This window comes from Scyliorhinus torazame, chromosome 5 (genome assembly GCF_047496885.1).
Source record: "Scyliorhinus torazame isolate Kashiwa2021f chromosome 5, sScyTor2.1, whole genome shotgun sequence".
NCBI lineage: Eukaryota > Metazoa > Chordata > Chondrichthyes > Carcharhiniformes > Scyliorhinidae > Scyliorhinus > Scyliorhinus torazame.
Window position 1 is genome coordinate 283,021,568 of NC_092711.1, and position 72,089 is coordinate 283,093,656.

Sequence of the window (72,089 nt, forward strand, 5' to 3'; positions counted from 1 at the left end):
AGGCTGATCAGTGGCAAATGGAATTCAACCTGGGTAAGTGTGAGGATGCACTCAGGTAGGACAAGCAAGGCAAGGGAACACACGATGAATGGCACGACCTTGAAAAGTGCCGAAGATGCATGTACACTGGCCCCTTAAGGTACCAGGACAGAAAGCATATGGTATACTTACCTTTATTAGCCAAGGTATAGAACGTAAGAGAAGGGAGGTTATGCTGGAATTGTATAAAACTAGGGTTCGGCCACAGCTGGAGTATTGTGCAAAGTTCTGGAATCCAAATTATAGGAGGGATGTGAGAGCACAGGAAAGGGTGCAGAGGAGATTTACCAGGATGTTACCTGGGTTGGAGAGTTTTAGCTATGAAGTAGACTGGATAGACTGGGGTTGTTTCCCCTAAGGCAGAGGAGACAGGGGTGACACGATCGAAATGCAGAAAATTATGGGCGGCATAGATAGAGTAGACAGAAAGAATATTTTCCCCTTAGTTGAGGAATCAATGAACAGGGGGCATAGATTTAAGGGAAAGGGCAGGAGGTTTAGAGGGGATATGAGGAATAACCTTTTCACCCAGAGCGCAATGGAAGTCTGAAACTCACTGCCTGAAAGGGTGGTGGAGGCAGAGGCCCTCATAACATGTAAGAAGTGTTTAGATGTGCACTTGAGATCACAAGGCATACGAGGTTATGGACCAAGTGCTGGGAAATGGGATTAGAATACATAAGTTCAATACTTGAGTATTTGAGGAGGTAAATTTTACCAAAGGAATTTTCAAGCATTTACCAACACTATGGTCTGTGTGCTACTTTCAGGTGACACCTTTGTAAATTTTGCTGCAAAGAAACCTGCATCCCTGAGGATAGCTATTCATTTGCTGGTGCCAGGGACACAAAGGGACTAATTTTCCCTTTATATAAAAAAATCCTGTTAGGTATTCTGGCCCTCTGCAACATTGGAACATCAGCTTATGGCGACAGGCACTGTCTTGATTGCAGCACCCACTGTTTGTCCTTTGGAATTCCGACAATATTCCCTTAGGTGTCCAGGTTTTCCACACTGAAAACACACTGGGCGGGCCACTACCGCTTTACTGACTTATAACTTGGAGACTGCTCTGTTTTCTCTTCTCAATTCCCCTTTATTCATGAGTCTAATTCAGCTTTGTCTGCATCCCTCCAATCTCTCCTGAACCTGTGAGAATTACCACATCCCAGTTTACTTTGAGTTCGGGCTCTTTTTGTTAATTCATAGTAATCTGCCAAAACGGCTGCCTGTCTGATTTTGTTGATTCTTTGTTTCTCGACATGGGTTTTTATGAGAAGAGGAAGTGAGTTTTTGAATGGTTCGATAAGAATCATGGGCGTGTTTCTCCGTTTAAGAGACTAAGTGTTGACTCCGGTACTGAATCGGTGAACTAATACGACAGCTAAATTGGCGCCGGTCCTGGAGCAATTCATGATCTGTTAATGGGCTAGCACCAATAAGATGGCAGCACAAAGTGTGACATTCCGGTTCATGGACGCAGAGCTTGAGACCCTGCTGGATGCTGTGGAGAAGAGACAGGCCACCCTGCTCCCCGGGGTGGGAAGCAGGCTGCCACCCGCCGCCGTACACCAAGCCTGGGTGCAAGTGGGCCCACCGCAAGGACTGGACAGCAGTGCTGGAAGAAGTTGCATGACCTCCTTAGGGCGGGCAGGTTGAATAGACAACACCGTTCCCCTGGCACCAACCCCCCTCGCACACACACATAAACTCCCCCCACCCGGAGGGTGATAAACACATCTGCCCGCAGTGTGCGCGCACTCCACCCTGCACCCATACCACTCGCTCTGGCAACAAGACCACCAGCTGCCCACCCCCTGTGCTGCATGTGTCCGTCTGCCTAACACTGTGCACTTTCTGTCCCACCCCCGCCGCAGGAGAAGGTGGCACATAACCGCAGCGAGAGAGAGAAGACAGGAGGGGGCCAGACGGACCTGCAGCCCCTCACGGTCGCAGAGCAGCAGGCACTTGACCTGGTCGGTGGGAAGTTGCCGAAGCGGAGGTTGACATCAGGCAACCAAGTGCGCCTTGGCTGAGTTGCGGTGTCCCTATGGCACGGGTGGCATGACCCCCACCACCGCCACACCAACAAGACACCACCCCCCTTCAGCACTCCCTCACCATCCTTCCACCACCCCCACACCACCCTCACACAGCCCAGTCACCACCCCCACACCACACAACCTCCCCCACACCACCCCACCTTGCACACACACCCCACCACCCCAACCCACGATCCAATCATACGTTATGTCTTGTGCAGGATCACCTGGTGACAAGGTGGGCCCCTCTGGCATCCTCCACCCGGACCTCAAGCTGATTCCAGCGAGGTCACAGCAACGGACAGAGACGCAAGCTCCCAGATTCCAGTCCGAGACACCCCGAAGTCTGGGGACAACACCGACTTTCCATCACAGCTGTCACCAACACCCACCACCTTGTTTCGGCATAGAATCACTCTTGGGGCCTATCTGTGGCGCACCACACAAGTGCAGCGATACATCAGATGGAGGTAGGAACCTCCGAGGGTGCGGACGGTTGGAGGGTAGCCCGACCCCAGAGGCTAGCTGACATCCAGATGAGTCTTGAGCTTCTGGAAAGGGTGGTCCCTTCGATAAAGGAGATGCAATCACAGAGTCGGGGACTACATGAGGGGGTGTCAGCAATCATCCAGTATCTGTAGGTGCAGTTCGAGGAGTCCAACCGTGTGCACGAGCAGGAGGTTGGGCCGATGCAGGGGGTCGCGAGGTGGGGGCGGGAGGGTGGGGTGTGTGTGTGTGTGTGTGTGTGTGTATGGAGGGGGGGTGGGCAAAGGTATCGGCCATGGGTCAGGATGTCTAGGGCCTGGGGCAATCTGTGCGGGCGGGTGACGAGGCACAGGACAGGGCTGCCTTATCACAGTCAGCCATGTACCAGAGCCTCCTGGACATTGTAACAGCGCTCTAGAGCTTGGCCCAGACACAACGGATTATGGCTGAGGGCATCAACGTCATTGCCCGGCCGCTGAGCCAGTCCCAGATGCAGGTCACACAGTCACTGAGCGACGTGGCACAGTCCCAGAGGAAGGTTCCCAGTCCATTGGCTCCATGGCCATGAGCATGGAGACTCAGGTTGAGACGAGAGCATGCCTCCAGGACTGTCAGCACCAAGTGGTGGGGGAACCCCATGAGTTCGCTCTGGTCGCACCATATCACGGAGCAGCCCGGGTGCCATCGGGCACGCCGAGGGAGGAGGTGATGGAGACCGTGCCGGTGACTCCCACAGGGGAGGTGTTGGAACACCACAGTGCTTCTGACACCCCCCTACTGTCCCTGGTGAAGCCAAAGGGCAGCGTGCAGAACAGGGAGGCACCATGCCAGGCCTGGTCGTTCCAGGGGACAGCCGCCAAAGGGGACTCACGTGCAGTAGAATGGTCCAAATCTCTATTGGCAACTTCAATTTGGCTACTTCAATGGTCCAAATCTCTATTGGCTACTTCAATTTCTTTGCAAGCTTTCCAAAGAGATCAAGGTTTCCACATCCCGCTGATTGACGTTTGGTAACAATTGTGAGTATTTTAAGTTCTCAACATTCAGTCATAAGTTAGGAGCAATTACCTCACTAGTGGTGTCTTCACTGAGTATAGAAGACCTTTCCCTGCTCAGCCTAAGCTGCCTTGATTCATTTTCTTGATTTTCCCCTCTGGAAAGCTCTTTCTCTATTCTTTTCCTGGAAATCTTTCTCCTCTTTCCTGTCCTGTCTTTCTCTTTCTTTTCCCTGGATTTCTCTTCCCACTGGTGTTTCTTGTCTCTCTCTTTCATAAGAACATAAGAACATAAGAACTAGGAGCAGGAGTGGGCCATCTGGCCCCTCGAGCCTGCTCCACCATTCAATGAGATCATGGTTGATCTTTTGTGGACTCAGCTCCACTTTCCGGCCCGAATACCATAACCCTTAATCCCTTTATTCTTCAAAAAACTATCTATCTTTATCTTAAAAATATTAATGAAGGAGCCTCAACTGCTTCACTGGGCAAGGAATTCCATAGATTCACAACCCTTTAGGTGAAGACGTTCCTCCTAAACTCAGTCCTAAATCTACTTCTCCTTATTTTGAGGCTATGCCCCCGAGTTCTGCTTTCACCCGCCAGTGGAAACAACCTGCCCGCATCTATCCTACCTATTCCCTTCATAATTTTATATGTTTCTATAAGATCCCCCCTCATCCTTCTAAATATATCTTTCCTTTTATTGTTGCTTGGAATTCAGGATTCTCTGTCCTGGCAGCCGGCCAAATGGGTTTCCCATTGTGGGGACCCCCACGCCGTGGGCGTGACTGTGCTGCGAGCGAAATGGAGGATCCCCGATGGAGAATCCAGCCACTAGAGACTTCTTACTGTATTTTTACTAATGCCAGCCTGTCTATTTCAGATTCCATGCCTGCTTCCTGTCCTTCAGGTTCAGTTGAGAAATGGCTGGCCTTAAGTCTTAGGATTTCAATTTCCCTAGCTTTTGACCAGCCAAGGGGCTGGATTCTCCGAGTGTGAGGCCACCGGCGTGGGAACAGTGGCGTTTTATGCCTGAAAATCCAGCGCAAAACGGCCACCGATCCTCCGTGTAGCTGGGGGCCAGCATGCCGGCAGCGTAGAGCACCCGGCTCCAGCTGCCGATATGGCCCGGAGAATTGTCGGGTCTGTGGCCACGCATGCGCATGGCGGCGGCCTGCAGCGACCTCGCCGTGCAACATGGCACCGGCCGCTCACGGACCCAGCCTGTGAGATAGTGCCCCCCCTTTGGCCGGCTCGTGTGCCCCGGACCACCCGCCAACAGTGCCCCCAGCCCCTGATAAAGTCCCCCCTGCCCGCGGACCGGCCCTCCCCTGACGGTGGCGGCGCTGGACTGAATCCGCAGCCGCCACGCCGAGTTCCCAACAGGTGCGACCATGAGAGACCCATGCCATCGGGAACTCAGCCGGTCGGGGGCTGGACATCGGGGGGTCAGGTCTCAGGCAATGTCCTGAGGCTGTCGATACATCATGCGACGTACTCTCCAAGTAGGCCACATTGGAGGTGCGGAGCATCGTGAAAGAGGCGCGGCCCGCGATTTGGTCGGGATCTTTGATTCTCCGGCCGATCGCCGAACGCGATTTCGGCATCGGCGACCGGAGAATCCAGCCCTTTGTATTTACATTGTGTATTTATCGTATGTCCTTTTTTTTTCATGCATGGACCGCTCTAGCTGGACTGTGTGCAGAACAATACTTTTCATTGTACCTCGGCACATATTTAAAAAAAAAACATTTAGAGTACCCAATTCATTTTTTCCAATAAAGGGGCAATTTAGCGTGGCAAATCCATTACCCTGCACAAACATGGGGAGAATATGCAAACTCCACACGGACAGTGACCCAGAGACGGGATCAAACCTGGGACCTCGGTGCCGTGAGGCAGCAGCACTAACCACTGTGCCACCATGCTGCCCTCGTACCTCGGCACATATGACATTAAATCTAAATCTAGATATCTAAATCTAGAAACGTCGAAATCTAGAATCTGCTACAGTATTATTTGCCCATATTCAGGTTAAGAATGTACAGTGGGGTCCCATATTTCCATTGCGTTGCTAAACAGAAATTCAATATACTGGCCCTTGCACTCTGCAATCCCAGATGACATTTAGCATTTTTCTCTGTTTATATGCATTGGGAGTGAGGGCCTTTCTATGGAAGTAGTATTTTGAGTGGGACGTGATGTCATGATATTCAAACACACATCACAACACACACATAGAACATAGAACATAGAACAATACAGCGCAGTACAGGCCCTTCGGCCCACGATGTTGCACCAAAACAAAAGCCATCTAACCTACACAATGCCATTATCATCCATATGTTTATCCAATAAACTTTTAAATGCCCTCAATGTTGGCGAGTTCACTACTGTAGCAGGTAGGGCATTCCACGGCCTCACTACTCTTTGCGTAAAGAACCTACCTCTGACCTCTGTCCTATATCTATTACCCCTCAGTTTAAAGTTATGTCCCCTTGTGCCAGCCATTTCCATCCGCGGCAGAAAGCTCTCACTGTCCACCCTATCCAACCCCCTGATCATTTTGTATGCCTCTATTAAGTCTCCTCTTAACCTTCTTCTCTCCAACGAAAACAACCTCAAGTCCATCAGCCTTTCCTCATAAGATTTTCCCTCCATACCAGGCAACATCCTGGTAAATCTCCTCTGCACCCGCTCCAAAGCCTCCACGTCCTTCCTGTAATGCGGTGACCAGAACTGTACGCAATACTCCAAATGCGGCCGTACCAGAGTTCTGTACAGCTGCAACATGACCTCCCGACTCCGGAACTCAATCCCTCTACCAATAAAGGCCAACACTCCATAGGCCTTCTTCACAACCCTATCAACCTGGGTGGCAACTTTCAGGGATCTATGTACATGGACACCTAGATCCCTCTGCTCATCCACACTTTCAAGAACTTTACCATTAGCCAAATATTCCGCATTCCTGTTATTCCTTCCAAAGTGAATCACCTCACACTTCTCTACATTAAACTCCATTTGCCACCTCTCAGCCCAGCTCTGCAGCTTATCTATATCCCTCTGTAACCTGTTACATCCTTCCACACTATCGACAACACCACCGACTTTAGTATCGTCTGCAAATTTACTCACCCACCCTTCTGCGCCTTCCTCTAGGTCATTGATAAAAATGACAAACAGCAACGGCCCGAGAACCGATCCTTGTGGTACTCCACTTGTGACTGTACTCCATTCTGAACATTTCCCATCAACCACCACCCTCTGTCTTCTTTCAGCTAGCCAATTTCTGATCCACATCTCTAAATCACCCTCAATCCCCAGCCTCCGTATTTTCTGCAATAGTCTACCGTAGGGAACCTTATCAAACGCTTTGCTGAAATCCATATACACCACATCAACTGCTCTACGCTCATCTACCTGTTCAGTCACCTTCTCAAAGAACTCAATAAGGTTTGTGAGGCATGACCTACCCTTCACAAAGCCATGCTGACTATCCCTGATCATATTATTCCTATCTTGATGATTATAAATCTTGTCTCTTATAATCCCCTCCAAGACTTTACCCACTACAGACGTGAGGCTCACCGGTCTATAGTTGCCGGGGTTGTCTCTGCTCTCTGCTCATGTCATCATGATAGACAGACCAACAGACCAATTAGCACACATAACACGACAGCCAATCACAGACAAGAGCAGACACAGTATAAGACAAGAAACACGACACCTGCTGGCCAGTCCATCTGGAGACAGGACAAGGCCATGACCTCATTAACAAGACACTCACACAGTCACCACGTGCTGAGTACCAAGTCAGATGTGTAAATAACTAGTTGGAATAAAACTGCGTTGTACCAATCGCAACCGTGTTGGTTCGTCTGTACCTCAGAGCATCCAACACCACACGTGAGATTAGTGAATCATTATATGTTGGTAAAATATGTGTCTGACAGCCATTTTATTGCCAGTATTACCGCAATTTATTTCAAGTGCACAAAGGCTTCTTCTAAAATAGTAGACAGGGAAATATGATCCAAACATGTTAATAATTCATATGCTTATATTAGCAGCAGTAATCTCGAGGCTAATGTTGCAATATATCATATTGAATGCTTCTGCCTCTCCACGGCAGGAAGTATAAACACCAATGTGGCTTCAAAGTATGCTTATCAAATATTTTGACAGTTAATAATTTTAATCATGAAAGCAGCATAGATATTGCAAACAGAATCCTAATATTAAAACCAATGAATATTATTGTACCATGTATGAAATTGTTAAAGCTACAAATTGGATCAGACCTCTCCGCTTAAGGCAGTACCAATACCAAAATACCAATACCAATGTTTAGATTTGGTCCATTGATGTTCTGTGACTTTTGTTTTAATATTGTTTCAATGGAGTATGTTTCAAAATCTACTGAATGTGGCTGGAGTTTATTCCTGCAGGAGGTCAGAGAGAAAAAAAAGCATGAAATAGATCATTTACTGATCTGGAGTGTCCCACTGTCAGACCCATATGTGACAGGATTTCATACAGCTGTGGACCTTCTGGCATCTTTGCATGCTGTGCTCTTTCCTCTTATGCTGAAGGGTAAATATATTACATTAGATATCGAATGTCACCTAACAAGCATTTATTTTTCCAGAAATGGGACAGTAAAGTGGCATGGATAATTATAAGTTTTTCAAATGACTTCAATCAAGAATTCAATTATTTTGGTCGGCGATTGTGCAGCAGTTCACAAGCCAGATATTAAAACCTATTTGAAAAATAATTTCCTCCTCCCTTTCTGAAATGCATCATCAGCAACGTAAGATGCACAACTGATAAAATTAACAAACATTATAGAATACTGATTACTGATCGGAAAATCGCATGTGTGAAAACATAACAATTTAAGGTAGGTATTAAAATAAGCAGGTGAACGGCTGCGCATCAAAGTGTTTATGCTTGAAATTCACTGATTGAAATCTGATAGGGCGGCACTGTGGTGCAGTGGTTAGCACGGCTGCCACATGGGGCCAAGGGCCCGGGTTCGATCCCGCTCAGGGTCACTGTCCATGTGGAGTTTGCACATTCTTCCCTTGTCTGCGTGGGTCTCACCCCCACGACTCAAAAAGATGGGCAAGGTAGGTGAATTGGCCATGCTAAATTGCCCCTTAATTGGAAAAAAAGAATTGGGTACTATAAATATTCCGGAGCATTGAGTATAAAAATTGGCAAGTCATGATGCATCTGTATAGAACCTTAGTTAGGCCACACATGGAATTGTGTTCAATTCTGGTCGATACACTACCAGAAGGGTGTGGAGGCTTGGGAGAGGGTGCAGAAGACGTTTACCAGGATGTTGTCTGGTATGGAGGGCATTAGCTATAAGGAGAGGTTGGATAAACTCTGTTTGTTCTCACTAGAATGACGGAAGTTGAGGGGCGACCTGATTGAAGTCTACAAAATTATGAGGGGCATGGACAGAGTGGATCGTCAGAACCTTTTTTCTCGGGCGGATGAACATTAGGTTAGACTAGCAGCATTGCCAGTGCAGGCTTGGAGGGCCGAAGGACCTGGTCCTGTACTGTACTTTTCTTTGTTCTTTGAAATATCTTATAGCTTTTTACTTGAGAAAGTCAAAATCTGTAATAAGACTTGTGGGGTGAAATGGGCGGTACGGTAGCACAGTGGTTAGTAATGTTGCTTCATAGCGCTAGGGACCCGGGTTCGATTCCCGGCTACCCCATGTCTGTGTGGGTTTCCTTCGGGTGCTCCGGTTTCCTCCCACAAGTCCCGAAAGACGCGCTTGTTAGTTGAATTAATTCTGAATTCTCCCTTAGTGTACCCGAACCCGTAATTTACTGTCCCATTTCTGGAAAAATAAATGCTTGCTAGGTGACATTCGATATCTAATGTGGCAACTACGGGATTTTCACAGTAACGTCATTGTAGAGTTAATGTAAGCCTACTTGTGACACTGATAAAAATTATTAGCATTATTATCAGTACACTATTAGTGTAAAATTGTGCAAGTGCTTGTCTTCTAATATCACATTTCACCCTATTGCGATATAAACCCAGGGTGACATTGCTCAGTGTAATAATAACATTTGCACAAATTTCCCATTACTGATATTTTAAATTCAATTGTGTAAATATTGTAATATTTCACAACAAACTCAATAATTTACACTGTTCAAAATCTGATACAAAACCTCCTTTGTCCAAAACTTTGGCACCTGCAGAGGTTTCTGCGACATTTTTGAAGATGCGCAGCTTTCCATTTCCTGGGCGGAATTGTGACCCCCCCCCCCCACCCCACGCCGGGTGGGAGAATCGCCCGGGCGCCACGCGAGTCCAGCCACGCCACCCCAACGCCCGCCTGCGATTCTCCCACCCCCCCCAAACTGGCGCGGCGAGGATCTCGGCTGGCCGCTGGGAGAATCACCGCGTGCCGTTGGTAACGGGCAAGCGGCGATTCTCTGGCCCGGATGGGCCGAGCGGCCTGCCCAACACGACAGGTGCCAACCAGCGCTGTCCACACCTGGTCGCTGCCGGTGGGAACAGTGCGGATATGCTGGGGGGGTGGGCGCCTGTGGGGGGGGGGGTTCCTGCACCGGGGGTGGGCTCAAAAGGAGTCTGGCCCACGATCAGTGCCCACCGATCGGCGGGCCGGCTTCTCTGAAGGAGGACCTCCTTTCCCCACCGGCCCGCAAGATCCATCCGACATCTTCTTGCGGGGCGGCCGCGGGGAGGACGGCAACCGTGCATGCGCGGGTTGGCGCCGGGTGATGTCATTTACACGGTGATGGACGCGTCATTTACACGGCGCCGCTTTTACGCGTACGTAAATGACGCGGCGCCGCTCCTAGCCTCCCGGGGGCATGAGAATAGGGGGCTGGGAGCGGGCTCCGATGCCGAAGTGAAACACTCCGGTTTTCACTCCGGCGTCGGGACTTAGTCTCCCGATGGGAGAATTGCGCCCACTGTCTGTGCAATTGGCATTTTTAAGAATTTGTTCGCACTGTAGGAGTAATACACAGAAGAGTTGACCTTATTAACAAAATAAGCCATGGGAAAGGCATGAGATGAAAAACAAAACAGAATTACTACTGAAAAACTTCCATCACGCTCTGGTTGATAGATGAATGTTAATATCCTGTGACTCTTGGCACTGTTTGGAACAATACAGAGCTGAAGAACACATTTCTTTTCAAATTACCCAGTTTCAGCAGTACTATCAATTATTTTATTCAAATGTAACAAGATATTCATGTATATATTCATATTGCAATCCTATCTATTGATGATAGCATGGAGAGTATGACAGATGTCTGTAAGGAAATCAGTGAGGCACGAGGCAATTGGGAAATTCTGATGATATCATACACCATGAGAGTGAAGTGTAATCATAAACTTAGCCAGCACTGTCATGGGAACACCAACACCTTCATATACCTTTTCAAATCAAACATCCACGGACTGATTCCCATCGTAGAGATGTGCTACTTTGGACCTTGAATCTCCTCCCAAGCATTTAGCGTATATTTCAGAATGAATGTTATTCTGGTGTTTCTGACTTCAAGTCTAATTTCTGGACAGAACGAGATTACCTTCAGGCCAAACAAGAGACTAGTCTTCACCAATATGCTTTGTTTGCATATTCAGAAATGTTTTGGTGCATGACAATGTTGCTCTAACCAGTTTTACTCCATTTAATGAAGTCCTCAACCTGAATGGAATGAATGGAAATAAAGTTCTGTAGCTAACAGGGTGAAATGACCTTGGGCGAAATTCTCCCCCAACGGCGCGATGTCACAGGACAGTGTCATTCTGCAACTTCCCTTTTGGAAAAGCATTTCATGCCCTCTGCTCTGCAGTTACACAGAAGCAATCTGGTTTAATAGATCGGCCTGGAGTTGTTTGTTTACACCGCATTAACTTTGAAGCAGCTCTGCGGTTACAATTCGTCTGCTTTCCTAGATCCTCCTGAAGTTGTTTGTTTACATGGCATTTCATGCCCCATTAACCTTTAAGAGGCTCTGCGGTTACACACCTGTGGTTTTTTTTTGAATCGGCATTTTTTCAACCAGCCTGATCTCAGCCCGCAGAGTTTTTGCAGAGAAGGGATTGTTTCAAGCTGACAGCAGTCAGCACTCAGAGATTAGAGTGAAAGGTTCTTGCCTGAAAACCTTTTAACTGCCAGTATTGAATTTTCAGGCTGTGCGCCAGTGAAATGAGAAAAGGCTCGCACACGTCAGCTACCAATGACCTGGGAGTCCGGTGCAGCGGGATTGATGATATGGGAGGAGGAGAGTAATAATATTGAAGGTAGCCAACCTAAGGGGCTATCTGCTTGGCCCCCAGAGAGAGAAGGCAGAACAGTAATGTTCAGGCCAGTGGGGTGTGGGGTATGGTGCTTCAAATGATCAGTAATGCAATGGCTGCTCAGGCGTTTTAACGTGTAAAAGCATGACAGTATTTAGATCTCGGGATGACCTAGCCCGAGTATTAATAGTGTCAATTTGTGTTTCCTTTCTCTGCCTCAGAGTGTACTTGTGCTCTCCAACATTCCTGTGAATCACGCTTGTCCAACTAATTGGCTCTCATCATTTAACGCTCACCAATGTCAGCTGCCCATATTCTACAAGTTAACGTGAGGAATTGAATGCTTAAGTTGAGGTGTTGGGTGCTCTGAGGTACAGATGAACCAACACGGTTGCAATTGGTACAACGCAGTTTTATTCCAACTTGTTATTTACAGATCTGTCTTGGTACTCCGCACGTGGTGACTCCCTGAGTGTCTTGTTAATCAGGTCCTGTCCTTGTCCTCGGGCGAAATTCTCCCCCTACGGCGGGATGTCCGCCGACTGGCGCCAAAGACGGCGCCAATCAGGTGGGCATCGCGCTGGCCCAAAGGTGCGGAATGCTCCGCACCTTTGGCGGCCTATCCCCAACATTGAGGGGCTAGGCCAACACCGGAGGGATTTCCGCCCCGCCAGCTGGCGGAAATGGCGTTTGTTGCCCCGCCAGCTGGCGCGGAAATGCGGCGCATGCGCGGGAGCGTCAGCGGCCGCTGACAGTTTCCCGGCGCATGCGCAGTGGGGAGAGTCTCTTCCGCCTCCGCCATGGTGGAGGCCGTGGCGGAGGTGGAAGGGAAAGAGTGCCCCCACGGCACAGGCCCGCCCGCGGATCGGTGGGCCCCGATCGCGGGCCAGGCCACCGTGGGGGCACCCCCCGGGGTCAGATCGCCCCGCGCCCCCCCAGGACCCCGGAGCCCACCCACGCCGCCTGGTCCCGCCGGTAAATACCAGGTTTAATTTACGCCGGCGGGACAGGCAATTTCTGGGCGGGACTTCGGCCCATCCGGGCTGGAGAATTGAGCGGGGGGTCCCACCAACCGGCGCGGCCCGATTCCCGCCCCCGCCCAATCTCCGGTACCGGAGACTTCGGCGGGGGCGTGGGCGGGATTCACGGCGGCCAACGGCCATTCTCCGACCCAGCGGGGGGTCGGAGAATGACGCCCCTTATCTGGAGTTCTTGGGCGCGATTCTCCATTCCCACGCCGTAGTGGCCGCGCCGTCGTGAACGCCGTCGAGGTTCACGACGGCCCGGAACGGCCCCGGTCCCGACCGATTCAGGCCCTGACAATGGGCCAGTATTGGGGCCGCGTCATCTACACGCGCCAGGCCTTGTCGCCCGTGTAAAAGCGGCGCCGAATAGATGACGCGGCCGGCACCGCATAACGGACGTCATCCGCGCATGCGCGGGTTGGCCGGCGCCAACCCACGCATGCGTGGTTGCCGTCCTCTCTAAGTCCGCCCCGCAAGAAGATGGGAGACGGATCTTGCAGGGCCGCGGAAGGAAGAAGGTCCTCCTTCAGAGAGGACGGCCCGACGATCGGTGGGCACCGATCGCGGGCCACCCCACATTCCAGGTGAAGCCCGGTGCAGGATCCCCCCTCGCCCCCCCACAGGCCGCCCCCCCAGCGTTCACGCACCGCTCACGACTGCAGCGACCAGGTGTGGATGGCGCCGGGGGGAACCCGCCGTTTTGGCCTGGCTGCTCAGCCCATCTGGGTCTCAGAATAGCGGGGGTGCCGGAGAATCGCCATTTTGGGTGTCTCTGGCGATTCTCCGGCCTGCGGCCCGCGAAACTCGACCGGGCCATTCCCGTCGCTTGGGAGAATCGCGGGAGGGCGTCGGACCGGCGTCCCTGGAAATTTTGGCGGCTAAGGCGATTCTCCCAACCGGCGTGGGAGTGGAGAATAGTGCCCAATAAGCTTGGTGGATCAACTTTAGTTGTTTCTTTGTTAAAAACTTGTATTGTAATAGATTAATTTTACATTCAATGAAACCAAAATTCACAGCAAAATGGTAAAATAAAATAAAAAGTCAGCATTTTAATGTTAATAGACTGCTGTTATAAAAATTAAGTAAAGAACATGGGGCGAAATTCTCCGGTATCGGCGCGATGTCCGCCGACTGGCGCCAAAACGGCGCAAATCAGTCGGGCATCGCGCCGCCCCAAAGGTGCGGAATGCTCCGCATCTTGGGGGACCGAGCCCCAACCTTAAGGGGCTAGGCCCGCGCCGGACGAATTTCCGCCCCGCCAGCTGGCGGAAAAAGCCTTTGGTGCCCCGCCAGCTGGCGCGGAAATGACATCTCCGTGTGGCGCATGCGCGGGAGCGTTAGCGGCCGCTGACGACATTCCCGCGCCTGCGCAGTGGAGGGAGTCTCTTCCGCCTCCGCCATGGTGGAGACCGTGGTGAAGGCGGAAGGAAAAGAGTGCCCCCACGGCACAGGCCCGCCCGCAGATCGGTGGGCCCCGATCGCGGGCCAGGACACCGTGGGGGCACCCGCGCGCCCCCCACAGGACCCCGCAGCCCGCCCGTGCCGCCTTGTCTCGCCGGTAAGGTAGGTGGTTGAATCTACGCCGGCGGGACAGGCATTTTAGCAGCGGGACTTCGGCCCACCTGGGCCGGAGAATCGCGGGGTGGGGACCGCCAACCGACGCGATTCCCGCCCGCGCCGAATATCCGGTACCGGAGAATTCGGCAACCGGCGGGGGCGGGATTCACGCCCGTCCCCGGCGATTCTCCGACCCGGCGGGGGGTCGGAGAATCTCGCCCATGGTTCTTCAATGACTACCTATGCATTTATTACAACTCTGAATAGTGACCAGTATAATACTTGCGATAGATCTAAGATAATGAATCAATCTGGCTATATTTTGATCAAGAATACTATTAAAAATGCTAATTGAGCCGTTTATTTGTTGGAGAGAAGTGCAGGATTCACTTCACTGCAATCTGGGGCGAAATCCTCCGGAAACGGCGCGATGTCCGCCGACTGGCGCCCAAAACGGCGCAAATCTGACGGGCATCGCGCCGCCCCAAAGGTGCGGAATGCTCCGCATCTTTGGGGGCCGAGCCCCAACCTTAAGGGGCTAGGTCGGCGCCGGACGAATTTCCGCCCCGCCAGCTGGTGGAAAAGGCCTTTGGTGCCCCGCCAGCTGGCGCGGAAATGATATCTCCGGGCGGTGCATGCGCGGGAGCATTAGCGGCCGCTGACGGCATTCCCGCGCATGCGCAGTGGAGGGAGTCTCTTCTGCCTCCGCCATGGTGGAGACCGTGGCGGAGGCGGAAGGGAAAGAGTGCCCCCACGGCGCAGGCACACCCGCGGATCGGTGGGCCCCGATCGCGGGCCAGGCCACCGTGGGGGCACCCCCCGGGGCCAGATCGCCCCGCTCCCCCCCAAGGCCCCGGAGCCCGCCCGCGCCGCCTTGTCCCGCCGGTAAGGTAGGTGGTTTAATTTACGCCGGCACGACAGGCATTGTAGCGCCGGGACTTCGGCCCATTCGGGCCGGAGAATCGAGCGGGGGGGGGCCCGCCAACCGGCGTGGCGCGATTCCCGCCCCCGCCGAATCTCCTGTGCCGGTGACTTCGGCAACCCGCGGGGGCGGGATTCACGCCAACCCCCAGCGATTCTCCGACCCGGCGGGGAGTCGGAGAATCGCGCCCCTGTATTTCAATCTTGTAAAAGGTATATGCACCACTGCCAGAAGTCACATATGTTCCAGATTTCATTAGTGCAATGTTGAGCAAATAGCGAGAGTGGTGCCCTTGTATTTCTGTGGACATTAAGGCTTTTTACACTGCCATGTAAAATTTCATTTCAAATAGCTCATATACTAGTTTATTGGGTCTCAGGGTAATTCTTCCTGCTCATTGTATATGACTTAATTGTAGATCTGGAGAGGAGATTTAACTTTCCCTGCATCGCTTCGCAATCTTGGACCATGCTGGTGTATCTCATTTAAGTTCCAACTTTCCCAAGGGTGGCATTGCATCATGTTGCCAAATTGTTTGAAATCAAACTTCTGGAAGGAAGATCCAAGGAGTCCTCACCGCCTGTTTGGATACACAATTAGAATTTATACAATTATGAACCCTAACACCACTTAAACACCAATTAGGAAAACAATACATTAGACAGTGAAAACCATATCCCAGTTGTTATTAAATTCAATTCAAAGCAATATTAACAAACCGTATGCACAATACTTTGAAAGGTGATTGATTAGTTGAACCAATTTTACTTTCTTGCAATTCAATCACAAGATAATCATATTATTTTTAATTTTAATTATATCAAAGCACTATAAACAATTGACATTATTTACTCTCAGTACTTGAGAGAGAGTACCTCTGGGATAACTTCTTTGAATATGACTATTCACGCTTTGATCTATTTTGCGTAGTTAGTTTTTATTCATGAAAAGTAGTTTCTTTGAAATTAATATTGCATGTGAAAGTTCCCTTATGAAATAGTTGAGCTTCTATAGTCAAGCAATGTCAGTAAAAGAGGTCCCTGTGGATTGAGTTTCCTGCTGAGCATAGCGATTCTAATCGAATTGCTTTGTTTATAGACCAATTGGAAAATGTTTTCTAAAAACAAACTTATCACTACGTTTTTGCCAAATATTGCAAAACCTGAGATTCAGAATAAAGGAGTGACAGATCTGACCAGTTTGAAATTGACATTCATATCTTTGTTAGTTGTACAATTTTGTGAAGAAATAATCATGACCTAAATTATCAATTATTACACAGGATATATCAAAGGTAAGGTGCTCAACCTTTTAACTTTTATGTATTCTTCTTTGGCCACTGTTGTGCTGAACAAAAATAGCAACAAAGAATACAGCAAAAGATGGCTGAATGTTGCCAGATGAGAAGCTATTTAATATCATAGAATTTACAGAGCAGATGAAGGCCATTCAGCCCATCGAGTCTGCACCGGCCATTTAGAAAGGGCACCCTACATAAACCCACACCTCCACCCGATCCCCGTAACCCAGTAACCCCACCTAACCTTTTTTGGGCACTAAGGGCAATTTAGCATGGCCAATCCACCTAACATGCACATCTTTAGACTGCGGGAGGAAACCGGTGCACCCGGAGGAAACCCACGAAGACATGGGGAGAACGTGCAGGCTCTGCACAGACAGTGACCCAAGCGGGAATCGAACCTGGGACCCTGGTGCTGTGAAGCAACAGTGCTAATCACTGTGCCACTGTGCCGCCCCTATGTTATAGGACATGCAACTAATGAGAATACCTGGATTTTAACCTGGGGTGAGAGGGAGGTGAGGTGATTGCAATACGTTCGATCCTTTTGCAGATGATTTTATTTATTTATTTTTAAATATAAATTTAGAGTACCCAGTTATTGTTTCCAATTAAAGGGCAATTTAGTGTGGCCAATCCACCTAACCTGCACATCTTTGGTTTGTGGGGGTGAAAGCAGACAAGGGGAGAACATACTGCAGATGATTTTAACTCCCAGGCCTCATTGGAACAAAACTGCCACTTCAAGCAAAATGCATTTCCTGGCCTAAGTTTTATACTCTGGGTGTTTTACTCCAAGGTGGCTTCCTCCGCAATTAAAATATCCAATGGGTGCCACATTCACCACTAAAACCAACACTGTTAAAATTGTCAGGAACGGGCCATGAAATGGAGATACTCCATTTAAATTGTTTGGTTGCTCAGTTGAGCTGAGCAATGCTCTGTAAGTATTTATTTTTGACCAAATGAGAAGACTCATGAATAATTGCCGCCATCCAGCTAGAAAACATAAGACTTGGGAAGTAAGAAGGATTCAGCCTGCATTACCTCTTCCTTTGCCCTTGTAAATCATCTAACAGGCTCCTCAAAGATTTAACGCAAATGGGTGAATCTTCATATTTGTCATAAATGACAGGTGATGGCACTGTCCCATCCCCTATCAGACTTGACTCCTATTAAAGTAAAACAATTTCCATTTCATTATGCTGTAACTCCAAATAATTGCGGTCGCACTGCTAGCCTAATGCTCAGATAATGATGGCTGAGTGAAAAAGTAAGTAGGCAACTGAGCCAACCTATACAACAAAATAGTTTATTCAATAGAACAAAGTGAGGCAGCTGATTTTCTTTCTCGAGTTTTATCCTCTTACTTTACTCATTGAAGGAATTAAACCACGTTCAGTTCCTCATCACGAGCATTATTTCTGTCACAATTACTCACAGTGGGCACTGGCGTCAGGGAGTGCAAATTTAATCTGCACAGAACAACTTGCATAGCAGGATGTTCAGAGAAGTTTCCCGAGGCTGATTCCTGGGATGAAGAAATATTGAACAGGTTGGGCCTATCGTCATTGGAATTTGGAAAACTTAAAGGTGACCTTATTGAAACATGCACGTTTCCGAGGGGGCGTGACGGGGTTGAGAAACGGTTTTCCCTCGTGGGCGAAATCTGGGAAAAGGGGGCGTAGTTTTAAAATAAAAATAGATGAGCAGAGATTTCTTCCCACAAGCGGTTGTTAGCCCTTACGTCATCTTCCACAGAAAGCAGTGGAGGCTGTGACATTGAATTTATTCAGGGCTCTGATAGACAGATTTTTGATCTATAAGGGAGTCAAAAGCATGAAAACGAAGTTGAGGTCACTGTTATAACCCTCAAGGAGGTCACGGTATCAGGACAATTAGATTGCAGTTGACCTCCTCTGAATATGAGTTCCCCCGGTAATGAAGGAGACCCTTCGGGGAGTGGAGAGTGGAATATTGTAAATAAAAATCATCTTTGTTTTCTACCTGGCTGGTGAATGCGTGCTGCTTTAGCGCATTCTACAGTCACAATTGTCATGTTGGGTGTTCCGATACACAAATGAACCAACACGGTTGTAGATGGTACAACTCTGTTTTATTATTCTGTACAATAATAACTATTAACTTCTGGCTGTGGTTTGTACTTCACCAGCTAACCTGTGGTTCCAGCCTTTACACTATCTTGGTGAGGCACTCAGCACATGGTGTATGTCTGAGTGGCACGCTGTGAGCTCTGTGCTCTGAGCTATCTCCTGGTAGAATGAGAGTGAACTGTGGTGTTCCGTGTTTTATAGTGCGTGTGCTCTCACTGGTGATTGGCTGCGATGTTGTGTGTGTGTTGGTTGGTCCAACTACCTGTCCATCAGTGTGTGTGTGTTATTGCACCATGATATGTTAATGTGGATATCATGACATCCCTCCTTTTTACAAGAATATGTGCCGACATGGTAATAAATATTGGTGTGTACTGAGTGCAACTGAGTATGTGTGTGCAATATTTACAACATGTACATGAGGCTAAACTATATACAAAGGAAGGTGACAGGTGCAACAGAGCGACGTGGTTGTACCACAAACAAAACAAGTGCAAACAGCTGAGAACTTCTGGAACGACAAGAAAGAAACATGTTAACAGTATTGCAAAACAATTCAGTGAGTCCAATGTGCAAACAGGCTCATAAGTCCAGTCTATTAGGTGGGCGACGAATTCGGGTTGACCGCCTCAAGGGTGGGTCAGGATCCACCGGCTGAGGAATGGGCCTGGCCACGGGCAAGAGAGGAATAGGCAGAGTGGCAGGAAGCTCAACAAAGCCAACATCAGGGACAACAGGAGGGTGTGGCACCGGTGCATGATCACGTAGCGAGCGCGGAAGCAGCCGAAGGGCCCGCCAATTACGCCAGCGAATGGAGCCATCAGGCATGCGAACCAGGAATGAACGGGAAACCACGCGGCGGAGAACCTCGGCGGTTGCCGACCAGCCACCCTCCGGTAGGTGTATGCGGACGTTGTCTCCAGGCGCCAGGGCAGGAAGATCAGTTGCCCGAACGTCATGTGCCACCTTCTGCTGAGCACGCTGCTGTCGCATCCTTTGCAGTACTGGAGCATGGTTGGGTTTAGGAACATGAATGGAAGGCACAGTGGTCCTGAGGGTGCGACCCATCAATAGCTGTGCTGGCGAGAGGCCTGTGGACAGTGGGGCCGAGCGATAGGCCAGCAGGGCGAAACAGAAGTCAGATCCGGCATCAGCAGCCTTGCAGAGGAGCCGCTTCTCGATAAGGACGCCCTTTTCCGCCTTGACATTCGACTGGGGATGCAAATGACTGGATGTCATGTATGTGAAGTCGTATGAAGCTGTAAAAGAAGACCATTCTTGGCTTGCAAAACAGGGCCCGTTATCAGACATGACGGTGAGTGGGATGTCATGACGGGCGAAGGTTTCTTTGCATGTTCTGATGACAGCTGATGATGTCAAGTCATGCAGGCGTATGACCTCTGGATAATTTGAAAAATAGTCAATTATAATGACGTAGTCCCTGCCGAGCGCATGAAAGAGGTCCACTCCCACCTTTGCCCAGGGGGACATGACCAACTCATGGGGCTGATGTGTCTCAGGGGGTTGCGCCAGCTGAAACTTTTGGCAGGTGGGGTAGTTGAGCACCATGTTAGCGATATCATCGCTGATGCCCGGCCAGTACACAGCTTCTCGGGCCCTCCGCCTGCACTTTTCAACTCCGAGATGGCCTTCGTGCAGTTGTTCGGGGACAAGCCGGTGCATGCTGTGTGGGATCACAATCCGGTCCAACTTTAGGAGGACACCATCAACGACGGCCAAGTCGTCCCGGACATTGTAGAATTGTGGGCACTGCCCCTTCAGCCACCCTTCCATCATGTGGCACATCACACGTTGTAGAAGGGGGTCAGCCGCAGTCTCACGGCGAATGTGAGCCAGACGTGCATCAGTAGCCGGCAGATTGGCCGATGTGAAGGCTACTTGTGCGCCGACCTGACAAACGAACCCCTCCGATTCGGGCGGTGTGGTCACTGCTCTGGACAGGGCATCCGCGATGATGAGGTCCTTTCCCGGGGTGTAGACAAGTTGGAAGTCGTACCTCCGGAGCTTGAGCAGAATGCGCTGGAGGCGAGGGGTCATATCATTGAGGTCCTTCTGAATGATGCCGACCAGGGAGCGATGGTCGGTCTCCACAGTGAACTGCGGAAGACCAGACACATAATCGTGGAATTTGTCGATGCCGGTCAACAAACCCAGGCACTCCTTTTCAATCTGCGCATAGCGCTGTTCTGTGGGGGTCATGGCCCACGAGGCATAGGCGACCGGGGCCCATAATGCAGTGTCGTCCTGTTGCAGGAGTACCGCCCCAATGCCGGTCTGGCTGGCATCAGTCGAGATCTTTGTGTCCCGAGTGGTGTCAAAGAATGCCAATACCGGGGCAGTGGTGAGCTTGATCTTCAGCTCCTCCCATTCCTTCTGGTGTGCGGGCAGCCACTGGAATTCCGTCGTCTTCTTGACCAGGTGGCGAAGAGCCGTTGTGTGCGAGGCAAGGTTGGGAATAAACTTCCCCAGGAAGTTAACCAACCCAAGAAAGCATAACACTGCCTTCTTGTCTGCTGGCTGCGGCATGGCTGCGATAGCTGCCACTTTGTCGGCATCCGGCCGCACCCCTGACCGGGATATGTGGTCCCCCAGAAACTTTAGCTCAGTTTGCCAAAAGAGCACTTGGCTCGGTTGAGTCACAGGCCCTGATCTCGTATCCGTGCAAAGACACGCTGGAGATGACTGATGTGCTCCTGTGGTGTGGTGGACCAGATGATGACGTTGTCAACATAGACTCGTAACCCTCGATGCCCTCCATCATCTGTCCATGATGCGATGAAACATCTCGGATGCCGAGATGATGCCAAACAGCATCCTACTGTAGTAGTATCTGCCAAAGGGAGTGTTGAAAGTGCACAGCTTCCTTCTGGACTGATCCAGTTGAATCTGCCAAAAACCCTTTGAGGCATTAAGCTTGGTGAAAATTTTAGCGCGGGCCATTTCGCTCGTGATTTCTTCCCGTTTGGGTATGGGGTAGTGTTCCCTTATGATGTTATTGTTCAGGTCTTTCGGGTCGATGCAGATCCGGAGCTCGCCGGAGGGCTTTTTTACGCACACCATGGAGCTGACCCATGGCGTTGGCTCTGTGACCCGGGAAAGCACTCCTTGGTCCTGCAGGTCCTGCAGCTGCTGCTTGAGGCGGTCCTTGAGTGGTGCTGGGACTCTACGAGGTGGGTGAATGACCGGGGTGGCGTCCGGTTTGAGCCATATTCTGTAAGTGTAGGGCAGTATGCCCATGCCCTCGAAAACCTCCTGGTTGTGGGCGAGGAGCGAGTGGAGCTGTGCCCTAAAGTCTGCATCCGGGAAATCGGACGTGCTTTCTGGAGACAAAGTGTGTACCCACTGAATGAGGTGGAGAATCTTGCACGCCTGTGCGCCTAAGAGAAAGTCCTTTGAGGATCCAACTATCTCAAAAGACAAGGTGGCTGTATGTGAATTGTGTGCAACCTCGAGCTGGCAGGACCCCATGGCCGGGATAATGTTTCCGTTATAATCAACCAGCTGACAGTGGGATGGCAGAATCGGTGGTTTAACCTTCAAGGTGTGGAAGGCTGACCATGCAATGAGATTGGCGGAGGCACCAGTGTCAAAGCGGAATGTGATTGGTGATCGGTTGACCGTTAGGATGGCACACCATTCATCGCCCGGATCAATGCTGTGCACTGGCATCGGCTGGTGGGTCCGACTTGGGGACATCCGGTTCTTGTTTATTACCGCAATGCGGAAGGGTTCCCGGTTGTCGGTATCACCGGTCTGCACGCCGTCAGGGTATGACTCGGTGTATGGGGGCTGAATGGCCCGCACGTCTCTGCGAGGCTGGCGGAATTGCGGACTGTTGGCAGGTTGAGCTGCTCGACAGCAGGCAGCATGGTGGCCCATCCTGCCACAGCGGAGGCATTGTCGCGCTTTGGCCGGACATTGCCGCTTTAAGTGTGCAGATCCACAGTTGCCGCACGTCGTGACGTCATGGCATTCGCTGCGCCACTGCGCATGCACGGTGCGGTCTTGCGGAGAGCACGCCTGCGCATCCCGTCCCTCTGCGTCGACGTCCCCTCTTTTGGTGCGTACAAGCGCGGGAGGCCTCGGAAAGCGTGCAAAATGGCCGCCCTCGCCCGGGCCGCGGACCGGGAGGAACTCGATCGACTGGACCCGCTCGGGCTCGTAGGACCCCTGCCGTGCCGATTTGGCCACCTGGAATTGGGAGTACCGGCTGGTCACGTTTTCGTGGAGGGCGCAGGTCTCGATGGCGATGGCTAGGGTGAGGTGCTTTATTTTGAGGAGCTGCTGGCGTAGGGTGTCTGAGGTGACCCCAAAAACTATCTGATCCCGAATCATGGCGTCGGAGGTGGCCTCATAGCCGCAGGACTGCGTGAGGATACGGAGGTGTGTCAAATAAGATTGAAGAGGCTCATCCTTACCCTGCAGGCGCTGCTGGAAGAGGTACCTCTTGAAGCTCTCGTTAACTTCCACATTGAAGTGTTCCTCAAATTTCAGAAGGATCGTCTTGTACTTCGTCTTGTCCTCGCCTTCCGCGAATGCCAGGGTGTTGTAGATGTGAATGGCGTGTTGCCCCGCCGTGGAGAGGAGGAGGGTGATCTTCCTGGTGTCCGATGCATTCTCCCTGTCTGTGGCTTCTGGGAAGAGTTGGAAGCTAAACAGCTTCCAGTTGACGCCGAGATTTCCAGCGATCTGGAGCGGCTAAGGCAGGCTGATGGTTTCCATGGCACAGGATGGCGGGTTTCTGAAGTGGTGCAGGTAGGTCTCACAGTCGCTGGTGAGTTTCCAGTCCTGGTATCATGTCGTGTTGGGTGTTCCGATACACAAACAAACCAACACGGTTGTAGATGGTACAACTCTGTTTTATTATTCTGTACATTAATAACGATTAACTTCTGGCTGTGGTTCGTACTTCACCAGCTAACCTGTGGACCCAGCCCTAGCACTATCTTAGTGAGGCACTCAGCACATGGTGTATGTCTGAGTGGCACGCTGTGAGCTCTGTGCTCTGAGATATCTCCTGGTAGAATGAGCGGGATCTGTGGTGTTCCCTGTTTTATAGTGCGTGTACTCTCACTGGTGATTGGCTGCGATGTTGTGTGTGTGTTGGTTGGTCCAACTACCTGTCTATCAGTGTGTGTGTGTGATTGCACCATGATATGGTAATGTGGATATTATGACAACAATCATATCAGCCACAACATTATTGAATGGTGGTTGGATGAGCCAAATGGTATTCCCACTCCTGTTTCTTATCTTAAAAGCAAAATAATTTGCAATATCAAGCATATTCCACAATATGGCAGTTTCACGGTATATAAAAGGTTGGTAGGTTATTGAGCATTGGGCCTTTTAGTCACTGTGGGCTCGCGAACATCCTGAGATAGCCTCCTGGGGTCAGAGCGCAACTTCCCAGAATTAGGTTTCTCTGAATTGGCCCAGACTTATTTTCCCCTGCTTTTTCTTTCTTTCAGGAGTTAGCAAGATTGACAGCATTTAATGTCATGATGCTTTATTGCAGGTTTGAAGGGCAAGCTTTCTTTTTATGTCTATCGTTTTCGTATGTTCGCTGTTCTGTCACTTTTGACTAACAATTTTCACTGGGACTAGAGAATGATGCCTGCAATGTTGACCAAACAAAATATACACTAATGAATAAAATTATAAATGTTTTTATAAAATGCCGAGACATATTGGGACTGAAATGTTTTGAATGGGAGGTGGAACAATTTTGGAACACATTCAAGGATTGGAATTCGGATTTTCCAGGTTTATACCTCAGGAATGTTTTGACATAAGTTACGTTTGGATGGCGGGGGGTGGGGGGAAAAGGGAAGGAAAATTTGTCCACCGACACACAATAATTCCTTACGCAATTTGAGTGGCTGTGCAGGGGCATTCTTGGAGTATCCCAAGAAGTCCAACCAGGATTTCACCCACTTGGCTCTTGGGAGATAAGAGGTAACCGCCTAGGACCTTCAATGAATCTAGTTCAGAGACCGGTGACCGAAGTGGAGACCCAACAGAACGAGGCTACCCAGGCGATCACTGAGCGATGCATCGGACTGCTTAAAATGTGGTTTGGATACCACGACTGCTCTGGTGGTGCTCTGCAGTACACCCTCTGGAGGGTTGCCCACTTTGTAGTGGTCTGTTGTGTGGGGCAACGTGCTGTAGGTGGAGGAGGAGGAACATGCAGCCACCTCCGAGGAGGCAGAGGAGGTAGAGGAGCCGCACTAGGAAGGGCTGGAGGATGGGACCAGGGAGGACCAACAGGACCAGCCAGAGGAAGGAAGACAGGTGGCGTCAACAAGGTCTGGCATGCCCGGAGGACCAGGTAGGCCCTGATCCTCACATGCTTCACAAAGGGCGTGGCTTTGTCCGTCGTCTCTCCCCTTCCCACCCACCATTCCCCCACCCTGTGTCCCCCCTGCCAAAACAGGTCCATCTCACCCTGCCCTCTCCCACTCCCCCGTACCCCCTGGCAATCAACCCACCCAGCCACCCATTACCCGCCCCTTCCCCCCCACCTGCCCCCATCATCCTATTGCACCCGTCCAGAGTCTGTGTTACATCAATATTCCTCGCCCTCCGATCTTTACCGCAACATCAAGGTGTTTCCCCAGGATGCACATCAGAGGTGAAGGCAGTCTGCTGCCTATTATGTCCTGTGGCCTTTGATGCCTCAGGCAGGCGTCCTCTGGAGGGCTTGGGGCATTGCTGTGCCTCCCTGTTCTGCACGCTGACCTTGAGATTAAACGTTGATGGCGGGAGCTGGTGACCACTGCTGTCTCCCTGCAGGGGACCTCTGGGTTGGCCTGCAGGGCTCCCTACTTCTGATTGGTGCCCGTAGGGCTCTCGGGCTCATCTTGGGATGGAGAAGCAGCTGGATTGGGCTCCGGCTGCCCCTGTATCAAGTGGCTCTGCCAACCATGGCAGCTCCCCAATGTATTCACCATGGGGTCAATGCCCTCAGTGATGCTCCTCTGTGATTGGACCATATTCTGCAGTGCCTCACCAATGTCTGTCGTGATATTCAGGTAAACATCATGGTACAAACATACATACATACTGATGGACAGATCAACGGACCAATCAACACACACACAACACCACAGCCAATCACAGGCAAGAGCATGCACAGTACAAAACAGGAAACACGACACTTCCCGGGCATTCCAGCAGGAGACAGCTCAGGGCACAGAGCTTACAGCAAGCCACTCAGACATCCACCATGTGCTGAGTGCCACTCCAAGATAGTGTTAGGAATAGGTCCACAGATTCTAGGGTTATGATCGAACCTCAGTAACCAGTTTACCACTGCTGTAAATGAATGTTAGTAATAAAACTGAGTTGTACCATTCGCAACCGTGTTGGTTCGACTGTGTAGCAGAGTACCCAACACATCATAGTACCAGGAGTAACTGTGGGACCTACCTACGAATCCTCCGGAATCTGCCATCTTGCGCCATGGACACCGTCAGCACACCGCAGCCGCTACAAGTCACTGGAAACCTCGGTGTCAATTGGAAGCTGTTCAAACAGCACTTCCAGCTCTTCCTGGAAGCCAACGAAAAGGAGAGCGCTTCGGACACCAGAAAGATCGGCATCCTCCTCTCCACGGCAGGTCAACACGCCATCCATGTCTACAACTCCCTGGTGTTCGCGGAAGGTGAGGACAAGACCAAGTACAAGACGGTCCTTCTCAAACTCGACCAACACTTCAATGTCGAGGTCAACGAGAGTTTTGAGAGGTATCTCTTCCAGCAGCGCCTGCAGGGTAAGGATGAGCCCTTTCAATCCTTCCTTACGCACCTCCGTATCCTCGCGCAGTCCTGCGGTTACGACACCACCTCCGATTCAATGATTCGGGACCAGATTGTTTTTGGGGTCACCTCGGGCACCCTACACCAGCAGCTCTTAAAAATTAAAAGCCTCACCCTAGCCTCCGCAATCGAAGCCTGTGTCCTGCATGAAAACGCGACTAGCCGCTACTCCCAATTTCAAGTGGTCGAATCGGCACGGCAGGGGTCCTATGCGGCCGAATTGGCGAGGCAGGCGTCCTATGAGGCCGAACGGGTCCAGACCATTGAGTTCCTCCGGGCACGTGGCCCTGACGAGGGCGCCCATTTCGAACGCTTTTCGAGGCCTCCTGCGTTTGTCCGCGCCAAAAACGACGGCGACACAGAGGGACGTGATGCGCAAGCGCGCTCGACGCAAGACTGAACTGCGCATGCGCGGTGGCGCAACAAACGCCATGACGTCACGACGTGCGACAACTGCGGAGCCGCACATTTAAAGCGGCAATGTCCGGCAAGATGGGCCACTACGCTGCCTGCTGTCGAGCAGCTCAACCTGCCAATGTTCCCCAATCCCGACAACCTCGCAGGGACGTGTGGACCATTCAGCCTCCTTACTACGAGTCGTGCCCAGACGATATCCAGACCAGTGACACAGACGACCGGGACGCCTTCCGTGTTGCGGTCATTGATGGGAACCGGATGTCTCCAGCCAGGACCCAATAGCTGTTTCAAGTTAACACGATCAATCCGGGTGATGAATGGTGTGCCGCCCTAACGGTCAACCGATCACCGATAACATTCCGTCTGGACACTGGCGCCTCCGCCAACCTCATAGCAGGGTCAGCCTTCTATGCCATGAAGGTCAGACCACCAATTCGGCCATCCCGTTGCAAGATGGTCGACAACAATGGGAACGTTATCCCGGCTATAGGATCCTGCCAGCTCCAGGTGACACATAACACACACACAGCCACACTCTCATTTGAAATAGTCGGATCATCAAAGGACCCCCTGCTAGGCGCACAGGCATGTAAGGTTCTCCACCTCGTGCAACGAGTCCACGTTCTGTCTCCAGAAGGAACATCTGACTTCCCGGATGCAGAATTCAGGGCACAGCTCCAATCGCTCCTCGCCCACAACCAGGAGGCATTCGAGGGCATGGGAACACTGCCCTACACCTACTGAATTCGGCTCAAACCGGACGCCACCCCGGTCATTCATGCACCTCGCAGGGTCCCAGCGTCACTCAAAGACTGCCTCAAGCAGCAGCTGTAGGATCTCCAGGACCAAGGGGTGCTATCCCGGTTCACGGAGCCCACGCCATGGGTCAGCTCCATGGTGTGTGTTAAGAAGCCCTCCGGTGACCTCCGAATCTGTATTGATCCAAAAGACCTCAACAACAACATAATGAGGGAACACTACCCCAGATCCAAACGGGAAGAGATAACGAGCGAAATGGCCCGGGCTAAAATCTTCGCAAAACTGGATGCCACGAAGGGTTTTTGACAGATCCATCTGGATCAGTCCAGCCGAAAGCTGTGCACCTTCAACACCCCTTTCGGCAGGTTCTGCTATAACAGAATGCCATTTGGCATCATCTCGGCATCCGAGGTCTTTCACAGGATCATGGAGCAGATGATGGAGGGCATCGAAGGGGTGCACGTCTACGTGGACGACGTCATCATCTGGTCCACCACACCACAGGAGCACATCAATCGTCTCCAGCGCGTCTTTGCGCGCATACGGGAAAACGGCCTGCGCCTCAACCGAGCCAAGTGTTCTTTCAGCCAAACCGAGCTGAAGTTCCTGGGGGACCACATTTCCCGGTCAGGGGTCCGTCCGGATGCAGACAAGGTGAGCGCCATTACAGCCATGCTGCAGCCGACAGACAAGAAAGCAGTGCTACGCTTCCTAGGCATGGTCAACTTCCTGGGGAAGTTCATTCCCAACCTTGCCTCCCACACGATGGCTCTGCGCCACCTCGTCAAGAAGTCCACGGAGTTCCAGTGGCTGCCCACACACCAGAAGGAATGGGAGGAGCTCAAAATTAAGCTCACCGCAGCCCTGGTATTGGCATTTTTCGACACATCTCGTGACACTAAAATCTCGACTGATGCCAGCCAGTCCGGCATTGGGGCAGTGCTCCTGCAGCGGGATGACACTGCGTCATGGGCCCCGGTCGCCTTTGCCTCGCGGGCCATGACCCCCACAGAACAGTGCTACGCGCAGATCGAAAAGGAGTGCCTGGGTTTGCTGACTGGAATAGACAAGTGCCATGCCTACGTGTATGGTCTCCCCCCATTGCGACTGACCATCGCCCGCTGGTCAGCATCATAAATAAGGACCTGAACGAGATGACCCCTCGCCTCCAGCGCATCCTACTTAAACTCAGGAGGTATGACTTCCAACTGGTCTACACCCCGGGAAAGGACCTTATCATTGTGGATGCCCTATCTAGAGCAGTGAGCACACCGCCCGATTCGGAGGGGTTCGTCTGTTAGGTCGAAGCGCAGGTGGCCTTCACATCGGCAAATCTGCCAGCTGATGACTCCAGTCTGGCCCGTATTCACCGGGAGACTGCGGCTGACCCCCTTCTACAACAGGTGATGCACCACATGACGGGAGGGTGGCTCAAAGGACAGTGCCCGCAGTTCTACAATATCCGAGACGACTTGGCCGTCATTGATGGTGTCCTCCTAAAGCTGGACCGGATTGTGATTCCACACAGCATGCACAAGCTGGTCCTCGACCAACTACACGAAGGCCACCTGGGGGTCGAGAAGTGCAGACGGAGGGCCCGAGAGGCGGTATACTGGCCGGGCATCAGTGATGACATTGCTAATATGGTGCTCAACTGCCCCACCTGTCAAAGGTTTCAACCGGCGCAACCTCCTGAGACGCTTCAGCCCAATGAGCTGGTGACGTCCCCCTGTGCGAAGGTGGGTGTGGACCTTTTTCACGCACTTGGCAGGGACTATGTAATCGTCATTGATTACTTTTCAAACTATCCAGAGGTCATACGCCTGCACGATTTGACATCGTCCGCTGTAATAAGGGCCTGCAAAGACACCTTCGCTCGCCACAGCATTCCGATTACTGTCATGTCGGACAATGGGCCCTGTTTTGCCAGCCAGGAATGGTCATCCTTTGCTGCTTCGTATGGCTTCACACATGTGACATCCAGCCCTCTGCATCCCCAGTCCAATGGAAAGGCGGAGAAGGGCGTTCACATCGTCAAACGGCTCCTCTGCAAGGCTGCTGCTGCCGGATCGGATTTCTGCCTAGCACTGCTGGCCTATCGCTTGGCCCCACTACCCACTGGCCTCTCACCAGCCCAGCTGTTGATGGGTCGTGCCCTCAGGACCACTGTGCCATCCATTCTGGTACCCACAACCAACCATGTACTACACAGAATGCAACAGCAGCGCGTTCGCCAGAAGAGAGCATATGACACACGGGCAACTGATCTTCCCGCCCTGGCGCCTGGGGGCGACGTCCGCATCCACCTACCAGAGGGTGGCTGGTCAGCACCTGCCAAAGTTCTCCGACGCGTGGCTCCCCGCTCGTTCCTGGTTCACATGCCTGATGGATCCATTCGTAGGTGCAATTGCCAGGCTCTTCGCCTACTTCCACGCTTTGGTAGTATGTATTAGGGGTCATGTGGGACTGAAAGCCCTAATGTCATTGGCTGACAGATCCCGGGTCCTGGTTGGCCATTGACCTCTAGCTTATACTCCCTGAAGGCGGAGTATAAGAAGCCGGAGTCCTCCCCCGCAGGCCATTCTACTATCGAGCTGCGGGGGAACAGACACGCTTAATAAAGCCTCATCGACTTCACTCTATTCTTCTCTCGGAGTCTTTGTGCGCTACAATTTATTAAGCGTGCCTAAAAAGGACTATGGAGCTCAGGATCATCCCGGAATGCCTGAGGATCAGCCCCCACGCAGTGAACGCGGCAGAAGCCTTCAAGCACTGGCAGACTTGTTTCGAGGCCTACCTCAGAACGGCCACCGACCGGGTCACAGAAGACCAAAAACTACAGGTCCTGCACTCGAGGATAAGCACGGAGATTTTCTCCCTCATCGAAGACGCGGAGGATTTCCAGACGGCGTTCGCAGCACTGAAAAGTCTCTATGTCCGCCCAGTTAACCAAATCTACGCTCGCTACCAGCTCGCGACGAGACGGCAAAGTCCCGGAGAATCGATTGACGAATTCTACGCCGCGCTGCTGATTTTGGGACGAGCCTGCAGCTGCCCTTCGGTGAACGCAAATGAACACACAGACATGTTAATGCGTGATGCTTTTGTGGCAGGTATGAATTCCTCCCAAACCCGCCAAAGACTTCTTGAAAAAGAGTCGCTAGGACTCTCAGAGACCCGGGCCCTAGCAGCCTCCCTAGACGTGGCCGCGCGGAATACCCGCGCCTACGGACCCGACCGCGTGGCAGCCCATTGGGCTCCGTACGTACCTGTCGCGACAAACCCACCCCCCCCCCGGACACCCCACAGGCTTGCGCGGTCCAAACGCCAAGTCGCACCGGGGGCGCCCGCTGCTATTTCTGCGGCCAGGCGAAACACCCCCGGCAGCGCTGCCCGGCCCGCGCAGCAATCTGCAAGAGCTGCGGGAAAAAGGGCCATTTCGCGGCTGTGTGCCGGTCCCGCAAGGTCGCCGCTGTCCCGGGAGAACAGGGAGCCCTGCATGCCTCTTACGCTCCCCAACCCCCCCCAGCGCCCCATGTACGACCCACAGGCGCAGCCACTCTGTGTCCCGACCACTGCGGTCCCGGGAGAACAGGGAGCCCTGCACGCTGCTTACGCTCCCCAACCCCCCCCCCCCGCGCCCCATGTATGACCCGCCGGCGCAGCCACTCTGGGTCCCGACCACCGCGGTCCCGGGAGAACAGGGAGCCCTGCACGCCGCTTACGCTCCCCAACGCCCCCCCCCCCCACGTATGACCCGCCGGCGCTACCACTTTGGGTCCCGACCACCGCTGTCCCCAGAGATGAGGGAGCCCCGCGCGGTCCTAACGCTCCCCAACCCCCCCAGCGCCCCATGTGCGACCCGCAGACTCTGCCATTTTGGGTCCCGGCCACCACGAGGGGAGGGAGGGCGCCGCCATCTTGGACCACCCCAGATCTGTACGACGCATGGGGGCGGCCATTTTGTCCACCCCCGCCGCCATCTTGTGAGCCCCCAGCCATGTGCGATGTATGGGGGCAGCCATTTTGTTCATCCCCGACGCCATCTTGGACGGCAACAGTGGACCCCAGTGTTGACGGCTCCACGGGGTTCGAGGAAGACGCTCCACTACTACAACCACGTCTCGCTTCAATAACGCTCGATCAAGCTCGGCCCCGGACACTCCAGACGACGGCGACAACGGTGCTAATAAACGGGCACGAGACACCATGCCGAGTCGACTCCGGGAGCACGGAGAGCTTTATCCACCCTGACACGGTAAGACGCTGTTCCTTGACCACCTATCCCAGCGCACAAAAGATTTCCCTAGCTGCAGGATCCCACTCCGTACAGATCAAAGGTTTCTGCATAGTTACCCTAACGGTGCAGGGGAGGGAGTTCAAAAACTACAAACTACACGTCCTTCCCCAACTTTGCGCCCCCACATTACTGGGATTAGATTTCCAGTGCAATCTACAGAGCCTTACGTTCAAATTCGGCGGCCCAATACCCCCACTCACTATCTGCGGCCTCGCAACCCTCAAGGTGCAACCCCCGTCCTTGTTTGCGAACCTCACCCCGGATTGCAAACCCGTCGCCACTAGGAGCAGATGGTACAGCGCCCAGGACCGGACCTTCATTCGGTCCGAAGTCCAGCGGCTACTAAAGGAGGGCATAATCCAGGCCAGCAATAGTCCCTGGAGAGCGCAGGTGGTAGTAGTGAAGACAGGGGAGAAACAAAGGATGGTCATAGACTATAGCCAGACCATCAACAGGTACACACAACTAGACGCGTACCCTCTCCCCCGCATATCCGACATGGTCAATCGGATTGCCCAATATAAAGTCTTCTCCACCGTGGACCTCAAGTCCGCCTACCATCAGCTCCCCATCCGCCCAAGTGACCGCAAGTACACAGCCTTCGAGGCAGATGGGCGATTATACCATTTCCTAAGGGTCCCATTTGGCGTCACAAACGGGGTCTCGGTCTTCCAACGGGAGATGGACCGAATGGTTGATCAACATGGGTTGCGGGCCACGTTCCCGTATCTCGACAATGTAACCATCTGCGGCCACGACCAGCAGGACCACGACGCCAACCTCCAAAAATTCCTCCAGCCCGCCAAAGCCTTGAACCTCACGGACAACGAGGACAAGTGCGTTTTTAGCACCAACCGGCTAGCCATTCTGGGCTACGTAGTGCGCAATGGGATAATAGGCCCTGACCCCGAACGTATGCGAATTTCCCCTCCCGCACTGCTCAAAAGCCCTGAAACGCTGCCTGGGGTTTTTTTCATACTACGCCCAGTGGGTCCCCCAGTACGCAGACAAGGCCCGCCCCCTAATACAGACCACGACCTTCCCTCTGTCGACAGAGGCTTGCCAGGCCTTCAGCCGCATCAAAGCGGATATCGCAAAGGCCACGATGCGTGCCATCGATGAGTCCCTCCCCTTCCAGGTCGAGAGCGACGCCTCCGACGTAGCTCTAGCGGCCACCCTTAACCAAGCGGGCAGACCCGTGGCATTTTTCTCCCGAACCCTCCACGCTTCAGAAATCCGCCACTCCGCAGTGGAAAAGGAAGCCCAAGCCATAGTGGAAGCTGTGCGACATTGGAGGCATTACCTGGCCGGCAGGAGATTCACGCTCCTCACCGACCAACGATCGGTAGCCTTCATGTTCGATAATGCACTGCGGGGCAAAATCAAAAACGACATGATCTTATGGTGGAGGATCGAGCTCTCCACCTTCAACTACGAGATCTTGTATCGCCCCGGAAAGCTGAACGAGCCGTCCGATGCCCTATCCCGCGGCACATGTGCCAACGCACAGATTAACCGCCTCCAAACCCTCCACGAGGACCTCTGCCACCCGGGGGTCACTCGGTTTTTCCACTTTATCAAGTCCCGCAACCTCCCATACTCTTTAGAGGAGGTCCGTACAGTCACAAGGGACTGCCACATCTGCGCAGAATGCAAACCGCATTTTCTGGATGGTGCGCACCTGATTAAGGCTTCCCGCCCCTTTGAACGCCTTAGTCTGGATTTCAAAGGGCCCCTCCCCTCCACCGACCGCAACACATACTTCCTTAATGTGGTGGACGAGTACTCCCGCTTCCCATTCGCCATCCCCTGCTCTGACATGACAGCGGCCACAGTCATTAAAGCCCTGAACACCATCCTCACACTGTTCGGTTGCCCCGCATACGTCCACAGCGACAGGGGGTCCTCTTTCATGAGTGACGAGCTGCGCCAGTTCCTGCTCAGCAAGGGCATAGCCTCAAGCAGGACGACCAGCTACAACCCCCGGGGGAACGGGCAAGTAGAGAGGGAGAACGGCACGGTCTGGAAGACCGTCCTACTGGCCCTACGGTCCAGGGACCTCCCAGTTTCACGGTGGCAGGAGGTCCTCCCGGACGCTCGCCACTCTATCCGGTCGCTATTCTGCATGAGCACTAATCAAACGCCTCATGAGCGTCTCCTTGTCTTCCCTAGGAAGTCCTCCTCTGGAACGTCGCTGCCGACCTGGCTGGCGGCCCCAGGACCCATCTTGCTCCGAAAGCATGTGCGGGCACACAAGGCGGACCCGTTGGTCGAAAGGGTTCACCTCCTCCACGCGAACCCGCAGTACGCTTACGTGGAGTACCCCGACGGCCGACAGGACACGGTCTCCCTGCGGGATCTGGCGCCCACCGGCAACACACACACCCCCCCGACACCATTCACCCAACCCCCCCCCTTCCTGCCACCGCCGCACCCCGCGACCGCCCCCTTCCCAGGAGGATCGGTTCCCCTCCCCTCAGGCCCGACCAAGAATAAAGCCCAAGCTGAAACCGTAAGGCTCCCGGAGACGACAACACCGGAACAAGCACCATCACCACCACCGGGGCCGAGGCGATCGACACAGATGACCAGACCGTCCGACCGACTCGTGGCGTCGATCTAAATCTATATGGACTTTTCACAAGAACATTTTGCTTTTTCTCCCGATACCTTCTGTAAATAGTTGAAACGGGACAAAATTGTACACACTGTATTGCCGTATGAATGTTTTCCTCCCAGGACCAGCCCTGTAAACCCTTACCATCATACGAAGCATCACCCCGCCGGGTTAATTTTTGACAAGGGGTGAATGTGGTAGTATGTATTAGGGGTCATGTGGGACTGGAAGCCCTAATGTCATTGGCTGACAGATCCCGGGTCCTGGTTGGCCGTTGACCTCTAGCTCCGCCCTGAAGGCGGAGTATAAGAAGCCGGAGTCCTCCCCCGCAGGCCATTCTACTATCGAGCTGCGGGGGAACAGACACGCTTAATAAAGCCTCATCGACTTCACTCTATTCGTCTCTCGGAGTCTTTGTGCGCTACACACGCTCACTACGGGAACTTACATCGGCACCGCGCCCTCCTGTTGTTCCTGATATCGACTTCGTGGAGCTTCCTGCCACCATGCCCCTTCCGTCGTCGCCCGTGGCCAGGCCATTTCCTCAGCCGGTGGATCCAGACCCACCCTTGAGGCGGTCAACCCAAATTCGTCGCCCACCTACTAGACTGGACTTATGAGCCTGTTTGTACATTGAACTCATAATACCACTGTGTTAATATGTTTCTGTTCTTATCGTTACAGGAGTTCGTTTTGTCGTTCAACATTTCCCCGTTCTTTGTTTATGGTACAACCTCGTTGTTATGTCGCACCCGACCATCGCCCCTTGTATACAGTTTAGCCCCATGTACATGCTGTAGATATTGCACACACACACATTCAGCTGCACTCAGTACACATCTCTATTTATAACCACATAGGCACATGTTCTTGTAAACAAGGGGATGTCATGATATTCAGGTAAACATCATGGTACAAACATACATACATACTGATGGACAGATCAACAGGCCAATCAACACACACACAACACCACAGCCAATCACAGGCAAGAGCATGCACAGTACAAAACAGGGAACACGACACTTCCCGGGCATTCCAGCAGGAGACAGCTCAGGGCACAGAGCTCACTGCAAGCCACTCAGACATCCACCATGTGCTGAGTGCCACTCCAAGGTAGTATTAGGAATAGGTCCACAGATTCTAGGGTTATGATCGAACCTCAGTAACCAGTTTACAACTGTAAATAGATGTTAGTAATAAAACTGAGTTGTACCATTTGCAACCGTGTTGGTTCGTCTGTGTAGCAGAGTACCCAACACATCAATGTCCACCAGTGGCACATTCTTCAGAGTCTGGGACAGACCTGAGACTGAGACATGCACCGCAGCACCTCAGCAATGCCCATTTGGAAGTGGGACATGCTCTGCAGTGCCTGGGATAAGGTCCACCAGCGTCTGAGACACGTCCCCAAGCAACTGCGACATGTGTTGGGGCGCTCAGCCATGGCCGTCACTGACTGAGCTACACATTGGACACCACCACTCATGCTGCCGACATCGTGCTCCAGGCTCTCCACAGTGGTCGCCACCCTAGCAGTGTTGGCCTCAGTGCCATGCATTGCTGGCACTATCACTTTTGTTATTTGTTCATGAGATGTGGGCATCGCATGTGCCAGCATTTAATGCCCATCGCTAATTGCCCTTGAGAGTCAGCCACATTGCTGTGAATCTGGATTGTAGGCCAGACCAGGTAAGGATGGCAGATTTCTTTCCCTAAAGGACATTAGTGAACCAGATAGGTTTTTACATCAATTGACAATGGTTTCATGGTCATCATTAGACTTTTAATTCCAGATTTTTTTTTATTGAATTCAAATTTCACCATCTGCAGTGGTGGGCTTTGAACCTGGATTCCCACAGCCACTGGTTTGCTAACAGGGACACAGAGGGGGCATTGTGAGCCGCACTTTTCATGAATCATGGTGGGGGAGGGTAATGGTGATTGGGGAGTGTTGCATGGCGGGGGGCAAGCTTGGGCACCGACACTGGTCATGGGCGGGCTATGATGGTGGATGTCAGAGTTTGCTGGGGCACTTGGCAGTGTTGTGCTGGGGGGGGGGGGGGGGGAGTGCGCAGGCGCAAGGTCATTGGAGGGGTCATCGGGGGGTGGCAGGCATGACTAATGCCAGTGGGCCTGTGCCAACTCACCCGTGCAGCCCGGTTGAGGTCGTTGAGCTTCTTGTGGCACTGGTTGGTGGTCCTCCTTGTCACCAGCTCCCTGAGTTGATGGGCCCTGCCAATGCCTCCCAGGCAATGGCTGCTCTGTGGCTGACCCTCTGACCTCTTCGGGGAACAGGATGTCCCGTCTTGACTCCACCACGTCCATTAGTCTGGCCAGACCAGCATCTCCAAATCGTGGAGCTATTCTCCTTGGTGGCATTGCTGCATGCTGCCTGAAGTTTGATCTGTGGGATCGGTTTAAGAACTGCTCCCCCTAGTTAGCAGGGAGCTGCCAAGCGCGGTCCGGGCGAGAAGCTGGTGGGACAGTCATCTGCAGCATGAAGCCTGTGGGGCTCCAGTCAGTGGCCTAATTAACGTTAGATACCGGTGTCGGCCTCGCCGGGTTGTCTGTGGGGCAACTCCCAGCATTTCTCGCTCAGTATCACACATCGAACCAATTTGTTTAGATTGTTTCCCATAATCTCAGAGGGATCAATTTTCTGTTAATTCACAAATTTGGTTCCTTTCATGGATGATGTGTTTTTTTTCCCAACAGTCTGGCCGACAATTTGGTATATTGTAATTAAGTGATGCTATTGGGATCAGGAAGAAGTACTGTTGAACCTTTGCAATATGCAGTTGCCGAAAATATTTCTTACATGTGGCTGTATCTGGAGGTTTTCCTACTTCTGAAGCATCCAATTTGGACCCTGTTTTCCCTGCACCATCAGACCAGCAAAGTGCTGCTCTGGATTCCTACCAGACAGCTAGTTGCGTGTCTCTGTTGTACCTCAAACACACATGTCACCGATCCCAAATATTGAAGTGAGTGCATTCCTGGGCTATAGAACTCAGTTCACACTTTCTCCTTTGGATATCTTGGAAGTCCACTCTGCAATATTCCAAGAGTGAAGGAGGTGCCCGTAATAAAAATAAGATTGTGCCAAGAGAAGAAAAAGCAATTTTTTCATGTTGGAAATTAAATTAGGCGTAAGGTTAAACAGAATGTGCAAACACCGAACAGGAAATCAGTCTACTTAAAGATGCAGCTACAAACAAGTACTATATCCTGGCCGATTCCATATTGCAGACGTTAAATACTATTATTCCATCATGAAGGGGGGAATTCTTCGTAGCCCGGCGGTGAAATCGGATCAGCGATCAGGTGGAGAATGGCTTCCGATGCCGGAATCGGGGCAGGCCCGGTTTGACACCGGTTCGCGATGCTCCGCTCCCTCCAAATCAGCGTCATCAGGCCACGTGCCACAGCACAGCCAGTCGGAACGCCATTGGCGCATCATCGGCTGGTCCACGCGTGATGCTCCAGCCTCGATGGACCGAGTTCCCGACAGCTGTCGGGAACCTGGCCTGCCGGCTGCGGATAGTGCAGCCACACTCGGCTGGGATCCGTGCCACTGGCCGGAGGTGGGGGGGGGGCTTCTTCTAGGGCTGGGGGGAGTGGTGGGGGGTTTGCCAGAGGGTGGGCTGTGGGGTTGGAATAGATGGGTTAGGGTTCCAGCACAGCCAGCGGCATGTTTTCCGGCGCGACTGGACCAGCATGCCAGCCCTGCGCATGCACGGGCCGCGACCTGCTGATTCGCTGGCCATTTTCTGTGTGATCCGTGGGTGCTTCACGGCACGCCGGCGCTATCCCCTCACCGGTACCACAATCGGTGAGGGGTTCGCGCCGATTTTCTCATCGTGAACAAACCACTGATTCTCCGTTGGCGCCGGCACATAGCCGCAGGAACGGAGGGCGGGATTATCTCAGCCCGGGGCCGGCGTGAATCGCGCCACGCCGTCCTGACACCGGCACGCGATTCTCCACAGAGCGGAGAATCGGCGCCATTGGCACCAACGTGGTTGGCACGGCGCAGGTTGGGGGCCGCTCTATGTGGCCAGCCCGCTGATTCTCGGCCTGGGATGGGCCGAGCGGCCGTCGTAAAAAAGCCGAGTCCCGCCGGCACCATCCACACCTGCTCTCAGCCGGCGGGAACTCAGCGTGGAAGGGTGACGCCGGGATCAGCAGCTGGAGCGGCATGAACCGCTCCAGTGCCGTGCTGGCCCTCTGTAGGGGCCAGAATTACTGATCCTGAGGCCGTGTCGACGCCGTTGAGAAACGCGATGGCGTTTCCGACGTCGTCAACACTTAGCCTCAGGATCACAGAATCCCGCCCAGAGAATTCCGCCCGTATACACCAAATTCTAAGCTGATAACAACAGGCTATCTTTTAAAAGTATAAACCTATATCACAAACATATTCACATTCAACCTCATATTTTGATCTTGTGAGCTGTATTATCCATTTTATGTTAGGCACCACAGTAGAGCTGAATAATTAGCTTTAGCCCTGTAAGTAAATAATAAATCAGCCAGTCTCTAACACCATTGAGGAACCATCAGTTCTTCAACATATTGAACAAGCACTCAATTAAATGTGGCCACTTAATGCTGTGGTCTCTGGAGAATATATAAATGAAATTGAAAAAGTTCCATGTGCACTACTTGAATTGGAGGAGTCTCAGTGTTTGTCTATAGCTGCTACTGCAAAGGTCATCACCATGTATAAATAGTCAATAAATAAATCAGGAGATACACTGAACTCCGGGTGGGAGATGTCAATGTCCATCACCAGGGCTGTCTTGGTAGCACCATTACTGAGCGAGCTGGCTGGGTCCTGAAGGACATAGCTGTTACACTGGGTCTTTGGCAGAGCGTAAGGAAACCAAGCAGAAAAGAACTCCCTGACCTTGTTGAGCAATCTACCGTTTGCAGATGCATCGGTCGATGAGAAAATTGGTAGACATGACCACGGTGAAGCCCTTGTGGAAAGAAAGCCCCGCCTTCACATTGAGATGTTGTGTGTTACTAGTAAAATTAAAGTTAAGTCGCCATAGTCCCAGATGACCATAGGATGCTTTCCCCTATGAGGGGGAGAGCTGACTGGTGGCGATTTAACCTGAGGATCACCACACCTCAGCGAGAGGCAAGGTTGAGAATGTGGGCCTTCATGAATAATGTTGTTGGCCTCGCTCTGCATCACAAACCAGCTGCCCAGCCAACTGAGCTCATACCTAGCACAAAGAAAGATGGCTGTGATTGTTGGAAGTCAATCATTTCAGCCCCTTGTTCCTCAAGGTAGTGTTCTCAGCTCAACAATCTTCACCTGCTTCATCAATGACCTTTCCTCCATCATGTGGAGATACCGGCGTTGGGCTGGGGTGAGCACAGTAAGAAGTCTTACAACACCAGGTTAAAGTGCAACAGGTTTGTTTCAAACACTAGCTTTCGGAGCACTGCACCTGAGGAAGGAGCAGTGCTCCGAAAGCTAGTGTTTGAACCAAACCTGTTGCACTTTAACCTGGTGTAAGACTTCTTACTTTCCTCCATCATAAGGCCTGAAGTGGGGATGCTTACTGATGATTGCACAATGTTCAGCACCATTTGTGACTCCTCCGATGCTGAAGCAGACCATGTCCATCTGTAAACGATCTGGATGACATTCAGGCTTCGGCTGGGAAGTGGTAATCAACATTCACTCCACACAAGTGCCAGGCAAAGACCATCTCCGAAAAGAGAGAAGATGACCATCTCCCTTTGATATTCAATGATGAAACCATCACTGAATCCCCCATTAACCATACCATAGGGATTACCATTGATCAGAAACTGAACTAGACTAGCCATAGGCTGCTGCTTTCTCCTTTGAGAGGGAGAGCTGATTGGTACTGGTTTCACCTGAGGATCACCACACCTCAGGCGAAGGGCAAGATTGAGAAAGCGGGCCTCCATGACTAGTGATATAAACACTGCGGCTACAAGAGCAGGTCAGAGGCTAAGAATTCTGCAGCAAGTAACTCACCTTTTGACTCGCCAAACCCTGTCCACCATCTGCAAGGCACTGTAAGCTTTCAAATTATTTTTTGGAATCTGTAATATCTGTCAATTTTATTCTGTAACCACAGTACAAAATTAAGTAGTTCAGCTTTGACTTTCTGTTGGGCAATTAATAATCAAAGTAGTTGGGGAACAAGGAATCAGTTGTTTGGGAGAAGCTATGCTTAATGATTTATGACTCCAATCATGTCGCAAAGTCTGAATTTAAGGGTTTTTCTGCTTTGAAGGAATAGTTAACAGCATTGAATTTAAGGTGATACTATGTATATAAAAAAACATTGCTTTAATGCCAGAGGACACCTTTATTCTCTGATATTATGCTTGGAAGTGGTCTTAACTGTTGATTTTAATAGCTTATGAGGTTTGGTTTAAAATAGGTTAACAAGAGAATGCGACTTTATTTATAGCTTCTCTGTATCTGGAAGGAAATGTGTATTTGTTTGTGCTGTGTCTCAGTTTACAACCCATAGAGCATGGGTTTTGCAAAGTTGGGGTGACACAAGATGATTTACACCTAACAGCTAATAGGAGGAGTGTATCTGGACCATCTACAAAAATGGATGGAGGAATGGGAGACTGAGGAAAAGGTTGAGAAATCATAATCCTCGTTGGCACAGTGATGCCATGGCATCAGGAGTACGATTCTTCTGGACACAGTTCAGCATCACATCGAAGACAAAGGCCGGGTAATTAAGAAGGTAAATGGAATTTTGTCCTTCATTGCTAGAGGGATGGAGTTTAAAAACAGTGAGGTGATGTCGCAGTTGTATAGGGTGCTGGTGAGGCCATACCTGGAGTACTGTGTACAGTTTTGGTCTCCTTACTTGAGAAAGGATGTACTTGCACTGGAGGGGACGCAGAGGAGATTCACTAGGTTGATTCCAGAGTTGAGAGGATTGGCTTTTGAGGAGAGACTGAGTAGACCGGTACTATACTCATTGGACAGCCACAAAATAAGGGGGAGCAGATTTAGGACGGAGTTGAGGAGGAACGTCTTCACCCAAATGGTTGTGAATCTGTGGAATTCCCTGCCCAGTGAAGCAGTTGAGGCTACCTCGTTGAATGTTTTTGAGGCAAAGATAAATAGATTTTTGAACAGTGAAGAAATTAAGTGTTATGGTGAACAGGCGGGTAAGTGGAACTGAGTCCACAAAAAGATCAGCCATGATCTTATGAAAGGGGGCACAAGTTCGAATGGCCAGATGGTCGACTCCTGCTCCTAGTTCTTATGTTCTTAAATAAAAAATTTGGACCTTCGAGCATTTTTCAATTAAAAGAATTTTATACCTTGGAGCCCTAAACCTTACAGCACAAGTCAGGAACAAGGTAAAATATTCTCCACTTGCATGGATGAGTGTAGCTCTTGCAACACTCAAAAAGGTCAACACGATCCAGGACAAAGCAGCCCGCTTTATTGACACTCCATTCACCACCTTCAATATTCACTCCCTGCACCACCGATGCACAGGGGCAGCGGTGTACCATTTACAAGATGCAGTTTGGAAGCTCACCAAGGCTCCTTTGACAACACCTTCCAAATCCCCGATCTCTACCTCCTAGAAGGACAAGGGCAGCAGAAACATGGGAACACCACCACCTGCAAGTTCCCACCCAAGCCACACAACCTCCTGATTTGGAACTATGTCACTGTTGTGAGGTCAAAATCCTGGAATTCCCTCCATAACAGCACTGTCCTACACCAGGCATAGAAGCTGTTCAAGAAAGCAGCTCACCAGCACGTTCTCGAGGGCAATTAGAGATGGACGATAAATGCTGACCGAGCCAGTGATGCCCATAACCCATGAACAAATTTCACTTTTGGGAAGTGCGTTCCAGGTGTTAACCACTCACTGCATGTAAAAGATTTCCCCCATGTTGTCATTGCTTCTTTTGCCAATTACCCATCTGCTCTTGACCTCTTTTCCAAAATGAACATTCCTAATTTCTCTAACCTTTCCAAGTAACTGAGTTTCCTCATTCCTGGAACCATTCTCGTTAATATTTTCGTCACCCTCTCTAACGTCTTCACATCCTTCCTAAAGTGCGATGCCCAGAATTTGATGCAATACCCTGAGGCTGAACCACAGGTTTAACGTAACGTCCTTGCCTTTGTACTCTATGCCCCTGTTGATAAAGCCCAAAATGCTGTATGTTTTATTGACCATGTTCTCAACCTGTCATGTAACATTCAATGATTTTTACAAGTATACACCCAGGTCCTTTTGGTCCTGTAGCCCCTTTAGAGTTGTAGCCAATGTTCTATCTTGTCGCTTTGTTCTTCCTACCAAATTAATCACTTCACACTTCTCAGCGTTAAATTTCATCTGCAACTTGTCCATCCATTCCACCAACCTGTCTATGTCCTTTTGAATTTCTACACCATTCTCCTTATGGTTCACATTGCTGCCAAGTTTCATATCATCCACGAGTTTTGAAATTGTGGCCTGTACAACAAGATCTCGGTCATTAATATATATCAGAAGAGCAGGGAGGGTTAAAACTAAGGCTGTCAAGTGATTAAAATAATAAGGCCTAATTCATCTTGCAATTAAAAATTTTAATCTCAGTTAATCTTTGTTTTAATTGCATGTTTAATTGATACAAGTACTACATCCATCTCATTCAAGCTTGCTTTATTACTGATGCTCAGTGTAATTCTTACCACAATTTGAATAACATTGGCATTCACACAATAAACTCAATGATATTTCTGGGTCCACTGGAAACTAAAATTCTTAGTACCACAATAGTCTGGAATGATTGCTTTGCCTTCAAGATACCAAATGTCACAGTTTTTACCATCTTTCTTCTAAATTGGTACTCTGGAGACTTGATCCAACACAAGAAAAATACATTCCCCACCACAGAGCAGAACAAAAGATACTTTTGTGCAAACTGTTGTTTCGATCATCTCAGAAAACAATATTTTCAGATCTTGACATTGTAGAAATAACAGTTATAAACTATTGTAAGAAATTTCAGACACAATTGCTAACTAGTAATCTCTGACAGAGATAAATGTCAGGTTGTTGGAAGAGACCTTTGGAATTATCTGCCTCAGAGGGCTAGGGGTGTTCATTCATGGAATATATTCAAGTCAGAGATATTGGCCGAGATTCTCCGAAATCCCGGCCAAGTGTTGACGCCGGTGTCAAAACCGGCGCGAGCGAAGCCGGCGTCAACGGGCCTCCAGGCCCAGTCATTTTTCTCGGGGGCTAGAACGGTGCTGGAGTGCTGTGTGCTGCTCATGCGCTCATGCGCGTCACGGCTGTCTTCGCGCCGGCCCCCGGGCAACATGGCGGAGCCCTACTGGGGCCTGGCGCGGAGGAACATAGGCCCCCCCCAGAATTAGCACGCCTGCTGATCGCTGGCCACCGTGGAGGCCCCCCCCCAGAGTCGCCTCCGCCCTGGCCACCGTGGAGGCCCCTCCCAGAGTCGGCTTTCCCCCCCCCCCACCAGGATGGCCCCTGCAGCCAGAACACCGAGGCCCCGCCGGTTAGGACTATACACGAACAACGCCGATGGGACTTGGCGGGCACTCGATCCGTCGACCGCTTTCAATGGCCCCCGAACGGCGCCGCGGCGACCGCGCCAGCATGCTTCGCGCCAGCACGCTTCACGCCAATTCTCCGGTCGCCGGAGAATCGGTGGCCCGGTGACGGAGCAGCGTGGCGGGATTCGCGCACCCCCCCCTGCTGATTAGCATTCTGGATACTAAGGGAATGAAGAGGCATAAGGAGTGTTTATAAAGGCGTGCCTCAGGTAGAAGATCAGCCATGATGCTATTGAATTGTGGACCAAGCTTGAAGGGCAGAATGAATTATATTTTATTTGTTCTTGGGATGTGACTGTGGTGCCTCGAGACTTTCACTGGAGGCTTCTTGTAGTTAACAAAGGGGTTTATTGATAAAAGGCAAAGTGAGTTAGAAAACAGAAACCGCTCACACCCGTCACACAACTGGTCCTAACACTTTGGTCCCCTGATCCACATTGCCCGGGGTTCTGTTCCCACGACATCACGCAGGCTTCCTATTGGCTGGGGTTTGCCTGTTTCCATGTGATTGGTCCCAAGCCGCTCATGTGGTACGTGGAGACCGCCGCCTTCAAGGGGTCACGTTATTGCATCCCTTCCCCATTAAGTCCATTATTATAACTACCCCAAAAATTACATACAGAAGTTACAAATGTTAACAGAGATAACAGGGGAAAAAGAGCCCATCAGAAAGGCAATCGGTTGAGAGACTTTTAGGCCCTCCCAGACCTTTGTAGCCCTGCAACAGGCTTGGCACTCTTTTGGGTGATTGAGTGGTCAACAGTCGGTGCCACCTCAGGAAAAACTACCTCTATGACAGGCGAACTGGCCTCACCAGTCTCAACAGGCACAGATGGTGATCAGAATAAGGAGTCCATGTCACCCTTGGTTGGAATGAGTTACGGGAGTGTTCATGACGCTAGCTGGACTTATCGATCGCAAGTTGGGGATTGCCACCCCTTGTCTCCTCAAATGATCGACATGCTTTCTGATGGTCTTCCTGTTAACACTGACAACAAAAGACACTGGGTCTGACTGGGCCACAACCCGTTTTTCTAACCAAGGCAGGCCTGAAGTGAAATTACCAACCTAAACAGAATCTCCCACCCAGAATAACCTGTTGTCCCTCTTTTCTGATCACTGACTCTTCTGGGAGCCCTGATGTGCCTCCACCCTCCCCGCCAAATTTGTAAACAGGAGATTCAACCTGGTTTTCAACCAACGACCCATGAGCAGCTCAGCTGGTGTGACCCCATGGTGGAAAGAGGGGTGAAGTTGTACAACAACGAAACATTAGCCAGCCGCTAGCAAAGTGCTTTATCAGATTGTTTCTTCATGGCATTTTTGAAAGTTTGGGCAGCTCTCTCAGCCAGACCATTCGACACTGGGTGGTAAGGGGCTGTCCTCATGTGTCGTGTGCCATCGGCTCACACAAAAACCTGGAAATCCGGACAGGCCTTTGTGGGTATTGATTGTAGCAAACGTCTGAGACTCCTCATCCAACTGTGGGTGGCTCGGTGGCACAGTTCGTTAGCAGTGCTACCTCACGTCGGCAGGGACCCGTGTTCAATCTCAGCCTGGGGTGACTGTCTGTGTGGAGTTTGCACATTCTCCCCGTGTCTGAGTAAGTTTCCTCTGGGTGTTCCGGTTTTCTCCCACAGTCCAAAGATGTGCAGGTTAAGTAGATTGGCCAGGCTAAATTGCCCCTTAGTGTCCAAACGTTTAGATGGGGTTGCTGGGTTTTGGGAATAGGGTGGAGATGTGGGCTTAGGTAGGGTGTAAATTTGATGGACCTAATGGCCTCCTTCTGCACTCTAAATTCAATGATTCTAATATTACCACCCTCTCTTAATCATTCAAGGTTTCCCCATGTGAGTGGAATGCTTGGCTGTTGTGCTGGTCAAATTTAAGGTTTGGGCTCCGTCACGGATATACTTATAGATTCATAGATTCATAGAAATTACAGTGCAGAAGGAGGCCATTTGACCTATCGAGTCTGCACCGGCCCTTGGAAAGGGCACCCTATCCAAGCCCAATCTCCACACTATCCCCACCCCTCTTTTTCGGACACTAAGGGCAATTCAGCATGGCCAATCCAACTAACCTGCACATCTTTGGACTGTGGGAGGGAACCGGAGCACCCGGAGGAAACCCACACAGACACGGGGAGAATGTGCAGACTCCGCACAGACAGTGACCCAAGCCGGGCATCGAACCTGGGACCCTGAAGCTGTGAAGCAACTGTGCTAACCACTGTGCTACCGTTCTGCCCATTGTGCTACCGTGCCGCTCCTTGAAGGTCTGCTCCCCCACAACTGTTTACCTTACAGATAATTTTAATTGCGGCCATCTTATTCAACTGGACTGTGTTCAAACAATACATTGCACGCTTCTCTTTAGAGCTCCTCTCCATTTGGTTCTGTAGCACTGTGGACTGTTGCTGCTGTTATTTCTTAATCATTGACGCGCTTTCCTTGCGTGGCAACACACAAACTCCCAACAGTGGCAGGTTTCTTGGGGATGGTCCTCCTCACAACCATAGCAGTGCCCCTCTGTCTTAGGTTGATGTTGTGTTCTCTTCCTTTTGACTCCGGTTCAGTCCCAAGGACCATGTCCAGTTCTCTGCTGTGCCTGCTGATCCTGCCACGTACTTCGGGGCCATACTGCCCCATATTTGATTGACCTCCCATTCAGCCATGCTTTGGAGCTACAACGCCTTTTTCATCGCACTCTGCCGCCTGAGCTATCTCAATCACTTTTTCCAACATTATGGTTGTTTCAGCCAGGAGTTTCTTTTGAATTATGGATTCCACAAACCAACCATTCGCACAGCTTCTCGCAGTGCTAGCAAGCTGACAACGCCTGGCTATGAAGGCTGAGATGGACACTTCATTGTCCCTAATCACGGAGTTAAATTTATAACGTTGAAGGATAATCAAGGGCCTTGGGTTAAAGTGTTCTTTGATCAACTTGACGATCTGATCAAAGGTCTTTGAGTCAGGGGGGAATTGAAGTACCAGGAGGAAACCCATGCAGTCACGAGGAGAAATTGCAAACTCCACACAGTCACTGAGGCTAGAATTGAACCCGGGTCCCTGGAGCTTTGAGGGAGCTAATAGCACCTTTGAGGTCCAAAATGTCTGATGTTAGAAGCTGTGTGACATCAGGAGCCACCAATTCTGCATGCATTGCACAAATGCACTCGCCCCTGATTGGGTGCAGCATGAAGGCTGCACCTTAAGTAGATTATAAAACGTCAGTCGACATTTTTTGAGTTTCTAGCTCTTCATGGACCCCCAGCTTTCAAACGGACGGCAAAAACAAAATGTTAATTTACCTTCTTATTCTTCAGTTCCTCCTTCCAATCCACCTCCATCAGTTCGCAAAACATCCTCGTAAATCTTGGAAATTATCGAGGAAAAAAATGTTTACGTGTCTTTACTTTAGAATTGCCAGTCACAGCCTAACCTTTAATGCTGCTGACTTTGTGCAGCTGCCGAGTATTCCTGCACATTGGATCACTGCTTGTAATGGCCTGGAATACAAAGAGTGTGTTGGTGCAGTATGTTGCAAACAATTCACCAACATGACCCAGAGGAGATGGAAGAATTTGTCTGTTGGATGTAAGGGGAATTTACAATAGGATCTCGTGATAGAGGCTGGAACACAATGCGCTGAATGTTAATGTGGAGGAGGGCATGGGTTTGGGAGACGGCAGGGTGAGGGAAAATTGAGTGCATCAGGAGCAATCTCCAACTTTGCATTTAACAGCAGCACGCTAAACTGCATGCAGCAGGTCTCGCAGGAGAGGAGGGTTATCAATTTCAATGTTAACACGTCAATGACACCGATAGTAACATGGAATTTTGAAGGTTAGCTTTGGGTTGCACAGGTTTGCTGGGCTTTCTGGCACATGTCAGTGAAAGCAAGCTGAGAAGAAAGTAGTAATTAAAAGGGCTGAAGCCATGACCGGGAAGTATTCGAATGCTTTTTGACCTGTTTGTGTTAAAGCACAGTATTTGCAGAGAGTTTATTTTGCACACTTTGGAGGTTACATTGTACACTTTGGAAGTGTTACCTCCACTTTGGATGTTTCAGTAGAGTTTTACAGCAGAGAAAGAGGCCCTTCGGCCCATCATGTCTGAGCTGGCCATCAAGCACCTATCTATTCTAATCCCATTTTCCAGCATAGCCTTTGGAGCTCTCATCCAGCAGATCAGCAAGGGTGCCCTTTACGCTGCTTCATTACAGACCCTAGGCAAGGAGCAAGATAATCATCAATTGCATCAGCAATACGCAGAGCACCAAGAACAGTAACATCTGGACCAGCAACAGCCTGCTGTTCACAAAGCTGAAGCACCACACAAGAGAGGAAATGACCCCTGAGGTGCAGTTCACCCAAGGCCACACCCAGCATACACAGTCTACAGTTAGAGGATAAGTTTATTTTGCCTACCGCAGCCTCAGTGTCTCGGGAGATTCAGGGTGTCATGTCAGGAAGTGGAAGCGATTTGCAGCCTATAGGAGCAAGATCTGTTGATCCCAGTCATTACGATTTACTAGCAGCTATCAAACTACTGGTTGGTGTGCATCCCTTTTGAAAGATCTTCTGTCTTGCTACCTCTTTCCCTACATTCAACCCCCCCCCAAATTGTATTTCTTCAGCCTCTAAACTCTCCTATTTCACACCCCCCTCAATCCCATTCCCTCAATGCCACCCACTAAAATTACCTTACTTCTGCTTAACATCCACTTCATTTCCATTGTTCTTTTACCTGATAGGTGATGTGTAAATGGAAGTTGCTGCTAATTGTTACTGAAATGATGAGTATTAAATTAATCTTTCTATAAATACTGAGGCAGGACCGGCACAAATTGGCCTCTGAGAGATGCCAATCAACCGTACATTCAGAATGAAAATCTTAAAGATAATTGCTTGCAAATAAGAGATATTCTTTTATGCCGTTTTTAAGATATATTCATTCACTGAATGTGAGCAACACTGGCAAGGCCAACATTTATTACCTATCCCTAATTGCCCTTGAGAAAGTGGGGGTGAGCTGCTGTTTTGAACTGCTGCCATTTGTCTAATGAAGGTACATCCACAGTACTGTAAGGGAATGAGTTCCAGGATTTGACCCACCGACAGTGGTGATATGGTTCCAACTCACAATGGCTTAGAGGGGAACTTGCAGGTGGTGCTGTACTCAACTGCCTCCTTCCATTGCTCTTCTGTGCAGTAATTGTGGTGAGCCACGTATGGCTGTTGTATATATTATTGTATTTACTCACTGTTACTGTTGCTGGAGCAGCTCCACTGCCTCTGTGTATGAGGCCGCGTCTCTGATGAGCTGGAAAATCCTGTGGCTCACCCGGGCTTTGAGGAGACGCTGTTTAATTTCTGGGGAGACCTTGGTGGCGAAGGAGCTGAGGTAGACCTCAAAGCAATTGAGCCAATGCTCAAATATTGCCGTAGCCTCCAGCGCCTGCGGGTCAAGATCGAGGCGTTCTGGTTTTAAAACTGCTTCCATGTTAAAAATAAATTCTAGCTGATTAAATTGATACCAATCAATCCAGTCGAAACAGTAGTTAACAAGAACTGTGGTTTTAATCAGCTAGAATGTGCTCATCAGCAGCTTCTCCCGCACTGAGAGGCTGTCCTGGATCGATGGGTTATATACCTTCTCAGAGGGGCGGAGCCATAGGCGGAGCCAACAACAACATCAACACAACAACAGTAACAGTGAGTAAATACAATAATATATACAACAGCCATACGTGGCTCACCACAGGAATATTTGCAGATTTCGAAGATGCTGTCCTAAGATTATAAGAAATATGCGCAGGAGAATACCAAACAACCCATCGAATGCTCTGCCATTCAATGTAGTAATGGCTGATTTGGGGCTTCAAATCCACTTTTCAGACCGTTCCCCATATCCCTTGATTTCCTGAGAGACCAAAAATCTGCCCGTCGCAACTTTAAATATATTCAGTGATAGCACATCCACAGCCCAATGGGGGACAGAATTCCAAAGATTCCCGCCTCTTTGAGTGAATAAATTTCTCCCCCACCTCAGTTCTAAATGATTGACCCCTTATCCTGAAACTGTGCCCGTTTGTTGTAGATTCCGCAGCAAGAGAAAACTATGTCCAGCAAGCCGAATCACATTTCAATGAGATCAGCTCTCATCCTTCTAAACTTCAAAGAATGTAAACTCAGTTTGCTCAGCCTCTCATTGTCGGACAGCCATCTCATCCCACGGAACAATCTATTGAACCCTCACTGTACTGTCTCCATTGCAAGTATATCCTTCCTTAAAAATGGAGACACAAACTGCATACAGCATTCCAGGTGCGATCTCACCAAAAGCCCTGTACAATTATAGCAAGGTTCCTTTATTCTTGTATTCCAATCCCGTTGCAATAAAGACCAACATGCCATTTGCTTTCCTGTACCTGCATGCAAACTTTTTGTGTTCCTTGTATGAGTGCACGCAAGTCTCTCTGAACACCAACGTTTACGGGTTTCACCCTCTTAAAAAAAAAAATCCTCTTCTCTATTCTTATGACCGAAATGAATAAGCTCACACCATCCACATTATTATCCACCTGCCACTACGTTGCACAGTCATTTAACATGTCATTATCTCCTTGCTGCTGCTTTGTGTCCTCCTCACAGCGTGTATTCCCACCTAGTGTTGTATCATCACAGACTTAGATATATTCATCTGTCTCCTCATCTGAGTCATTAATATAGACCATAACTATTTCTTAAAAATCCAGACTGATGTCAAGGGGCTGGTTTAGCACAGTGGGCTAAACATCTGGTTTGTAATTCAGAACAAGGCCAGCAGCGCGGGTTCAATTCCCATACCGGCCTCCCCGAACAGGTGCCGGAATGTGGCAACTGGGGGCTTTTCACAGTAACTTCGTTGAAGCCGACTTGTGACAATAAGTTATTATTATTATTATAGTAAGCAAGTCGGTGTGAAAGTCCCCACACTATTTAAAATTCACCTGACAGTGGCTTTTACTCGACCAAAGATCAACTGCCCTCTGGTGTCAGTATTAAAAACTGTGTAGATAGAAAATCTTTAACCTCAGTCATCTCCGTGCCAAAACTAAACTCCCATGATCTACAGATTGGAGGTGACTGCAGTGCCGTTGCCCCACTCTGCACAGATCTACAAGCTCTCTCAATCTCTTCAATTCTGTATGCAAGAAACTCGGTCTGACCTTAAATGTTGCCAAAACAAAACTCATACATCAAGCCAGACCTGGTCAGTCAAATATTACACCTCCCATATATGTTGAAGCAGAGATTCTGCAATGTGTTGAGCACTTCCCATATCTTGGCAGCCACCTCTCTCAAAAAAACCACAAGGAAATCCAACACTGGATCAGTCGCACCAGCTCAGCCTTTGACAAAATATGGCAGCGAGTGTTTGACAACAAAGACATCTCCAAGTCCTAGTGTACAGATCAGTTGCCATCACCATACCCCTGAACCACAGTGAGATCTGGACTATGTACCAGCGCCACATACGAGCACAGAGAAGGATCCTCTAGCAATTCTTCCACCGGAAACTCCAGATTCCATGGGAGAAGCATAAAACAAATGCTAATATCCTTGAAGCCAGCTGCAGAAGCATTTTTTTGCTCTTGCCCTTCACAACGACCTACATGTGCGAGGTTGGATTTTCTGTCCTCACAAAGGTGAAGACAGCACAAAGGAACTGGCGGAACTCTGCACCTGATATGCGCATTGGCCTCTCCTCCTGTGAACCTAATTGGAGTGAGATCGTGAGGACCAAGCAGACTCACCTGTCACATTAAAAGTAAGTGAAAATGGTGTGTTGCAAAGGTCGGATGGCATGGGTCCCGAAGGTCGGCCCGTTGGTAAAAATGGGTGCCGGAGGAAAAAAATTGAAAAACACTGACTTATGCCATGATATTACAATTGGACAAGGTAAGACCTGCCGTAACTACCACTTCAGTAAGTATGAGTATTGAAACTGCATTATTGTCATTGTTTTGCAGCACACGTGAGTTAACTCGCTCGATTAGTCCATCACACTTCTTAATTGTTCTTTGTCGATGGTGGACAGGCTTTGGGAATCAGGAGGTGAATTACTCAGTATTTATATGGCTGGTCCAGTTCAGTTTTTGGTTAATGGTTGTTGATGGCGGGAGGGTTCAGCAATGGCCATGCCATTTTCAGTGAAGGGGAGATCAGGGGCGGGAGAATGGCCGTTGGCCGCCGTGAATCCCGCCCCCGCCGAAGTCTCCGCTCCCGGAGATTGGGCGGGGGCGGGAATCCGGCCGCGCCGGTTGGCGGGACCCCCCGCTGGATTCTCCGGCCCGGATGGGCCGAAGTCCCGCCCAGGAATTGCCTGGCCCGCCGGCGTAAATCAAACCTGGTATTTACCGGCGGGACCAGGCGGCGTGGGCGGGCTCCGGGGTCCTGGGGGGGGGCGCGGGGCAATCTGACCCCGGGGGGTGCCCCCACGGTGGCCTGGCCCGCGATCGGGGCCCACCGATCCGCGGGCGGGCCTGTGCCGTGGGGGCACTCTTTCCCTTCCGCCTCCGCCACGGCCTCCACCATGGCGGAGGCGGAAGAGACTCTCCCCACTGCGCATGCGCGGGAAACTGACAGCGGCCGCTGACGCTCCCGCGCATGCGCCGCATTTCCGCGCCAGCTGGCGGGGCTACAAACGCCATTCCCGCCAGCTGGCGGGGCGGAAATCCCTCCGGCGTCGGCCTAGCCCCTCAATGTTGGGGCTAGGCCGCCAAAGATGCGGAGACTTCGGCACCTTTGGGCCGGCGCGATGCCCGTCTGATTGGCGCCGGCTTTGGCGCCAGTCGGCGGGCATCCCGCCGTTGGGGGAGAATTTCGCCCCAGATTTTTCTTTTTGGAGATTTTTAATTCTTTCATGGGATGTGAGTGTTGCTGGCAAAGCCGGCATTTGTTGCCCACCCCTCATTGCTCTTGAACTGAATGGCTTGTTTGGTCATTTCAGAGGCCAGTCAAGAGTCAACCATATTGATGTGGGAATGGAGTCACATGTAGGATAAAAAGTGGCAAATTTCCTTTTGTAAAGGGCATTCATGAAACAAAAGGTTGCTGTAAGACAATCAGTGATAGTTTCATGGCCACCATTATTATGACTAACTTTATATTCCAGATTTATGATTTATCAATTGAATTTAATTGAATCCCACCAGCAAAATGGTGTGATTTGAACTCACATTTCCAGAGAATTAGCCTGGCCTCTGGATTACTATTCCAATGACACAATGCCACAATTTTCCCCATGACATGTGTGGCGTGAATGTTACTTCCCACTTATCACACCAAGTTTGAATGTTGTCCAGGCCTTGCTGCATGGGAGACAGACCGCTTCGGTGTCTCAGCAGTTGTGGATGAAAATGGGCACTGTGCAATTACCTGCGAACATCCTCACTTCTGGCAGTGATGTTGACAGGCATTGATGAAGCAGCTGAAGATGAATGCTTGTAGGACACCACTCTGAAGAACGCCTGCTATTGTGCCCTGGGCTGAACTGATTGGCCTTCTGTAACCACAACCATCTTCCTTTGTGCGAAGTGTGACTCCAGCCAGTGTAGCATTTCCCCTTTGACTCCCATTTACTTCAATACTTCAGTAGGGCTCCTTGATGCCACATTTGGTCAAACACTACCTTGAAGTAAAGGGAAGTCATCCACACCTTGCCTCCGGAATTCAAAGTTTTCTTCCATATTTGAACCAAGGCTGTAATGAGGCCTGGAGCTGAATGATCCAGGTGGAAGCCAAATTGAGCATCAATGAGCAGAATATTGCTGAATAAGGGCAGCTTGATACCACTGTCAATTACACCTTTCACCACTTTGCTGATGATGGACAATTTAGTCACACTGCTCAACCTTATTGCTGTTTTTGCATTTTGTTTATTTGCTATCCAAGGGCTTAACATCCCATGAAGTTCCACTTTGCATCTTTAATGTCTCGATTGACTACATCTGACATTAAGGGCTCCAGCTACCTTAAAAATGGGTATCGAGTATTCAAGGCAATCAATAACTTTTGAGATGAATTGAAATACTTCCCCCAGTGCAGCTCTCTGGAGCTTACCATAATGAAGGTTGTAAAATCTGTTCAGAATTTAACCTGCAATCTGCCTACTTTCGGAGTTCTGAGGATTCACATTGCTAAATGGCAGTACCCGTGAGGGTTTTAGTGAAATGTTAATATGCAGCTAAAAATAGCAAAGATATAATACACAGCAAACAGATATTGCATATTTGTATTTTTGGAACAGAGGGGAAGTGATGAAGGGGCAAAAAATGTTGCATTTGTGTATTTTTTCAATTTCCTGCTGCATTCTGATAGTCGATCATTATGTGAAGCAAATTAAAGATGCTGTACTTGTTTTCAGTGCCAAGCCTGAATGGAGTGCAGCGAATCTCATGGGAGTCCTTCCAAGGGCACAGTCAGGCGATTAGCATTTTATTTGAAGTTGCTTTCACAGAAGACTGCAGCTTTCAACTGAACATAACAGGCCCGTTCCGCATTAATAAACATGCACCTACACATTGGCTCCTGTAATCTTCCTGCTTACTTAGTTTTTAATGATGACATTTCATATTTTTTTGATGCTATTAAAGAAAAATCAAAATGAAAATCTCCCATTCAGCTGTTTTCAGACTTTGGTTTCAATTCATTCAAACCAAACTCTTTCATCATATTAAGGAATGTTAATGTGAAAAGAAAATAAATTTTGGAATAAAAATTATTGGTATTCAGAAATGACACTGACATTCCTATTGGACTTCGCCAAAACATAGTATGGTCTAGAAATGGCGAAACTGACTCTTCCCAGATATTGGGTCGAGGGCCACCGGGTCATGAAGGAGGTGCTGTTTATGAGGAGTCTACACTTGGCTGCCCTCAGGTAAACATTATTGGGGATTGAGGCCTGGGTCAGGATCACTGGGTCGGTAGAAAAATGCAGGGGGGAGCATAGTGGTGTCAATATCGGGAACGACGGGAGTCAGTGTCGGGGTTCACAGGGGTCATTATCAGGGATCATGGGGTTTGGTGTTGAGGTTGCAGATATTAGTTTGGGAGCAGAAGGGAGATCCAGGCTGGTGACTGAGTCGAATGATCAGTGACAACGGGCAGGAGTTGGAAATGGTGACCATGTGTGGCTGGGCCCAGTACTCCTGCCCCTCCAATCTCTGCATTCAGACAAGTTATTTATCTTCTTGGCTGCAGGTGATCCCAAGGGCTAGTTTCCCTGAGTGCATCCAATAATGGTGCAGCTTGCCTTGCCCACAGATGGGATTAGGTCCCTTACTTGCAGACAAAAAGCGTTTACATCTGAATTAGACGTGGAAAATAGCCAACTCTTGTTTGTCCTTCGCAATGTGGCAGTTGGTGCACTTCTAGCTGGAAATGTGCACATTTTGCTGCCTGTCATATTGGAGCCTTGAAAGCTAGGAGCTGCACAGACCATTTTCGAGAGTGCATGTGTTACCTTTCTTAATTATTTGTGTTTTCCACAAAAAAATTCTCAACAACAGGGATATCAGCACTTTATTAATTTTGTATGAGATGTTTTGAACAATATCTTCAGATTGGAAATGTATACTTATAGATTGTAGCAGCCAGCGCAAAGCAAATCAGACAAAATTATGTTTAAACTTGTATGTGGTTTCGCATTATTCAGCAATAGCCATCTGAAACTCTTCAGAATGCAGCACTGCTTCAAACAAGTTGCCAGCACATTGGGATGGCAATTCCTCTCTTGCAGTTGTCCAAAGCTGAGATGCGAATGGGATTCTTTGAAGTCCATTTCACGATTCTTTACCTTCTCGGGTTGCACAATTTTAGTTTTTTTGCGACTTTGATGCAAACAATACTAATATTATATGGGAGGTGAGATCAGTCAATGGGTCAAAGGCATTGGAACAAAACTAGCTGATAACAAATGGACTGCCTGTTAAATACCATGGCTGATATTATTTTCCATTGATTTCAGGTGGTTGGGCGGTAGAGTGTGGACAGTAAGGGTTACATTGACTGTGAAAACAGATCCAACCCACTTTGGTCTTGTGAACAGGCACTTTCCATCACTGGAATGCCGGGAAAGATGGCAGGGAACGATTGCCACTCTCTGTAAAATCAACAGCCAGTTGTGGCTTGCCAGCACATGGATCCTGCAGGAAAGAAAGAGGGGGACAATAAGAAAGGAAAGAGCACCTTTCTTGGGATCCCACATCAGCACCAATGTTCCTTCTCAGCCCATGAACGAAAGTATGACATTTACAGTGGTTGGGCTTCTTTATCCTCCTGATAGCCTGGCAGGAATGCCATGACCACCTCCCCAATCAGAGTTGAGTTAAACTGCAGTGGAGCCCACTGATTTGTCTCAACCTCCTAAGAAACAGTGGTATCAAAATGGTTGTGGGACAGTGAAAGAAGTCAAGTAAATGTATTGCTTGCATTTTAACTCTTGTTGCACACAAGTGGAGTGTCCCCTTTGACACTGGTGCAATTTATCATTTTCACTTCAATGAGAAGAAAGATTTCCATAAAGAGCTTTATGTAGGTACAGTTTGTTGTTTTATTGCTTCAAGCTATACTTATATATTATCTGTTTCTTAACTCAAGACTAAAAGAATGCTCAAGCATTACCAAAGGTTTTGTAGACTCAGGATCCAAACTATTGGAACAGTTGCTATTGTCTCTGTACTCTCTTCTTCTCTTCGGGAGTCCTGTTGGATTGAGGATGACTTGCTTCCACTCCAGTTTAATGGGTTCTTAGGAGGCTGATAAGTCCAATGCACAATCTGCAGATGCTCCACATGTGGGATGCTGTGCTTAAAAGGGAAGCAGATGACCTGTCTGGACATTTGTGTGTTCTGCCTGGGGCCTCGACTTTGCCTCGGAGTGTTTCCGATGAGGTTTCTCAATATTTCCGGTCTCTTCACAAATAAATCTCCTCATTTCGGTCGGTAGCAGGCCAGGGACTCCATGAATTGGTGGGGGTGCTTGATCTCTCCAGAGACGTGTTGCAACATCCTGGGCTAGTGCACGGTCAATTCCAATCCCACTTGACCTGGAGTCGCAACACAATTGAAATTAACAAATTAATTTTTTGAAAATACCCAAAGTCTTTGGTCTTTGGCTGCCCAATAACCATAGTCACGTGGGGCGTCATTCTCCGACCCCCCGCTGGGTCGGAGAATCGCCGGGGGCTGGCGTGAATCCCGCCCCCGCTGGTTGCTGAAGTCTCCGGCACCGGATATTCGGCGGGGGCGGGAATCGCGCCGTGCCGGTTGGCGGGCCCCCCCGCTCGATTCTCTGGCCCGGGTGGGCCAAAGTCCCGCCGATAAATTGCCTGTCCCGCCGGCGTGGATTAAACCACCTTTTGAACGGAGGGACAAGGCGACGTGGGCGGGCTCCGGGGTCCTGGGGGGGGGGCGCGGAGCGATCTGGCCCCGGGGGCGCCCCCACGGTGGCCTAGCCCACGATCGGGGCCCACCGATCCGCGGACGGGCCTGTGCCGTGGGGGCACTCTTTCCCTTCCGCCTCCGCCACGGTCTCCACCATGGCGGAGGTGGAAGAGACTCCCTCCACTGCGCATGCGTGGGAAACTGTCAGCGGCCGCTGACGCTCCCGCGCATGCGCCGCCCGGGGATTTCATTTCCTCACCAGCTGGTGGGGCAACAAAGGCCGTTTCCGCCAGCTGGCGGGGCGGAAATTCCTCCGGCGCCGGCCTAGCCCCTCAATGTTGGGGCTCGGCCCCCAAAGATGCGGAGCATTCCGCTCCTTTGGGGCGGCGCGATGCCCGTCTGATTGGCGCCGTTTTGGGCGCCAGTCTGCGGACATAGCGCCGTTTCGGGAGAATTTCGCCCCAGGTTTGTAAATTTAAACACAATTACTTTTTATTCATAACAAAATAGGCAGCAAATACAACTGGACAGGGGGGTTTATGATAACCCGCAGAGAGCTGCGTGCTGGCACTCCTCAATCTAGGCCATAGTCTGACCCCTGCCTGTCAGCTGAGTGCTCACTCACACCAAACACCTGCACATGGTGCACCCGGGGAGGGGGGAATGCCTGGAGAGATGGGCCAAGGGTTCAGAGGTCTGCCCGCATTGTGGAACAAAATGACAGAGGCGTTGTGGTGAAGGGTTTTTAATGTTTCACAGGTGTCCAACAATGGCATACTCTCCGGATAGTGCCTCCCCACTCTCCCCTGTGTCCCCTCACAGTCCCCCAACCCCTACCATCTCCCTTCTCCCTCCCCCCTTCCCCACTGCCCACAGTGATCCTCAATGTGCTTAGCGTACCTTGCTCTACTGCTAAGTTTAGGTGTTTCCCCAGGATGCACATCGGAAGTGGAGGAAGCCAGCTGCTTACCATTTCCTGTAGCCTTCGATAGCCCTGGCGGGCGTCCTCAGGAGGCTCTGGGGCCAGAGGGCCTCGGTGCACTTGTCGGTGGCAGGTGCACAGCCATGCCACCCTGTCCTGTGTGCTGACTTCGAGACGTGGTCTCATCAGAAGGGTGGAATTCGGGGGAGCTAGTGGCCACCATCCCCACTCCATGGGGCGGGGCCGGGTTGGCACCCAGTATCCTTTCTTCTCGCTTGGTGCCCATAGGGTTCCCCTCGGTGCCCATAGGGTTCCCCTCAGGATGGAGGGGCAGTTGGTTCGAGTCCTGGCAACCATCCGTCACCTGGCTTCGCCAGCCCTGGCAGCTCCCTGATGTCTGCACCATCGTGTCGATGCCCTTGGTGATGCTTCTCAGTGAGTGAACCATGCCCTGCAGTGCCTCGGCAATGGCCACCAGCGACTGGGATAAGCTCCACAGTGTCTTGCCATTCCCATCTGAGAGAAGGACATGTCCCACAGAATCTCATCAAGGTTAGCCTGTTACTGGGTCATGTCCTCCAGTGACTTGGACATTCTGCCAAGGCCCTCTCATGTCCGTCACCGACTGCACAACACCTTTTCCATAGGTTCAGCATCTGGCTGGGACCCAGCTGGGTCCTAGGATCCAGCAGATATCCGACTGCTGTCTTGCCGAGGGGTTCTTGCCTCCACCTGATGTACATCAGCAACCATGTGGTGCTCAACAGATTGTGCCCCAGAAGCCTGACCACTAACAATTCCTACCGAGGTGCGTGTTACTGTGCTGGTGGAGGAAAGCTTTAATGTGTTGATCGTGGCTTCCTCAGAGCTCTCCTCCATGCTGGCCTCATCGGTGGCTGGGGATGGGACCACCCGGGATGGGCCAGCGCTGACGGCTGGAGGACCTGCGGGAGAATGAACATGTGGTCAGTGGGAAGCATGGCTCAGTCTGTATGGCAATAACAACTCACGTTTGACAGATCCTCCAGTGGGACCCGGTGAATCCTCACTTCTGTGGCATGCCCCCACCTCCACGCTGGTGACCTCCCTGTCCTCGGCCACCCCAGTCACCTCCAGGTCCCGTTCCTCGAAGGTCTTGAGGTTTCTTATGTCTCGCACTCCTCCACCAGTCTGGGCCGCCTCCCGGCAATAGTGGGAGAACGTCTCCTGCGGAGACACAGAGAGGGCATCGTTAGCCACAGTGGTGGGAGGGGGTGTGAAGGAAGGGTTGGGGAGGTGAAGTGAGAGGGAGGGTGAAGGGAGGGTTGAGGGCCACATGGAGGGTTGGGGGGGTGTATGCTCCCGTGGAGGTGGAAAGGTCTCGGTGGGGGGGTAGGCGGAGGGCGTTGGTGTCAACTCACCCATGCTGCCTGGTGTAGATCATTGACCTTCTTGCGACACTGGAGACTAGTCCTCCTTGGTCACACATCCCAGGCTGAGGGCTTCTACCCTTACGTCCCAGGCAGCATTGGCTGCCCTCTGGCTCACCCTCCGGGACATTCGGGGGAACAGGACATCTTTCCCGGCCTCCACCACATCGAGGAGCTTCCCCAGGCCTGCGTCTCCAGATCTTGAGGCCGGTCTTCTCGGCGCCATGGCTGCGAGCTGAGTGGGGTTGGCTGTGCAAGTGCTGCTCGACCTTGTTAGCAGGTGACTGGCGAGTACAGTCCCGGCGAATCAGCTTGCGAGCTTTCATTGGCGGCATGAAGCCTGTGGGCCTCATTAAATGGAATAGTGTTCTTTGCCTTGGAGGGCTGAGCGCCGGGAAGCTCGCGGTGGTTCCCGCTTGCTACCACACTTAGAAATATTTCTGGAGAATCTCGCCCTCTATGTATTTGAGGAGCTGATGCCAATGAGAAGGAAAGTATCTAGCTTAATTCACAGCCATGCTGGGTAGTTCCCAGATAAGGAGGGCTGACAAGAGGTTGGGAGGTCAAGCTTCCTGGACAAAGGGCAGGCACTCACACAGCTTGGTTAAGTTGTGTCAGATTTGATAAGAAAGGCACAGTGAGTGAGCAGAATTTACTTTTAATACACAGTCACTAGTAGGTTCAGATAAAGAAGTAATATAATGAGTTATATTTAGCTTGCTATCAAGGACAGGGTGACATGCTTGTTAGTCTCTGTCTGCCAGGATATTTGCTCTGCTCTCTCTTTTTTTTTCCAATACTCCAACGCATGCCTTAAACACCAGGATGAGGCTCTTCAAAATTAATTTGGAACACAGCTGCCAGAGCTGAACTTTGGAACAGACTCCTGACTGTATGAAATCTGTGAAGAATTTAGTGTATATTTGAACTACAAAAAATCCCTGGCAGGATCCAGTGGGGAAACATGAGCAGCTGTTTGTTGTCAGTAGAGGTATGAGAAAACAGTTGAATTCCATTCCTAAAGGAGGCACTCCAGAAGTTCACTGATTTTTCATCAGGCAAAGAGCAAAATGAAGAAATTGTGTTTGTAAAACAGCCTTCATATCCTCAGGACATCACAAAAATGCTTCACAGTTAATAAATGATTTCTGAAATGCTTCTGAATAAAGTTAATTCTTTACATTTAACATATAGTTCTCATGACCAGGTGAGTCCTTTCCGCTCCTTTTTTGGTTGTGACTGGACAATTTTACCTGCTGATTGCAAATAATAATTAGTTCCGTTAGATGTTGAAACAAGTAGGGGGTTAACTTTTATTGTGCTAACAACCGATCCATGTAAAGATTTTGAAATTTTAAAAAGTAAACACACATCCCAATCATTGTAACACACACACAAGAGTGCAAAAATGCAAGGGACAAACTAGCTGTGATGTTCTTTGATTTCTGAATGAAGATGGCTTCGAAGTGTACTGTCCCACAAAGAACATCAAGCTATGTTTTGAACAAAGCTAATTTATTTACACTACAACTAAGTTAATTCGACTTGCTTGCTAAAATACAAAAGATTACAGATTAACTAAACCGATGATTCTAACGACAGAGTCTCCTGATAACATGACTATTCTCCATGTTGCCTAACAACCTACATCCCGAATCAAGGGCATCACGCAATCCACGTATATGTGCTTGATCACCATCTAGTGGTTGGATATAGTTCCAGTGAATTGTTAATCTTTCATTACTATTACAATACACATATTGTCACATCCCCCTTTCTTTGAAGTTGTTTGGATATGCATTCAAACATATTTACAGTACATGGTGGGGCGGGATTCTCTGATTCTGAGGCTAAGTGTTGACGCCATTGTAAACAACGTCGCGTTTCTCGACGGCATTAACATGGCCTCAGGAGCAGTAATTCTGACCGCTACAGGGGGCCAGCATAGCACTGGAGCGACCCACGCCGCTCCAGCTGCCGATCCCCGGCGTCAGACGGGCGCTGCAGGTCAACAAGCATCATGGGCGTGATTCTTTCAGCGCAGGCCGGGCTGGAGAATCGGGGGACCGGCGTCAGGGCGTCGTCGCGTGATTCGCACCTGTCCCGCCAATTCTCCGGCCCGGCCTCGACTGAGAGAATCCCGCCCATGATGCTTGTTGAGGCTGTACGTGGTTTCACAATGTTATTGCCCATCTGGTTAACAATTTTTCTCTTTTTTACAAATTAAGTCTGTCTGAGATATGTAGATCTTCTTATGCAATCGTGTCTTGCAATTGTGTTTGGTTATTCTGCAAAGCTGCTGCATGGTGTTGTTCCAATGTTGCTGCCGTGTTCGCTGCGGGAACAATGACTTCCTGACATACTGTTGGTGTTGCTTTGAGTAACTCTGTATCTATTGTGATGTTTGGAAATGTGGGTTGAGTTGTCTTCACCTTAAGAAGTGCTCTGCGGTTGCTCCTCAAGTAGAACCCACTTCCGTTACTATTACAAAGGAATGTGGAGCTACCTGGCGTATAACACGTGCCATGCTCGACCATCCATTCAGATTCTGTATTCTGACAGTATCACCTTGCTCCAGCGGTGATAGATTCTTTGCTGTTCTACTATAGTACTTCTGTTGTTTCCTTTTGTTCTGTTTAATTTTTTGGTTAGCGTCTTCGTTCGCAGGATTTGTTGTTGCCAGACTCGGTAACGTGGTACGTATCTTCCGATTCATCAACAATTGTGCTGGTGAGTATCCTGTCGCAAGTGGTGTTGCTCTGTAGCTTAACAAAGCTAAGTTTAGGTCGCTGTTTGAATCCCAATCTAGGGGACATTCTAGTAAGTCTCGAAGGCTGTTAGGTTTAAACTACAGGCTGAGGTTGGGGTGAAGGTGAGACCAAAAGGTTGAAGAATCAAATTGGCATGAGGCTGTTATTTTGAGTGAAGGCCCAGGGTATTAAAAGTTGAAGTAACTCCCGCAGAGAAAACCCTCCAGCCTGGAAACACTGAATGAATGTTACTGCCAGAAGGTCCTTACTAGCAAACCACTGGTAGTTCCGTTCCCTAAGCATCCTGGGAAGACAGCCTGCTGCAACGACTTTGACATTGAATGCAGGGACACTCATCTTTCTTTTCATATTTCAATTCCTATTATTTTTACCCCTCCCCCTCCCTCTGTGTGTATCTGTGTTGTGTGTGTTTGGGTAGAGCGTGGGGCAATAAAAGGGGGGAGTTGTCGATTATCTAGCCATTATTCTATTATAATTATTACATATTTAAACTTTGTTCCTGTCATAAACAAATGGTTATTGTGTTCAACTTTCAAACCTGCTATCACCTATTGATCTGTCAAGGGGCCAAAGATTCTGTAAACCTTATACTAATTATTTGTTAATTCACTTGTGTTGGGACAATGGAGTCTGGGGTCTGTAGTCGACCGTGCAATATCCCAGGGTGTCGTAACATCTGGCAAACTTTCTCTGAATTGCTTCCAATGCATTTGCATCCTTCTTTCAATAAGGTGACCAATACTGTACTCAGTACTCCAAATGTGATCTCACTAGTGCCCTGTATAACTAAAGCATAACCTCCCTCCTTTTGGATTCAATTACCTTTGCAATAAATGATAGCATTCTGATAGTTTTCCTAATTGTTTGCTGTACCTGCATACTAGCTTTTTGAGACTCGTGCATTCAGACACTATGATCCCTCAGAATCTCAGAACTCTGCAATCTCTCACCATTTAGATAATATGGTTATTTTTTATTCTTCCTGCCAAAATGGACAATTTCATAGTTTTTGCATTATACGACATTTGTCAGACTTTTGCCCACTCACTTAGCCTACGTCCCTTTGTAGCCTTTTTATATCCTCTTCATAACTTACTTTCCTACTTATCTTTGTCATCAACAAATCTGGCAACCATCCCATCCATCCCTTCATCCAAGTCACTTATATGAATTATAAGCAATTGAGGTCCCATCACAGATCTCTGTGGCTCACCACTTCTACATCTTGCCAACCTGAAAAACTAATTTACGCCTATTCTGCCAGCCAATATTCTATCCAAGACAGTATGTTACCCCATTAACATGAACTTTTATTTTTTGTAATAGCCTTTGATGTGGCATTTTATTAAATACCTTTTGGAAATCTAAGTACAGTACATCCACTGGTTCCCCTTTGTCCACAGCAGATGTTACTTCCTCAAAGGATTTGAATAAGTTGTGTCATGTGAGGGTACCGTTAAGACATGGATGTTTAAGCAATGTAACTTCAAGAACAGTGATGTCAGAGAGAGGGTATGAGCTAGTGCCTGAGGCTTACAGACAAAGGTTTAGAAATTTAACGAAAGAATTTGGTCAAACATACATGGAGTTTCAAAGGCTCAAACAGAGTAATTTTGATAGGTGGATAAGGGCTTTGAAAATAGACCAAACGTATGAAGCTCTCAGAGAAATTATACTTTAGGAGGAGTTTAAAAATTCAACTCCTGATGTAGTGAGAACTCTTGTGGAAGAACAGAGGGTTAAAACTGCGAGATTAGCAGCGGAAATGGCAGTTGATTATGAATTAGTTCATAAATCAAAGATTGGTTTCCGACATCAGTTTCAGCCGGTGAGGGATAGAAACTCTGGACATGAGAAATACTCAAGTGGTAAAGGTGAAGGTAATCTGATGGGAGACAATAAAGAGAGTATACCTCAGATTAAAAAAGAAATCCAGGAGGGTGGAAAAGAAATGAAAAGTTTCAGATGTTTTCACTGTAATAAACTAGGCCATGTAAAGTCACAGTGTTGGTGGTTGAAGAAAAGCACTGGGAAAGCTGGTGTGGTAAAACAGGATAAGACAGTGGGATTTGTTAGAGTGGTAAAGGAAAGCCCAAGGGAAGCGAAGGAGGTGCAAACGACTGTACAGCCTGTTCAAGAAGTAATTGTTAAGAAGGTGCCAGATGTCTTTAAAGAATTTACTTGTGTGGGTAAAGTTTACTCATGTGTAACAGGAGGAGCAGGTAAAGAAGTCACAATTTTAAGAGATACAGGGGCTAGTCAATCTTTAATGGTAAGAGATGAGGAATTATGTAGTTTGGGAAGAATGTTGCCAGAAAAGTAGGTGATATGTGGAATTCAGGGTGAGAGGAGTAGCATTCCTTTATATAAGGTAAGGTTGGAAAGTCCAGTGAAGAGTGGTGAAGTGGTAGTAGGAGTAATAGATAAACTATCTTGTCCAGGAATACAGTTTATCTTGGGTAATGATATAGCTGGATCATAGGGGGAGTAATGCCTACTGTGGTTGATAAGCCAGTGGAAAATCAGTCAACTGAAGTGTTGAAGGATGAATATCCTGGGATTTTTTCGGATTGTGTAGTAACAAGGTCGCAAAGTCACAGGTTAAGACAAGAGGAGAAATCAAAGAGTGAAGATGAAGTTGAAATGCAATTATCAGAAATGATTTTTTATCAGATGGTTGATAAAGAACAAGAACAGGTGGAGGATGAGGCGGATATTTTTAGTTCAGGAAAATTGGCAGAGTTACAACAGAAAGATGTAGAAATAAAATGGATATATCAGAAAGCATATACGGAAGAGGAATCTGATAGTATACCAGAGTGTTAATACCGTAAAAATGATGTCTTGATGAGAAAATGGAGACCTGTATATATGCAGGCGGATGAAAAGTGGGCAGACATTCATCAAGTAGTATTGCCGGTATGGTATAGAAAGGAGGTGTTCGGAGTTGCACATGAGGTACCAGTGGGAGGTCATTTGGGAATAAGGAAAACTCAAGCTAAAATCCAGAAACATTTTTATTGGCCTGGACTACATAAAGATGTAGTTAAATTTTGTCAATCTTGCCACACATGTCAAGTGTTAGGGAAACCTCAAGTGGTGATAAAACCAGCACCCTAAATACCCATTCTAGCATTTGAGGAACCTTTTACAAGGGTCCTAATTGATTGTGTAGGACAGCTTCTTAAAACAAAAAGTGGGAATCAGTATCTTTTGACTGTAATGGATGTGTCTACTAGGTTTCCAGAGGCCATTCCAGTGCATAATATTACAGCTAAAAGGATTGTGGAGGAGTTACTTAAATTCTTTGCTGGATATGGACTACCCACAGAAATTCAATCGGATCAAGGAACGAATTTTACTTCAAAGTTATTCAAATAAGTTATGGCTAGCATAGGAATAAAACAATTTAAATCAACTGCGTACCATCCAGAATCGCAGGGAGCGTTAAAAAGGTGGCATCAGACATTAAAGACAATGTTGAGGGCGTATTGTCAAGATTATCCAGTGGATTGGGATAAAGGAATCCCATGAGTATTGTTTGCAATTAGGGTTGCACGTAATGAATCTACCAAATTTAGTCCTTTTGAACTAATGTTTGGTCATGAGGTGAGAGGACCACTTAAATTGAATGAGGAAAAATTGGTGGGTGAGAAATCGGAAATTACACTATTGGATTACGTGTCAAATTTTAGGGAATGATTAAACAGAGCAAGTGAATTGGCTGGACAACATTTGAAAGTTGCACAAAATGTGATGAAACGGGTAGCGGACAAGAAATCGTAGTTCTTGTAATTTTGCCAGTGGCGATAAAGTTTTAGTGTTGTTACCAGTGGTAGGGGAGCCTTTAAAAGCTAGGTTTTGTGGACCGTATCAGATTGAAAGGAAATTAAGTGAGGGGAATTATGTGGTAAAAACACCAGCTGGAAGGAAGACTCACCGAGTGTGTCATGTGAATATGCTTAAAAGGTACTTTGAAAGGGAAGGAGAGAAAAAGGAGGTTTTAATGATTCTAACGCAAAGTGACGAACCAAATCCAGATGACTGTGAATTTGACATACCTTGAATTAAATTGGAAAATGAGGATGTTCTTAAAAATTGGGATGAATTGTTAAGTTACCTTCCAGAGGAAAAATGAACTGACCTGAAAGAGTTAGTGATATCACATGGGCAAGTTTGTAGAGATAAATTGGGAAGTACTAAAATGGCTACACATGATGTAGATGTGGGAAATGCTATTCCTATCAAACAACATCCATGTAGACTTAATCCTTTAAACTTGGCACAGGTTAACAGAGAGATTGAGAGTATGCTGAAGAATGGCATAATTAAAGTGGGTTGCAGCAAATAGAGCTCACACATTGTGATGGTACCTAAACCAGATGGTACCCAATGGTTTTGTGTGGACTATAGAAAGGTGAATGCAGTTACAAGAACGGACTCTTATCCTGTCCCACCATTGAAGGATTGCATCGAGAAAGTGGGACAATCTGCTTTCATTTCCAACTTCCAGACTTGGAAAGAACATTTAAAACATTGTATGGAGTTCTTCGATCAACTTCAGGTGGCGGGTTTTGTGATGAACCTAACCGAAAGTGAATTTGGAGAAGCCCAAATAATTTTCCTTGAGGAGTTTCCAATACCCTCAAGACGACGGGAAATAATGCGAGTTCTTAGCATGAGTGGATTGATCGAACAGTTGTGCAAAAGATTTGTGGCGTGATTACTCCACTGATGGAATTGCTGAAGAAACGTAAAAAATGTCAATGGACAGCGGACTTTCAACAGGCATTTGACTGCCTGAAAGCTGTGATCACCAATGTTCCTGTATTGGAGAATTGCAAGGGACTCTGTGGTCAGATTGAACTAAAGTATCTAATTCTAAAGAGAAATGCGAAGGAGTAGAGGAATGGATGGATCGTGCAGAGACTTTGTTCAAAGAGACTGTCAATCGAGAAGGATTTCGGTTGGAGGAAGAAGAACAAAGAAAAATGGACTATATTATTATACCTGTTTGCATGTGTTGCTATTTTTTAAAACTGAAAAGGTATATTTACTGTGTACATTTCTTAGTGGATGGTGCAAAAGGGAAAAATGAAACCATCTTGTAGTTGATGGTTTATTTTTTTTTCTTGGGGGGAGGTGTCATGTGAGGGTACCCTTAAGACATGGATGTTTAAGCAATGTACCTTTAAGAAAACAGTGATGTCAGAGAGTGGATGGAGTTGGGCTTTAGGTCGACCATTTTGCAGGTTTTTAGTTTCAGTTTTGGAAAAACAGCTTGTGTGTGTCTGTGGGTTTCCAAAGAGTTGCAGTTTTTGCAGTTTAGTTTTGCCGGTTTGAAAAGCGCTTGTGTGTCCCTATGTGTGTCCAGAGAGCTGCAGGAAGAAAGCAAGGTGCTGGAGCTGAAGTCAACCAGGCTAATATATCTCTGCCATTCTACAGAAAATATATATATCCTTTAACCTGATGTGATTTTGTTTAAAGGTGTTAAGTCTCTTGAAAGTTTGAAGGAACATTTTAAGGAATTATTTACTGTTGCAATATCTGAGTTATCTTTGAAGTCAGGGGTGTTAAGAGATCCAATGTTTATTTAAGATGTTAAGTTGAGTTCATGGAATAAACAGTGTTTCGTGTTTAAAACCCCACGTGTCTGTAATTGAAATACCACACCTCGGGAAAAAGCCGCGTGCTAGGAAAAGCAACAAATCCATTAAAGGGAGAGGTTGGTTGAACTCCATGATACATTTTGGGGTTCTGAAAACCCCTCGCCCATAACACTGACTTTAAGCTAACCGGCCAGTAGTTTCCCGCTTCCTGTCTTCCTCCCTTTTTGAATAATGGAGATACATATGCTATTTTCCAATTGAATGTGACCTTCCCTGAATCTACCTTCCTTGAATCTAGGGAGCTTTGGAAAATGAAAAAACAAGTTTTTCAACTCGTCTGCATACCTAAGCCCCTCTTAAATAGGAGCTGCACGAGTAACATAAAAACTGCTGCTGACTGCCTATGCAGAAATTCACTGCAAGGATAAGAATCCCAAATGGAGCAACAGCCAAGAGAGAGAACTCACAGGTTTTCCAATGCACAATTAGAGGCAAGAATACAGGCGGTCGAAAGGAAGGGAGAAGCAATATTCCATCGAGACCAGAGTGTGACAAAGCCTGAGAAGGGAATGAGACCTTGCAAGGTCAATTTTTAGAATTGGCCCTGAGGACCTAGTAGTAGTGCCGCGAGAGTTCAATGCTCTCACACGGGGAGGTTAAAGACAGTCAATACAGCTTCAAAGATTATCTTATACCTACCCTAACACCAATATCTTGCACTGCACCATACCCACTTCTTTCACCCACCAGAAATCTCTATCAATCAGGGCATCTTACATCCAACTCTTGTTGCTCCTACATACCTCCAGCTATACTTCCACGGCAAGCACATTTTTCAAACACATTATAACATCGGCTTTCTTCTTTCTTTTTTGCCAGACAAGGTTGCTGATATCAGGATGGAGCAGATCAGAACCAGAGTGAGACAGCCATATCTACATGGATGGAACATTGAAACAGAGCTTGTTGTAGTCTGGCTTTGCCAGCAGCATTCAGGATGCCCCTTCTCAACTCCTATTTCATTCTAATTCTGCAGTCTGTCACGAAGTGCAAGATGCAGATGATATGAACATAGACTTCTTGTTTTCATTCCCATCTTACTTCCCTTGCTCCAAACAGCTGGGGCTGGTTTAGCACACTGGGCTAAATAGCTGGCTTTTAATGCAGACCAAGGCAGGCCAGCAGCACGGTTCAATTCCCGTACCAGCCTCCTGTTTCTCTTTTTAGCCTTAGTTTTATCACCTCTGATTATGTCACCTTTGCTCGCGAGTCGCCAGGTATCTTTCTGATACCGCCACGTGGTTCAAGCTCGAGTTATGATTAATAAATCAGCACACCGCTTAGTAAGATTGAAATCAACGGTCATTTAATATATACAACAATTAATGCTTACACAATAATCCGACCATCTATATCGAAACCTACCACTACTGGCCAATACTTAACTTTAGCAAGGGCCCACCAGGTCAGGGAAACGAATGGCTTATCGAATCGGATCTGGCCCGCGGGATTCAAAAGGCTGATACGTGTTGATGGCTAGGAGTCTTTATCGGGTAGCGATCGCTGGAGTCAAACTTACGGTTCTTTGCTGAAGGTTCTTGCGAAGGCTGCGAGCAGGTGAAGAAGGGAGAGAGAGAGAGATCTGAACTTGGCCCCTCACTTTATAGGGCCCAGGGACTTCCCGCCTCTCGGGGCGGCCCTTGACCCTGAGTCCCAAGTGATTGGACTTGTTCCCAATCACTGGGTTCGATATGTCCAATAACGGGTCGATTCCTCGATCGGGGGGTGGTCGTTCACCTGTCTTTGTTTCGACCACTGCAGGCGCCGACAGGCCTGGTCCGGCATTCAATTGCTAATATGTTGCAATTGTTCCCGGGGATAGCTGATTAAACTGCAGATGTCTGGGTTGATGAGCTGCTAATAGTCTTGAGTATCGATCTGGGCCGACTTCCTCAGAGCCGAATACGCTATTCTGTCTGCAGCTGTCCGTTTGTGTCCCGTTGGCTGCTTTTCCCATCAGTCTTTTCGGTTAGCCATTTTTAATCGGGTTTTGGCCAAATTAATAGGGAATCAGCCATTTTAGGTGGCTACACTCCCCGAACAGGCGCCGGAATGTGGCGACTAGGGGCTTTTCACAGTAACTTCATTTGACGCCTACTTCTGACAATAAGCGATTTTCATTTCATTTCATTTCAACTCCTTTTGCATTTATTTTTTCAAATACTCAAGAACTGTCAGTTTACCAGCCACTGAGACCCCATGAGGAAAGCTTTAATGAGGAAGCACTATCACTTGATCTGTCTCGCGCAACCACCAGTTCCGTTCTGGTGAAATGCATTCTTTAGAGAGTATCTTCGAGTCAGAATCTGCACTTGGTGAGTCAAAGGGTCCGGGGAGCAGCAGCCAAGCCAAGGGCAAAAGATAACGCACGTGCCAGAGCCCTTGAGGAAGAGATCACAGGCAAGTTCCATAGCAGGGGACTCTGATGAGGGCTTTGATAGAATGGTGCACAGGAGAATGTCAATCAATATGTCCAATGTGATGCTTGGCGGCTTGGGCTGGTCTGCTAGATGGCTTGCTGGTACTGCCGAGGAGCGTGGAGGAGTCTGCCTCTAACATGGCACAAAGCATCACACAGATTTTGAAACCATTCTTTCCAGTGGGAAGAGGTTGGCCTACTCTATGGCAATACTTGTTCACCCAGATGTGGTGCAACATATGGTGGCTGCTATCTCAGTTTCCAATGCAGCACTGGCAGAAACCACCCAAAAATGCAGTGGGAGCTCATACTCAGGTCAGTTCATCCAGATTTGCTGCCTTGTAGCCTCAGTCTGTCGCCAGCCTGTCGTCAGATCTGCGTTGAAAGGAGTACAACGGTCTATTGGGATATGGTGTGCAGATACCTTAAAGGATGCATATCTTAAACTACTGTCAATCATTACGTATCTCAACAGGATGTGATGTATTAGACTCATGACTTGATTTGATTTGATTTATTGTCACATGTACCGAAGTACAGTGAAAAGTATTTTTCTGTGGCCCAGGGAACGTACATGTGTACGTACATAGCAGACAAAAAAGAATAATCGACAGAGTACATTGACAAACAGTGATTGGTTACATTGCAGAACAAGGGGTGAAACAAAGCAAATACATGAGCAAGAGAAGCATAGGGCGTCGTGAATAGTGTTCTTACACGGAACAGATCAGACCGATGGAGAGTCGTTGAGGAGTCTAGTATCTGTGGGGAAGAAGTGTCTGGACGTTCGGATCTTCAGACTTCTGTACCTTCTGCCTGATGGAATGGTACGAAAGGTGGCAAAGCCTGGGTGGGAGGGGTCTCTGATAATGTTGTCTGCCTTCCAGAGGCAGCGGGAGGTGTAGACAAAATCAATATGAGGGTGGCAAACTTGTGCGATGCATTGGGCTGAGTTCACCACACTCTGCAGTTTCTTGCGATCTTGGACTGAGCAGTTGCCATACCGAGCTGTGAGGCAGCCGGATAGGATGCTCTCTATGGCACACCTCTAGGCAGTTGTAGACAGCAGCAGGGTGGAGATTAGGGGCAAAATTCTCCCCCAAC